Genomic DNA, 72,089 nt, shown 5'->3' with positions numbered 1-72,089 from the left:
AGGTCTTCATCTTCTTTGTGGGACGGATTTCTAACCTTACTCCTATCTTATTGCAAACATAGAGAGAACCACGAACATAATTATCAATCCATGGGATGAAGCTGACTCGAATAGTGCATAGAGGCTACAAGAGATTGTCAATCTCTTGGAAAATAATAGACAACTCGCATCTAACTCAATCTACACTCAAATGACCAAAATCACAAAAAGCTAGTCGCTAATCGGTAAACAAATCATAATTGTTACAGCATCAAACGACATCCAAACATTACAAAAATTTTAGGACATGTTTATAAGACCTAAGCACACATGCTTATGGTCTCAAATCTCACTTTAGGTCAAGTGCAAAAAACATGATTATTAACAGCAGTGGGTTTTTGACCTACTCGACTCAAAATGTATCTAAATGCTTAGCAATGATGCCCCAATACTTATTTTATGATTTTCTAGCTTACATTCCTACTAATGATGAAATTAGTCCGTGGGTCAGCGACAACAAAACCTATGGATTACCATGAAATGTTTATGTCAACGTGTAGAGCTCTTATCTACAGCTGCAACGCAACAAATGACACTGCAATGTGACAACAGGGAAGGGAGTAGGAAGCGTGAGAAGGAGAGAAGTGAGCGTCGTTAGCTCACGCTGTGTTCTATTATCCAGAAACTTAATAAAATCTTTATAAAGTTGGCTTTTATACCTTAGCCAATGTCTAAAATGTGTAATGTGGGACGGTTTCTAACCTCACTCCTATCTTATTGTAAACATAGAAAGAACCACGAACATAATTGTCAATCCATGGGACGAAGCTGACTCAACTAGTGCATAGAGGCTACAAGAGGTTGTCAATCTCTTAGCAAACAATAGACAATTCGCATCTAACTCAAGCTACACTCAAATGACCGAAATCACCAAAAGCTAGTCGCTAATCGACAAACAAATCATAACCGTTACAGCATCAAACAACATTCAACCGTTACGAAACTTCTAGGACATGTTTATAAGACCTAAGCACACATGGTTATGGTCTCAAATCTCACTTTAGGTCAGTGAAAAAATCACAATTATTAATAGCAGTGAGTGTTTGACCTAGTCGTTTTCGACTCAGAATGCATGTAAATGCTTAGCAATGATGTCCCAATATCCCGCCTATACTTATTTTATGATTTTCTAGCTTAAATTCATACTTATGATGGAATTAGGCCGCAAGTCAGCGATGCCAAAAGCTACGGATTACCATGAAATGTCTACATCAATGCGTAGAGCTCTTACCTACAGTTGCAACGCAAAAGACCGCACTGCAATGTGACAACCGGGGAGAAAGTAGGAAGCGCGAGAAGGAGAGAAGTGAGCGCCGTTAGCTCACGCTATGTTCTATTATCCAAAAACTTAATAAAATCTTTATAAAGTTGACTTATATACCTTAGCCAAGGTCTAAAATGTGTAATGTCCGCGACGCCCGAGACCTTTGAGGCTCCAAAACTTATTGTATATGCAACCTAAGTACACTAATTGACCTATTCTTTACATGTTGGAACTCTTATTGAGCGCGTAACACGTTACAATTATCACAATGGCTAAATAAATCGGGAATACAATACATAGCCATTTTGGAAAATTGTGAAAAGTGTGTAACTCCAATCTTTACTGCTTCTTCTTATTCATCTTCGATGTGCATGCATAAGGCTTCTATCTTTAGCAGCTCCTATTAACTGACGTCGGCTCAGTTAACATTCCCCCCTTTCAATTTTAGTGCCCGTCCTCGAACACTGTTGAAAAGTGTCCATGGAGGGTGTGGAAGATTTTTTATTGGTTGTTGATGGGTTGATCGTCTTCATTTGTCGTTGAATTTGTTGACGAGGTTCAATTTGTTGCAGCATTTTGATTGGTCTGAATATGTCTGATGTGAGAGATGACGTTGCATTTGTCCGTTGTAATAGCATAATGATGAGACTGCTATCTATTTATGAAAAGTATGTACATGGGAAGTAGAATGATGAGGTTCTAAATTAGGGTCTAATATTTGGATGACCAAAGGGAGAAAACCCAGTGGGAAAAAAGTGCCTTTGGGATATGCGCATTATTGGAGTACTTATTAGCATGAGAAATATTAATAAAGTACTCAAGAGATTATTTACTGATAGATATGGAATTAAAAAGGCAGCAAATATGAGAGGGTAGCATGATGGAACATTGGTTTGCCTGTTGTAGTCCACTCAAGGAGCATAGGTGGAAGAAAAAAAGAGTGTCTAATGCATATGTCCGATGATGGGACATCCTATATGCATTCATAGAAATGCATGGAAAACAATATGCTGTGCAATAAAGATTTTTGAGGGGTTCTTCAGAAAGATGATGTAGCTATAAAAGCATACGACATGGCTTTTCAAGTTGGCACCCCTTTAAGAATGATTTTCGTTGACAAGGATATGTGCTCTCATCTTATTGTGCACTATACGTGAGTGTTGGACTCTACGACACTCCACCAATTGTAAGTTAATAGACTTCGACTCTTATGCTCATCTCATTCAGCATGAGCGACACGACTTAGATATGCTCAACTCTTCCAGCTTGAGCGTAAGCCTAATAACTATGACTCTTAGCACATAGTTTATTATGACTTGAAGCTTTGGGACTAATGCTTTTCTCATTTTATGGCTCAGCAACCCGACTCTGACTATGCCAAAGAGTGTTTTTTGCACACTGGTGACTTGACTTTTTACATTCTTGTGCTTATTACAAACATTTCTTCAAGTAAAAATAAGCTTGAATCCTCAAAAAGAGGATTAGTGAAGGACCAAGTTGGCATTGAAGGTTTTTTTTGCCATACCTGTTTAATCATCTTTGAATCTGCATTTGCGTGTGTTGGGTTGTCCTTCTTTGACTGCGAAGAATCCATTATCGGTTTGATTCTCCAATTGGGCATGTTGATAGGAGTCTTTGATGTTATTGTAGATCTCTATTAGCTGTGGGCGTCTAGCTTTTGACTCAGAGCATTGAAAGACTTACGAATCCAAATCTCTTGAGGACCTTTGTAACTCCTTTGTTGACTTTTCTTAGCTCTAAGTCTTGTTGAGCTCTTGAGATCTTCATCTAGGTCTAGTGTAGTTGCAGTTGCCTTGTGGTTGACTGGTGGCCAAATCTTTGTATAGCCTGTGTAGAATCCTTTTCCAAGAGGAAGATTCTTTGAGATCCGTCTTTGTTCTGTATCCTCTGGAGAGTTGTGGTAGACTTTAGCATATTTCAATGTTGTTTTGTTGTGTATGTGCTTCTTAGGTATCCTAGGATATTGTCGAGGTTGATACCTTGTGGGCCTTCTTTCTTGGGAGACACTTGAAGTTACTTCATATGTCTTTACCTGAGGTTTTGGTATCCATATTTATCTGTTACCTCTAGAGTACTCATGTTCCTTTAAGCTCCATTGTGATGCTATCCATCCCATGTGTTTGTCTTTTTGTGTTGATTTCATGTCTTTAATCCAAACCAGATCATTGACTTTGACTAAACTACTCGAAACAAGAACTTGCTTCACTATCTTTTTCTTTCTTGAGTACTTTGGCTGAAATATCTATGTTTTTCTAGGTGTCTTCCTAGAGGGTTCAATTGGGTCAGGAATTGACTTGAAGTTTTGAAAGCCTGACTTGCTAGAAGTATCTAATCCACGAGGGTTCTTTGATGTAGAGGCATATGATGTCACACCTTTTTTGCTAATCGGTGGAAGGTCCACTTTAGCTTTACCTTTGTCTTCAAGATTTATCATTGATTCTTGTGACTTTTGCAACTTTGAATCTATCATTAATGGTATATGTAAATGTTGCTGGCTACCTCTTGGAAAAGAGAGTATTAGCATTGTATCTTCTTTGTAGGCCTTGTGTTGGTCTAACCATTGATGTCCAAGGATGACATCTGCATAAATGTCTTTTGAAGGCTTTACTTGAAACTTTATCTGCTCTTCATGCTTTTGGATTCTAAGAATAGCAACCAGGTCTTCTTGAGCTCTATGCATACCTAGCATTGTTTTACTATTCTGTTTTCCTGGAGTGATCTCGAGTATTCTTTGGATGTTCTCTGCAATCATATTGTAGTCTATTGCTTTATCCAATAGAGCATTGCATCCAACACTCACTCCATTTGTATTGTTGAGAACTATAGCTATTCCCATTGGAGGTTCTCTTGAAGATCTATGTCATGCTTTTGTCATGGTTTCATCTTGATCTAGTTGTGTCTTTATGGAAGGTGACTTGAGACTTTGTGTTCCACTCCGACTTACATCGGTTGATTCGACTGGCAATGTCTGGTTTTTGGACTTCCTATAGCTTCTTGGTTGTCTGAAACCTCGTTCTTCTTAACTTGTGGCTTTGGTGGCATTCTCTACTCAATAGCTTGTGTGGTTCCTCTTTGCTCTGTTTGATCTGCACTGCTTGATGCGTGATCTACTTTAAGGTCTTCTCAGGTTAATTCTGACGGAATAATCATCTTCAATAAGCTTTGCTTTGGCATCAATCTCCATTTTAACTGTGCTTGAGGACTTTGTGCTGATGATCTTCATAGAATAATTTTTTTGCAGATTTTGATGGGATCTGGAAATTTACAAAACTTACCAAAAAAAAATGAAATTCAAGTCAAAAAATATGAAAAGTCAAGCTCTAAGTTCCACAAGGTCTTTGAGTAAATAAACTCACCCAAGGTATTTCTAGAACCCTTGCAAGATGACGTATAGGCTGGTCTGGTCAAAAACTAATTCTTAGCCTGGTGGTAGTGACCGCGATAGCTGCCACTCGCAAGCTTTTTCAACCTAGTCACTTCCTGATTGGCCATTGTCTATTGAGTCTATACACGCCTTGTATGAAGTGTTTTGATCCATGTTGGTGTCTGTTTGGACCAATTATCAGAAGCTGGCTACTTCAGCTTTTGGTTGATCTTGGGATCTTTTACTTGTCTAAATGAGTCAAGGAGAGTATATCTGGGATCCTTGGACTTCTAGGAATCAACTGAGATCAATCTGGGCCCCAATTGATACATGTGGCAGCAACCGTAATCGGAGCCACTGGTGTGTTTTTTGAGTTTTGACACTTCTTGCACCTTCCCTATCTGGTCAATAGTCTGTAGCACCTATGGATGACGAGAAATTCCAAGGTTTGACATGTCAAAATACCCTTTTTCTCTCCAAGTCTGGTCACTTGGGTACTTTTGGCTAGATTTACCCAATTTCTAAACATTTTTGGCCTATAGAAAGTGGATGTGGCAAGTACAAGGCTTGAGGATCCTGATGGTATGATTGGAGATGAAAATGTGTCAAGTGGCAGCAACCACGATAGCTGCCACTGGTACCTGTTTTTTGTCCATTCAATTTATGTAGGTTGCTTACCTCTAGGACTTCCCACTGACACCTTGTATCCCTTAAAATGACCACTTTTTGATCTCTGATCCAATTTTTTAGTCCAAACTTAGCCATAGAATGTAAAATTTGTTCTAACTCACAGGTGATGACTCAAACAACAATCAAAATTTTCAAATATATCCTTTTAAGATATATGCAAGTGCACAAAATAATTTCTCAATTTGTACTTCCAATTCTCAAGTTAAATCTGTTGGGGTATAAAGCCCAATGTGGTCGCCTAGGTAAGTGGGCGGGCCGCCAGGTATGTACACATATTCTTTTGTTAAAACCTAATAAGAACTCACTATGCTCTACACATTACAGTAGAGCGAGTTCACCATATCGTCGTGCTCTTCTTCTCGCACTCTCTCTCGCGTCGCACTTTCGCTCGTACTCCTTCAACTGGTATCAGAGCTCAGATCGAGGCTCGGGGCAGCATTTGCAGGTAGCCAGAGTCACCTACTCAGATTCGAGTGAGATTCGACAGGCGAAGACACGGCCCCAATTCCTGTGGGAGAGTTCCTTAGGGCTCGGTGTACTCAGAATTTCATTATGAGGCCATCTCGGCCACCGTTCGGCTTCGACAAAGATCTACGCAAGCCATTTTCGACTACGTGGTCTCGGTCGGTGCAGATCCGACTCTGCAATTTTGGGGTTTCCGCCTACGACTGCAAGTGCTGAGGATATCTGCACTTCCAGAGTGTTGATTTGTGGCTATCTACACAACGAAGGACGGCTTACAGTTCTTGGAGGCATGTCACATACGCCACGGGCGCACCTACACACAGACTGTAGACGACATCCACTAGTTCATCAGGTAGCTTGTGTTTGTTGCTTGATATTCCAGATTTCATCCTGAAATTTCAGGTACTTCCACATGGGATGTATTGTCAGAGATGATGTATGTCTGTTGAGGGTTTGCTGGCTGTGAGTCACGCAGCAAACAACCGCCGCAGCAGTTACAGCATACAGTGGGAAATTTGTGGATGTATGACTTCGTGGGAAGTCTATGTACTGTCAGATCTACTGCAGCCTTTGTTAAGGGTCGAGTGAGGTTTTATTGAGATGGGGGATTCTCGAATGTTGAGATCCTTTCGGTGATACAGGTCTTGGAGCAATCCCTCGAGCACCCTTAGATAGGCAGCTAGGATGTATTGACTGTGAGTTAGACAGTTGGGATTGCATCTTTGCTTTACTGCCGTTGAGGCATTGTCGTAGTCTATGCTTACAGGACAGTGACAGGACAGTGAGAGACAGTACAGGTGTAGGACAGGTTTACCCACAGCTTACAGTGTTAGAGAGACAATGGTTTTTTGAGTTGTTTTTTGGTCTGTTTTTTAGTACACCAGAGCCATTTTACAAAGGAGACTCTGCCAAAATTTCTGCAGAATCTGAAGCTTTCTTGGTTCATTTGACAGGTTGATATTGGTTCAGAGGACAATTTACAAGGGAAACTTTGCCGAATTTTCCCCAGGCAAGTAAACTACTGTGAAGCGTAGCTATGGCTGGATCACAGGACACTACTCTTTACAATATCAAGAAGCTGGATGGAACCAATTTCCCATTGTGGAAGAAGCATATTTGGCATGTGTTGGTACAAAAGAAGCAGATAAAACCTATAAAGCTCAAGGGGATAAAACCACAAGATATGGATGAAGATGAATGGAGCAAAATGGATGAATTGGCACTTTCTACCATTACTTCAATGTAGCAGACGAGATGTCGGCTTATCAAGCATGGACAAAGCTGAGTGATCTTTATGAGAAGCAGAGTGCACCTTCACAAGTATACTGGCTTAAGAAGCTTGTTGACTTGAAGATGAAAGAAGGGACCCCTATGTCCAATCATCTGAATGAATTCAACACCATCTACAGTCAGTTGTCAGCTCAAGGTGTCAAGTTTGATGAACCTGTTAGAGCTATGTTCCTGTTGATCACATTGCCGGAAAGTTAGGACACTTTTCGCACAGCTTTGAGTAATTTTGCACCTCCAAATGGTTTGACCATAGCAGGTGTAGAAGGCAGTCTGCTTACTGAAGAAACCAACAGAAAGACAATGGACAAAGGCAAAGGAACAGCCTTCGTTGTCAGGGGAAGGACCAAAGAAAAGTACAAAGGTGGAAAGATGGATCAGTCTCGTAGCAAGTCCCGCAGTGCTAAAGGCAAGAGTGACATAGAATGCTACCATTGTGGCAAGAAGGGTCACATGAAAAGAGACTGCAGAGAATGGAAAGCAGAAAAAGGCAAAGAGAAAGCAGAAGACCATGGTGAGAAGAACAAGTCCTCAGTGAAGATTCAAGAAATAAATGTGACAAACACTGTTGTAGAGGATGACAGTCTAGTGTCAGGAGATATCTACTTCTTGAAAAATACAATGGAATGAGCTCTTCTTACAGCATCTTATGGAAATGCACTGAGTGACTGGATTATAGACTCAGGGGCATCACTTCATGTGTCTCCAAACAAGGAGTGGTTTACCTCTTATGTGACCACTAAAGATCATGTTCGGCTAGGCAATGGGCAGACATGTGAGATCTTAGGTGTTGGAGATGTTCAATTGAAGTTTCAGAATGGCTCTTCTTTCACGCTGAATAATGTGAGACATGTTCCCACAATTACAAAGAGTTTGATCAGCACAGGTTTACTTGATGATGCTGGCTACGTCACCACTTTTGGATAGAACATGTGGAAGATATCCAAGGGTTCTATGATAGTAGCACATGGAGTAAAGTCTGGAGGACTTTACATGATTTATGTATCAAATGTCTCTAAAAATGTAATTAATGTAACCAAGCAGCCGAACGTTTCTTTGTGGCATAGCCAGTTAGGACATATGTCCAAGAAGGGAATGGAAATCTTGTCTCGTTCTGGTTATTTTCCTGGCTTGTCATTTAATGATTTTGAATTCTGTGAACATTGTTTGTATGGTAAGCAAACACAGCAGCCACATAAGCATAGAAGCAGTAGAAGAGATACACAGTTGGCACTTGTTCATAGTGATTTGTGTGGACCTATGCCTAACCTATCTCTAGGGGGAGCTTCTTACTTTATGACATTTATAGATGATTACTCGAGGAAAGTATGGGTTTACTTTCTCAAGCACAAGGATGAAGCGTTTAGTGTTTTCAAAACGTTTGTGACACTTGTGGAGAATCAGAGTGGCAAGAAGCTTAAATGCTTACGCACTGACAATGGTGGAGAGTATGTTTCAAAGGCCTTTCAGGACTTTTGTGAGTCAAAAGGTATAAAACGTGAACTTACTGCTCCTTACAATCCTCCTCAAAATGGTGTTGCTGAGAGGATGAATAGGACCATACAAGAGAAGGTCAGAAGTATGTTGTCTAATGCACAACTGCCAAATGGGTTTTGGGTTGAAGCTGTATCAACAACTGTTCATCTTATAAATAGATCTCCTAGCAAGGTTTTGCAGAAGGATTCAGTGGGCAGAGATGGTATGGTCAGGCAAAATGACCTCATACAAGCATCTCAGAGTCTTTGGCTGTGAGGCATATACTCATGTTCCAAAGGAATTTAGGAACAAACTTGAGCCAAAGCGTAGAAAGTGCATCTTTCTAGGCTATGGTAATTCTGGTGAGATGGGGTACAGACTTTGGGATCCCGAATCCAGAAAGGTTATCCGCAGCAATGATGTTCACTTTAATGAAGCCAAATATCATTCATTCTAAACCAGAGAGGGTTGAGGAGATTAGAAGAGCTGTCTTCCAAGAAGATGGACCTGCACGTGCAAGACAAAATGTCAGGGCTCAAGAGGAGCAAGGACAGGATAGAGTGGAACCACAGGTTGTGGCTGAGCCTGAGCCACCTATTGTGCGTAGATCTGGACGTATCACGTGACCTCCTGATAGGTTTGTTCCATCTATGAACTATGTCATGTTGACTGATTGCAATCAACCTTCATGTTACAAGGAAGCAGTGCAAATGAAGGACTCCGGGAATTGGCAATTGGCCATGCAGTCAGAGATGACAGCTCTACATAAAAACCACACATGGAAGCTAGTTAAATTACCACAGGGCAAAAAGGCTCTACCTTGTAAATGGGTTTACAGGTATAAGATCACCGCTCATGATAGTTGGCCAAAGTACAAACCAAGGCTTGTTGCCAAGGGCTTTAAGCAAGAACAAGGCATTGACTTTTATGAAGTCTTCTCTTCAGTGGTCAAGATGACTACATTGAGATGCTTTCTTGCATTGGTTGCCATATTAGATTTGGTGTTGCACCAAATGGATGTCAAGACAGCGTTCTTGCATGGTGATTTAGATGTGGAAATTTACATGCAGCAGCCAGAAGGGTTTGTTGAGAAAGGCAAGGAAGATTTGGTATGCCAGTTGTTGAAGAGTCTTTATGGCTTAAAACAATCACCGAGGGCATGGTACCATAAGTTCCACAAGTTTATGCTTTCTCAAGGCTACAAACGTAGTGAGTTCGATCACTGTCTATATACAAAGAAGGCTAAGGATGGCAGTTGGCTGATCGTTATTTTGTATGTGGATGACATGTTGATTGCTGGCAAGCACTTGGAAGAAATTTCAGCTTTGAAGTCAAAGATGGCAAAATTGTTTGACATGAAAGACATGGGTGAGGCAAGTCATATACTTGGTATGTGCATTGAGAGAGACAGATCAAAGAAGTTTATTGGGCTATCTCAAAGAGAGTATATTGACAAGGTTTTGCAACGTTTCAATATGGAGAAGGGAAAGGCATTGAGTGTTCCATTGCCACCATATGTGAAACTTAGCAAACAAGATTGTCCTGTGTCTGAGAAAGAACGGGCTGAAATGGATAAGATTCCATATGCGTCTGCAGTGGGTAGTTTGATGTATGCAATGATTGCTACTCGCCCAGACATTGCATTTGCAGTGGGAGTAGTAAGTCGATACATGTCAAACCCAGGCAAGAAACGTTGGGAGGCAGTGAAAGGAATATTGAGATACCTGAAAGCTACAAAGAGTATGCGCATATGCTATGGGAGTCATGAGCTAAGTGTAAAGGGTTTTACAGACTCAGATTATGCAGGTGACTTAGACAACCGAAGGTCTACGTCAGGGTATGTCTTTACATTGGCTGGTGGAGCAGTATCATGGCATTCTAGATTACAAGATTGTGTTACTCAGTCTACTACAAAGGCTGAATATGTTGCAGCATCAGAGACATGCAAAAAATCAATTTGGCTTAATCGACTAGTAACAGATTTGGGAATCAAAGAAGAGATACCTATGTTATATTGTGATAGTCAAAGTGCTATACAATTGGCTCGCAATCCAGTTTATCACTCAAAGACAAAGCATGTGGATGTGAAGTATCATTTCATCAGGGAAATGCTCAAGGATAAGCAACTTCAACTTGTCAAAGTTCACACCACAGAAAATCCTACTGATCTACTTACAAAAGGACTTCCCTCAGAGAGCTTTGCGCATTTTCGCAAGGAGTTAGGCGTAGGGTAGTGCATCACTTCTCTACATCTCTTGTATATTAGCTTGTATAGTAGCTTCTCTCACACTTAAAGTAGCACATTGGACTTTAAGTGGGAGGTTGTTGCGGTATAAAGCCCAATGTGGTCGCCCAGGTAAGTGGGCGGGCCGCCAGGTATGTACACATATTCTTTTGCTAAAACCTAATAAGAACTCACTATGCTCTACACATTACAGTAGAGCGAGTTCACCATATCGTCATGCTCTTCTTCTCGCACTCTCTCTCGCGTCGCACTTCCGCTCGTACTCCTTCAAAATCAGCATGCCCCACTAACTCTCCTACCTAAAGATAAATATAATGAACTTTAACACTTGGGCACTGGGTAAAAAAGAACCTCATCGCGACCTCCTGCCCTAGTGTGTGTCCTACATCCTCGGCAACGACACCAATGTTGGCGGGTCGTCACGATCAAACGAAGTAGCCCAACGAGAACTCAAACCAACATAAATATGTCAATCCCAAGACGTAGCTAACCCAACTAGTGCATGGAAACGTTAAATTCAATGTCCTAACGACAATGCATTGAGGATAAAGGTGTCACTCTCAAGTTAAGAGGCAAGTAATGTAATAATGCCTAAATCTCTTGTGAGTCTATCTCTCACTCGAATGGTCATTCGATGTCAAATGAATTCCAAATGACATGAAACTTGAGATTGGGGATCTCTAGGCTATGGACAATAGGTTCCTAACATCCAAATCTGCAAAAGTCATCGTCGGGTAGGTGAGCAATCGTGACCCTTAATACCTATTACCTTCACCAAAAATGACAAATGAGGAATAATTTGGCTTTTCCTAGGGCTTACTTATCTCTGTCCATGCTTAGTTTCACTTAAAGCACCATTAACAACTCACAAAGAGCAAATAAACACACGAAGCAACCTAGAGCTAAAACCACTCATTACACCGCACATTTGTGCACGAAAGTACGTCGTTTTCTCTCTCTCTCTCTCTCTCTCTCTCTCTCTCTCTCTCTCTCTCTCTCTCTCTCTATTCAAGTTATTTGCAACTTCTCTCATGTGTTGTAATTGATCTTCGGCTCTCAGGGTGTCTAAGTCTATTTCAATGGTATCAGAGCTCAAACGATTCTTCTTCTACGAAGGATCCGACCCCTTTTCCGCAACACACATGGATTTCGGTAGTGAATCTAGCAAGGAGGAAATGGTTCTACCTACTCGTATGAGCGAGGAAACCAACGGAGGTTCTAGCAAGGGTCGAACTTCTTCCAAGGATTCGAGGGCCGAGTACAACCCCCTTCCGCTAAGTGACCTCGAAAAGATAAAAGCCCAATGAAAACTTCAAGTTGATATCTGTGCCAACCAAATGCTCAAATAAGCCAAGGATCTATAGTGTGCAAAATTTCTGAAGAGTCACCCACTTGACGAGATTCATTCGGAATGACAGGTGGACATTCCTTCACCTTTGAAGTGGACAATGAAATAGAAATCCAATCCGAGTGCAGATAAGCGAAAATTGTGTTCACAATATGAGTTTGACAATGTGGTAGAGCAGTAGATCAACATTCATAAAATCTTCGAATGGCTCTCCAAAGAAAAGTCGTGCAACAAATTACCCCAGCTACCTAGGTCAAAAATCTACATTTGAAGGAGTTAGTAGATCCAAGTGTACGCTTTGAGAAAGATCCTAGATCATCTTTGTCTTCAAACAACTCTGAGAGTACCTCTTCCTCCGACTCCAACAAAGGACCGGACGCACTAGAAGCAGAGAAAGACTTGAAAGAGCAAGAAGAATTGGTGAACTATAAAGAGCAGATTCCACAAAGGATCTTGAAAGCATAGAAAACATTTTGACAATTTTGATGAGAGTCATCCTTGAATAGTTCGGAATCAATGTTTGTGTTGTAGCAAAGGACAAGCTCATGCCAAATTAGACTGATCAACAAAAATTATTGACTTAATTATTCATCTTTTGCCTAACCCAACAATACACCCAGACAAAACATGATCTTTTCAGAAGAGCTTTTTGTACTTAATGAGAAGCTACATATCCTAGTCCACCACATTTTTGTAATAATTATCTCTTTCAAACCTATACCCAATTTTAACCTTGGTATATAAGCCAAAACTTTGTAATTATTAAGGATCTGATAACTATTGAGCGTATGTGGTGAAGAGCTCACCTACATTGACATGTTCACTACACTTTGCGCGGGTGAGCATCGCTAATGAAACTTCTTGTGTTGCCTCCTCCCCCTCTTATCATCTTGTACATGTCTTGTGTGCTGTGTTTAAGTGGCACTGCCCCAAAGACTTGGTGGCCCTTCTCAATAGTAATTTATTATTATGCTTCACAAAGTACAATGTCCGAGGCTCCTCCTCTCCGTGCTTCAGAGCTAATCTAAGTAGAGAGGAGGCCTTGGGCACACTTATAGGGCCCTTGGCCAAACTCAAAAGCAATACACAAAAAGTTGCACTTCCAAAAGTCCCTTGCTGCAAAAGCAAGCGCCCCATGGGCTATCCATACGCTTTGCCTCTCAGCAATTTTCTATATTTAATTCTAGTTAGAAAAAAAAATGAGAGTTACTTATTTATTACAAAACACCTAAATTTTGTCACATTTACTTTCTACGAGCTAGAACCTTTTCAAGAAAATACACATCTGCATAGAACGGATACAGAATCAAGCAGAATGTAGCCGCCTTCTCTCTCTTTTCATAGAGACGCTTTTCTCAATAGCAAATTGTGGACAAAAAACTTACACCCACCTTCCAATGGCAGCAGGCGAGACGCTATGATGTCAAAATCTTTCAAGAATGATTGATGCTCAATAAACTATACAATCATGCTGCCCTGATGTATGCTATACAATATGGTGATGATAGGCAGGCAATGGTGAGTACTTGGGACTCCAGTCCTCAGCATTGAGGCGGCGATTGTGTAACGTCGCCTAGAGTCAAAAAATAAATACCCTAGCCAAGAATAGCTTCTTTATAAAACCTTCCTGACATTGAGCAGACCAGGTCTTGATTTGTTTGCAGTGGCAATGTCATCTTCGGAGGCGACTGCTACAACCACACTTTTGGACTTGCTGGCCTCCAGAACATCCGCAAACTTTTTGAAATCACTCAACCTGTCAACAAGGGTCAACAAACTCCTGCTCAGCATAAGCTCATGATCAAAGAATTGATTATTACAAAACGAGGATAACATCTTTACTTTGTGGACAAGATTTCTTCCCTCCTCTGTTTTCGCTCTTCCTCAGTGATTCCAAGTTGATATCGAACCATGCTGCAAATGCCAAAAAAAACAATCTCATAATCTTGATTCATTAAAAAACTAAAGTCAGAAATCTTCGAGAAATATTGTTGTTTGAAGATTCCCAAGTTGATACAACCACCGGATATGATGCAAAACTAATTCACATCCAGCTTTGTCTCAAATCCATTTCAATAGCTCCTAATTTCATAGAATGAAACTATCATTCAAGATGAAATCTCATTGAATGAAATTTTCTATCTTCAGGCATTCTAATTAGCTCTCTCAAAAAAAAATATATATATATATATATATATATATCACACAGTGTGTGCTCCTCTTGATCATTGTTTTCAAAATTGCCTCCTCAACCACAGTTAACAAAGACATAGCGGCTAATTGCAATCAACATTGCTAGGAGCTTTCCTTCAAGATCATGAACAAGGTTGAAGGTGTTCACCTCGACAATCCTATAAACACGCTATCAAAGACTCCGCACACAAGTACACAAATACACATTCAAGCATACAATGCACCCAAGCACAGACGCGTGCACACACATTGGTGTACATTTCATTGGTCAGCTGGCAATATTAATATTGAACAGACTCTTCACAATACAATGGAGAACCAACCAACAGTGGTCACCCCGCAAATCTCTTCCATACAATAAGGTGTCATGCTGAACCAACCTCGTGTATCCTTTCGCATCAGGAAGCTGGTAAGAATCAACATCGCCAATTGTGCCAATTATTGCTTTTGTCAAGGAATCATCGTCGAGCTCCAATTCCCTCAAGAATTCGACTGTTTTATCGTATATGTCCAAAGTCTCCAAAAGATTTGGATCTCGATAAGACAGAAATGAAAAAACCCCTGCCAGTTAATACACGATTGTGTTTAGCCATCACTACCTTTAGCCTCAAGTATTCATTACCACAGTACCCGTTCAAAACTCATAGACCGTTTTTACAGTCAGCCATTCAGGACAAGGGCATGAACAAGAAGGATAGAAACCTGAATGTGAATCGAAATCACAAAAACCACCATAAGCACCTCCACTCACTCGGACACGATCCCACAGCCATGTATTGCCAATGTATTTTGATATAACATATGCACTGCCATTCAACTGATAGCCAGTATCATAGATGTTTGAAGCTTTGCCGACGTAATTGACCTGTACTTGGCACCAACAGCACTAAATCAGACTTCCAGAGAAGCCCTTCTCATAAAAATTTTGCCAACCACATACCTGGGTGGGTACAGCCAGACCCTCATTAGACCATTCCAAGCATGAATTCCAGCATTCCACTTTAGAAAGTTCGCCTGCTGGTAAAGCATCAAGAAGTGAAGTAACATGGGTCTCTGCCCTTGTTATTAGTTTGCTCTCTGCTGTTAAATTCACCAACGAGCGTTGTCTGGAAAGAAAACTGGTGCGTATTTGATTAAGTGACTCTGATACAGATGGCCAATCGCTATCAACTTGCTTCTCCAGGGTCTGCAAGTAATCAAAATAACTGCAAAAGAAACTGTTTTTCAGTTAACATCAGAAAATAAAAAATAAGTGACATGACTGTGCCCAAAGACGACTAATTATAGAAATAAAATCTCTCAAAAGTAGGGGATGTCTTTCCGCCCAAAAGCCAATGTGAATACTGGCAGGTGAAAAGCTGTGGCTATGACAAGAGAGGTACAATAGCAAAGCCACACTCTGAACATGTGTGATATCGAAATAGGTGATGATTGATCTGGCAACCTTACACAGTGTTGCCAAGAAACGTGTTTCTTCACTCATGGAACGTACGAAACTTTTCAGAAACGTTTCTGTATGAGTTTGGACGTTTCAAAGGTAAAGTCAAGGCTCGTAAGTTTTCGCACGTTTCGGTCATGAAATCCTCAATGTCATGAATGTGGCTTCTGTCTTGCTTCTAATGATGAAAGTTAGTCCTATTCTCCCTCTTTTTCATGTCTAATTGTAAGGTAATGCTTAAAACATAGATCTCAGCTTATACCACTTAAACTTACGTGCATTTCTTTAGTTTGCACAAAACTTCTGTTTTGGCGTTTCTTTCTCAGACAAAACCGTTTCGAAACTTCTGAAACTCATTTCAAACGAAACGTTTCGAAACTCCGTGGCAGCTATGCTTACACAGATCTTCAAATGTTGAAGTGTATAAGGTACATGCAAGCGTGCATCCACACTCAGCCATGAAAAGTTGTCGGTGACTTATTGCTCCCACTAAATTTAGCACCATGTGGCCCACTTAAATCCTCCATACCTTAAACCTCCCATTTGCTCAGACACCCAACCAGCTATATTCATTTTTGCATCCATTCTTGATGCTGCAATGCTGTGCCCACGACCTCTCATAGCACTCTGTTTAAAACAAAATCAGTATTAACCTCAAGCTCTGAAAGACAATTTTCAAATCTAATAAATTCTGGGCAAAAATATACCTCCATGCGCGCCTTGCTTTGGCAAACAAATTGCTTAAAACGTTGCTGGTCCGTAAACTGGACATCTTGAAGCAGTATCCTTATCTGCTCAGAAGAGAAATAAAATTGTTGCATGTTTCAATGCGCTACAGGCAAATATTAATTTGACAATAAACATAAAACAGCACTTTCAATAGCATGTAGAAAAGGCTATTTCCATGTTTAGCACTGGGTAGTTATTGAGTATTCCAAAAAAACACCTCGTATTTCTTGCTTCATGTTAAATGGAGCCTCTGCAGACAGACGTCTTATCTACACTCGCAGGGACTTCTTTATGATATGAATGACAGTCTTTCCTTTTTGACAGGAAAGGCATCTCCTTAAATGCAATCTCAAACACCAGGAAGAGGAACAGAATGGAGCATCAATTGTTGATGAAATACTCAGAAACAGAAAACTTATCAGCCAATCAAACAACAAGGAAGAAAAAGGAAAGAGAGAACTGATTTCCCTGCCATTCACAGAACTAATTGCTTGAACCTCTGATAAAATCCAGCCATAACCAGGATATCAATTGTTCTTTCAACAAGGTCAAATAATTTTTTTTAAAGGAAGCCATGCTTTCAATTCACAAAGGCAAAAATATGTACATTCATTTGTCTTTTGACAACTAGAGCAGTGCATACAAGTCAAACAGATGCACATACCAGATCAAACAGCTCTTGAATCTGGGAAGACATAGCCTTTCCTCTGACAACAATATGACTGCAAGGCTCTTTCTTACCCCTTCTTGCTGATGTGCTCGGGAAAATACTTATGCCACCTGTCTTTCTTCCTATAAGCTGATTCAACTGAACAAAATCCATGTCCTTCGTCCCCATCTCCATCACAGATTGACTGCACACATCAGATATTACATACTCCTTGCTCCAAGATCCATCATTAGTACCCATTTGGCTTACTTAGCAGAAATTACTTACCAGAACAATGGAACTAGTGGTAAAAGTTTTGAATCTACAGAACTCATATCAAATGCTAGGTCGGCATAAAGGACATCATTGGTGAATAGGTCATGACGCAGAACAGTTGTACCATTGATGTCACCAACCTGCAAAGAACAAGCACAAATCACTAGATCATTGTACAAGGGTGGCAACATGGACATTTAGCAGGTAGCAAAGCAGAGAATTTTGAAGCTCGCCAGAGGAAAGTTAAACACAATCGCAAAGAGACAAACTGCAAAACAGTACTTTTTAGTCCAAAGAGAGAAGAATTGAGGAACTTACATCCATTGGGATTTGTGTGGGTTCGCTGGGTATGTCTTTTAAGGAAAGGCTTGGTACAGTGGCAAGAGCTTCTGGTGGATCAGGAGTTTCTTGCTTCAAACGGAGCTCCTCAGTTGCTCGAACTAGCTCTGCCAGGTCCTCCTTGGTCATACTGGCCTTCAGCTTTTGTAATAGCTCCTTTTCCTCAGTTTCACTAGCACTGCCCTTTTCTGGATCAGGCTGCAAAGTTTGCAAGGTCCGATTTTAAGATAACCACAGAAATGCATAATACATGAAATAAGCTTTACAACCATAAAGTCACCACCTGCAACATGACAGTCACTTTGTGGGCATTGTCCAGTAAAAAATTTTGGATCAAAGGAGAGAAGACAGCCTTGGCCCCCTCGTTAGCAATCCTAGCTTTCAGATTTTCCAGAGGCTTTGCAAATCTAAGAGGTTCAAATGGATCCCTGCCATACAGCCAATTTCCCTAAACATAAAAAAAAGCCACAAAGCAAACCATACTTCAATTAGAACTTCCTAGATGAAGTAATGGCTAAGAGAGAACTGAAATAACCAGCAAAAGGCCCTACCATGGCACGCAGCATGAGTGATAAGCCACGGGGGAATGACCCAGTATTGTTTTCTCTCAAAGAAAACTCAATGGTATTCATGGAGGCCTCAACAGCTTCAGGCGTAAAACCTTCATCAGCAAGTTCTTTTAGCTTGCTTATAATGAGATCCTCAATTTTTCCAACATTCTCTTCAGAAACATTCTTCAAACCCAAGCTAAACTGAGCTTGAAGCAGATCATCATCAAGCCCACCACCTACGATAGCGTCACCAAGCCCACTCTCTAGCAATGCTTTGCGCAAAGGTGCTGCAGGTGTCCCCAGCATCAGGTGATCAAGAAAACCCAGAGCCAGTTCCGTTTCCATGTCAAGTGGTGAGTCAGCAAGCAGCCAATTCACACATACCATGTGCTTCTTTTTCAGATCACCCATTTCACCAGCAGCATACTTTTCAACTACTGTTTTGGGCTCTGAAAAAAGCTTTTGAACTGACACTTCTGATTCTCTAGCTGCTTCATTTGCTTCGAACTCGTCCAAATATGCTGTCAAAGTTGCAAACGTCAACTATTACTTCATACAAGCATAGATCTCACAAAGCATTCATCACTGAGGTCAAATCAGTATTTAATACAAAAGGAAGCTCAGTCAAATCAAGAAAGAAAGCCACTGGGTATTAAGGTTACAAAAAAAGGGCAAATAAAATTATTATTGCACATACTCATTGAGTTCCCACAGAACCAGAGAGCTGATGTAAACTCTCACAAAACCAAGACACCATGTTGACGACATAAGCACTATAAAAAGTTACTCATACCACCATCTATGTCAAACCAAACTCTAGAATTCTGTTCAGGTTAAAATGAACAGAAAAGAAAATCAGCAGCTAACCTAGCGGGTGACATACATACACACAAACGTCACCTAAAACAATGATGGATGTGATACAGCAGTAGAGACAAGACCATAATGGAGAGAATTAAGTGAAGAATTTACTCCTCAATTCCATTTTGAGCACTTTCTTCATGGGAATGCCTAAAACTGGAAGTTACTGTGCTGTTCTTATCAATTCTTACAAAGGCAAAGAAAAACTACCCACCACTTATTAACCGCAGCCGTTCATTTGGGTCATCATCTCCATAGAACCAGATGCGAGCATTGCTTGGATGATAAAACTTTCTATGAAACTCCTGAAAATTTTTGAGCAAAGCCCAGCATCAATGAGATGTGCTATAACAAGAGAAAAAACTTGAGAGAAAACAATGTAAGTCCTTCGATACCTGGAATTCCTCAAAAGAAAGCTTAGGAATGACAGCAGGATCTCCTCCACTATCCACACCATAAGTGTTGTCAGGAAAGAGAGCCTGCACAATGTAGTAGAAATGTTAAGTAGTGTGCATTCATCTGAACTGTGCCATCTGCATGATCATAACCTTCATTTCTCCACATAAACTTTATTAACTAAAATCTAATTCCCTCTAAAACCCTTTCAAGCATTTCAGGAAGGTTTTTGCAACTGCAAGCAAAAATGTAGAACATGCTTAGAGCTCTGACCATATTATCTTCAACAATCAGAAAAAGATGGCCACTATGCATGTTCTGGTAACGAGCTACACGACCAACACACTGCTTTTATGGGAATAGCTTTTACTGTGTATCGTTGAAAAGAAGACTAACTTATATGAGGCAAACTCCATCGTGGCAATGGTGTATTTCTCTACTGCTATGCATACTGTGTTTGTCTCAACACCGAAATGTTTTTACTTTATGAACAAGACGAGGATGGAAGAATCAAAACAGAAGCATCAAAATCTCCTTTATCTGGAAGAGATCATTCTCTCAAAAAGCCCAGAGACATAATTTCCATTCAATTTTTCAAAAAAGGCGTGTTCCAAACTTTAAACCATCCTCCAAATGTGCCACAACACTCCTACTTTTCCATTCCTTTCATTTTCTATCAATAACTTCAGACCTCAGATGCACGACCTCCAAGTATGTTCAACATGGGGGAAAAACAAGCACTTGACAAGTGTTCCAGTTGTAGTAGTAATAAGAAGCACCACTACAGGAAACTCTAAATCTCATTCCTCACAGAAGTTTTGCCTGCATATTCAGGGCACATAGAACATTGGATAGAGAGTACCACATCCAACAATTCATTATACTTAATACAGAAAGACAACAGCCCTAACCGAGTCACCTTTCCTGGGAACAATTTAAGCACAGTCTATGCAGTCTTCAAGCATCTATCTATATAGCAAGTTAGGCTAACAGACTACATTTAGGCGCCATTTTCAATAAGACACTTCATCTTTTCTACAGGTGAAAGGTGAAAACCACACCAATAACCTTAACTTTTGCATCATGATACGTTCAATCTACCATGCAACATCCAAAAACAAATAACCCTAAGTCAAGCTAACATACAAGAACAAAACAGAAGATTTCCAGTTGCTACATGCACCTGTTGTGACACGCGCCCAAGGACACTATCTGGTTGCGAGTAGACACCCTTCATCTCATTAAACACCACACCTGATGTTTTACAAAAAAAAGTTCAGAGAATACTGATTAGATCTCACAGTAGAATTTTGATTCCTGACAGGTTATAAGGACATTGCAATCTGAAAGTACCTTTGAAAGTGACTTCTTCAGAAGGGTCATTAAGTTCATGATGCCAACCCTCTTGTTGAAAGATCTGTTTGTCACTTACACACTTTGGGAAGAACACGGCATCCAGATAGACATCAACAAGATTGTAAAAGTCCTGTTCCAGAACACGCCAAACAGAATCCAGTTCAGCACATGGGTATCACAAAAGAAAACCAAGTGAACCGGCAAGAAAACCAAGGCATGCAAGGGCGTCGTGCATGTCGGGCAAAAGTGATCCGAATCCTCTGATGTAGCCTCCGTCGATGCTGTGTGGTCCTCCGCAATCGTGGGCATCTAGATCTCCCCAACTCGATCGCTCGGTCGATCAGCGTGCCTCTGGTATGAGGGGACGAGCTCTCCTATGGTAGTAGCTCCTCTGGGTGTCCAGTGTCTGCTCTAAAGAAGTCCGTGATCCGCCTTTGAGACTGGCTAGCCTCTCCCCTCATCGGGCTCTCTCTGTGTCTGCGCAGCTCGAGCAAAAACAGACCCAAGCATCTCTAATCCTCGTATCGCATGACTCTGGAGAGTGGTCCAAAGCCCTCTCTGAACAAGCAGTGGAAGCGGCCTCGCATCTCGTAGTAGACGGGGCAGTGGCATGTGTAGGCAACTCTGTCTCAGGCTCCATGTCCCACAGGAGGCATGTCCTGACCTCTGCTGGTACTCCGTTGTATTTCCCAGTCTCGATCCTCAGCTGGTGTAAAGATGTGTGTATCTGGTCAATAGCACATTGTATCCCATGAGACAAGTGGGTGTCCATGTATCTAGGCCTCGTCACAAAACCGTCCTCCATGAGCTGGAGAAGATGCTCTCTGTAGAAAGCCATCTTAGTGCCCAGCTCCTGTGTTGGCTGTATCCATGTCCTCTTGGTGTCTAGCTGAGTCAGGTCCTGACGGATGAGCCTGGTGGTCTTGGACTATGTAAGAGTCAGAGAGAGAGCACCCAATGAGTATTGGAAGGGGGGCACTCTGTCTATGCTGAATCCATGCGCCTGAAACCATGATGTCATCTCCCCATACCAGCATGCCGTATCTCCCTACATGGCTAATTGTCGAGAGGACTCAAGTGCAAGGCGAGCATATCTGTCTCTGGGAAGTTCCCACATGCGGTGTATGAAGGAGACAGATCTGGTGAGCGATTCAACCACTAGTGGGGGGGCAGCTAGCTCTGCTCGGATAATGGCACGTGGTACTGAAGCCTTGGCTCTAATGAGCCACGAGATCATAGAGACTAGTGGCTTCTCCATGTCCCCCCATCCATCAGTGTGACATGTCCTCCCGTGATGATCCAATGAAGGTCCCCAAATCTCAGCTCCATAGAGCAATGCAAAAGCCACCAGAGTATCAAAGAGCCAGAGCTTCGTTCGAGGCTCCTGAAACGAACCTGTGAACACATCCTCTCCAATCTACCCAATGTTGCACGGGCTCTGGTCAATCTAATCTCTGCTGCTCTCCTCAATGAAAATGCTGGTCCACTAAAAACCACTCCAAGGTAAGTGTAAGCATCTGTATACTCCACTGTCTCCTAGCCGTATGTGAATGCGGGCGCTGACCTCTTGATCCATTGTGGGGTGGTATTAAATACGATGACCTTGGTTTTACCAAGGTTGACAGACAAACCACTTTCATGGGAAAACCTATGGAAAGCATCCAAGTGATGTTGCATCCCCTCCGGAGAGTCGAAGATCAACACAATATCATCAGCATATAACAATAGTGGAATCCATGTCCCTGCCAGCTGTGCACCTCTATCACCATCTCTCTCAATGTAGTCAGAAACTTCATCCACATACATACCAAGTAGAGTAGGAGAGAGCGGGCAACCCTGCTTCATCCCAATAGTGGAGTGAACCGGTGTAGATAGACCCTCTGAGGTGTGTACATGCCCCCACTACTGACCTGTATAATGCCATGATCCCCCAAATGAGCTCTGTGGGTACTCCCATCTCGTGTAATCTGTGCATCAATCTAGCTCTGGGTACTGTGTCAAATGCTTTGCGGAAGTCCACAAAGCTACAATAGATCCGTCTCCCATGTGATCTGCCCTCCTCAATGATGCTCCAAGCGTCAAGATATGGTCAAGAGTAGAAAAACCTCTCTTGAACACTGCCTTCCCAGCTGCGCGTATCCGCTTCATCTCTGCCCATCTACTCAGTTGCTGCTCAAGAATGGATGCGTACAACCGTGCCAATGTGTGTCCAATCATGATGGTGCGATAATTCCCAGGCTCCATAGGGTCTCCCGACTTGAAGATAGGTACAATAGTAGATAGGCTCCAAGTATCAGGCAAGCCCTCACACATGGCACGGTTAAACATAACTGCTAGAAGCTTTGCTAGTAGATCTCTGGCATACATGAAGTGCTCAGCCACTAAGCCAGCATGATCATATGCTCTCCCAGTCCTCATTCTGTCAATGGCCTTTCTCACCATCTCAGCGGTGAAAAAAAGCACATGTGTGGGGACATGGATAGGGGGGGTCGGGAAGGGGCGGCTGTCCAGGAACTGTGTACAGAGATGACGTGTACTGGTCCCAGGCCTCTGTAGAGGTAATGGCGGGGGGGGGGGGGGGGGGGGGGGGTGGTGCCATGAAAGAGCCGCCATGCCTCACGTGAGTCTTGACTCAAGAATAGCTGGTATAGATCCTACTCTAGGCGAACCAAAAATGTCGTCTTCTTCCGCCGCACTAGGTGTCGGAAGTCAATCTGTGACTGTCTGTGACTGATGTCCCCCAAAAGCACCTCCCTCTGAAGTCTAGCTCTAGTCTCGCGGCATTCCTCATCATACCAGCTGTTCTGGGGCATGCTCCCAGAACGGTGTCTCTGCTCAGGTTGGGTGTGTGGGTATGCCTCTGCTGCTGCATCATGTAATGTCTGTGTCAATATAGTAGTAAGCTCCTCCAGAGGTCACCCTGGCTCCTCTGTTCACATGCGTCTGTAGATCCCATCTATATATACAGAGTCCGTCTCCCGCGTGAAGGTGTAACGAGTAGGGGCTGTTGCCCGTGGCCTGTGTGCTACACTAAACTGGAAAGAGATGGTCAACGACACAAGAGCATGATTCATTGCCACACCAACAGGTCTGGGTCCAACCGTGAGATCCTCGATACTAAAGATGAGACTCGGCCGTGCCATGACATAATCCACTATGTTAGCTCCATGTCTGTGTGGAAAGCATGTGAAACCCCCCGCAGCGGCCATACTCAGTATGTTCCCCATCCTGTGATAGTCTGGATAGGCCCGTCTTTGCAACATCCAGCTAGCTCTCTTAGCATCTCCTCTGAGCTATCATAAAAAATTGTCTGATGATGGGTCGTTCTAGCATTGAAGTCCCCTAGAATGATGATGTCCCCATCTCTAGATAACTTCCATATGTCATCATCCAAAATAGAAAAGGGGGACTATCCTTTGGGTGGTGCATACACTAACGTACTCGAGGGAAAGTAGCAAATAGCAATGTAAAGATATTTGTTTGTCTCTGCTCTCAATCTCACCCACATGTACCTAGCTTGCTCATCCCTACGAGCTATATGTATCAATGGCCGCAACTCCTCCCCGAATAACACTGCCACTCCTCCTGAGCCCCGCCCTCTATGCTCTGATCGTGTCTCCTGTCTACAGGCTGTTTCTCGTCTGTATCCACTAATGTAAGGCATAGACTGCCTAGGGGCCTGATGTGTCTCAGAGTAGAAGACGATGTCTCTTCCCATAAAACTATCCTCAAAAGCACCCTTATCAAGGCGCATAGATCCATTACAATTCCAGGTAGCAACTTTGAGTGTGGTCCCATAGGCCTCACACCGTCATTTGGAGCGTCGCTCTAATATTACCACTCTTCCATCTCGGTAAAAGGCAATCTTACCTTTTTCCCTTGCCACTCTAATCTCTGGCATTACCTCCTGCATGTGAGCAATCTATGAGAGGGTAAGGTCATCCCCAAGAAAGATGCCCGTTTCCTTTAGAGTTGGTCCCTTCTTCAAAAAGTCCTTCGCTCCCATTTTTCTTGCTGCCCACTCTCCAAGCTCTTGAGTGCATAGGCTCATAAACCCCCATCATAGCCATGAGTTCTTTTACCTCTTCGTCCACATTATCTTTGTCTTTAAGGCCGCAAATTCTCACATGAAGAGAGCGCACACACCTTCTTTGCTCCTCTTCTAGAGTCAGGTTAATAATGGTGGGTGTGGACGTTGTTTCCTTGCTTTTCCGTTTCTTGGCAACCTCAATCCATTTCTCGGTCTCATCTACCTTCTGTTGAGTCTTTATAATAACGTCCACCCAAGAGGTCGTCATTTCTTTGTGCTGTTCTTCCCCCTCTTTGATATCTCGTACTTGCTCTTTGATCATGTTGAGCTCTTCTATTACTGAAGGTTGCAATTCTCCTTCTTCAAGTGTATTTCGTGATCGTGCCTCAGCGAGCTCCCTCTTGAGTGATGCAATCTCTTCGTCATGGGCCGTCACACGATCTCCAAGTGTAGTTATCTTGCTTTCTTGGGCCAACATGCGTTCTTCAAGCATTTTTATTGTGCCCAATAGGTTGCGGTTGATCTTGTTAATGGTTTCGGTCATTTCTTCCTTGCACTTTTGAACTGCATCCTCTAAGGGGTCGGGCTTATCATTCTTTTGCCTCATGCTTGGTCGCTCCCAAAAATGAGAGGAAATTTGCGACGGTAGTAGGAGACCACACTACACGCACTACATTATGCATACATATTCTCCCACATTAAGCATACATGGCATACATTTGCATTTCCTACAATTTCTGCAAATCAGAACAAAGTCTCCCTTTCTGCAGCTGCAAATTCTACAATTTCCGAATTTTCTATAAATTTCTAAATTTTGCGCTCTCTATTTTCTGTAATTTCTGTTTTCCTGCAGGGCTGAAAAAACTGTTTTGAAACTCTGTTTTCTGAGAACGTCTTCAAAAGGCCAAAATGACATATAAGACCAAAAGGTTACATGTGGTGAATCTAATACCAGGTCTTGGTACAAAAAGTACAAAGAACTGAAAAGAAAATAGTGGGTAGGGGTGGGGTGAAATCTAATACAAAGGGTGAGCTGATACAATGGTGTCACGTGACACATCCAACCCTATGTGTCTGTGGACAAGCTACAGCATGATCAGAGTTCAGTCAGTTCAGTCAGTCTAGATTAGAAGTGATCAGGCACTTTTGTGAGTCTATTCGTAGACCGTGCATGCCCAGTCGCTTAGTGTAGATGCATATCCTCTGGTTGCACACAGCATGATCATCAGAATTCCCATCAAAATCCATTAGAATCAGTTAGGAGATTTTTTTCCAGTGCATTTAGCCTATTTTCCCTATTTTTGACATTTTTCACTTCTTATTTTTAAGTGACTTTCCAACAAAAGTAGGTAGGGCAATTTTGCTAAGAAAATATCAAGTTAGCACTTTCTGGCAGAAGAGGCAGCAGGAGCTCCCCGCTCAACAGGCATCTTCTCAGCAAGAACCCCGCAGTACCCCCAAGCTTGTCGTTTTCCATCCCCTACAGCTAGCGTTTTTGGTCTTCATCAGCACCTCCCCCTAGCCTTGGCGATTTCAGCCCTGATCATCGCCAACACCCCCACAACCCCAGCCTTTTGCTAACGCTACACAAGGACATCAGCGTTTTCTATTTTCAGCCAATTCTGCAGCAGATAGTTAGCGTTTTCAGCATGCATGAGCAGCAGCAGATTCAGCCATAGAGATTTGCAGAGTATCGCCATTTTCAGCCTCAGAAACGCAGCCAAAACAGTCATTTTCAGCCACCCAAAAACAGTCCCAGATTTTCAGCCATAACGTTTTTTTGGACAGCAGATAGAAGACCGCAGATTTCAGCCCTTAAGTCGTCGTAGTCATCCCCGTCGTCGTCACCGACATAGTCCCAAGTTGCATCAATTCCATGCATCATTATTGTACCACTTTGTGCAATCAATAGTAGACCACTCTCGACGACGAGAGTGGGGCCTTTGGAGGAGGGTTTTACAACGTCTCTGGTGTCGTATCTCTCTTCTCTCTATCTCTCAGTCTCATTCAATTGCACGCACAGTGTCGATTCACTTTCTTTGTGATCATAGCATTCTCTCATTAAGAACGAAAGGCTCTACCTTCCATAAGAACGAAAAGGAACCTTGAGCATAGTTCGGAGCACTCATCTTGAGCAAAGCGCAAACATTCATTCTCCTGCACCTAACAAATGGAGCTCTCTGACAGTCGAGGCATCATATACATATACATCAGTATCCCGCACAGCTCCTATGTCGCGCCAGTATGGTATAGATCCTCTGTCGGAGTCTGCATCGATATCGAGAGGGCCCTCTCATCCGTGGGCAACGGGACCGCCCCAACTCTATCGCCCGATCAAGCAGTATGCCTCTGGTACCTCTGGTGTTGTTATGCTGTGGGGGTTGCTCAAACTCCTCTGTCTGTGACTGAAAGAAATCTGTGATCTTCCACTGTCGCTGGATCTCTCTCATTGTGCCCCTCTTCGAGAGGTCCTCTCTGTGTTTGCGAATCTCCAGCAAGTATAATCCAAGGCATCTCTGATTCTGGTATCTCATGACTATAGAAAGTGGCTCAAAACCCTCTTTGAATAGACAATGAAAGCGGCCTCGCATCTCATAGTATACTGGGCAATGACATATGTTATGTAGCTCTGTCTCTTGCTCTATTTGGCACACCTGACAAATCCTGGACTCAGCAGGTACTCCTCTAAATTTGCACGTCTCGATCTCTAGCTTATGTGAGGATGTGCGTATCTGACCAATAGCATATCGTATCCTGTGGGATAGATGAGTATCCATGTATCTTGGTCTGATCACAAAACCATCCTCCGTGAGTTGGAGAAGATGCTCTCTATAGAAAGTCATTTTCGTACTTGGTTCATGTGTAGGTTGTATCCATGTCCTCTTCGTATCCAACTGAATCAAGTCCTATCTGATGAGCCTGGTAATCTCTGCCCTTGTGAGGGGGATGGAGGATGCATCGAGAGAGTACTGAAATGGGGGTAGCCGGTCCATACTAAAGCCATGTAACTGAAACCAAGATGCCATCTTTACATACCAACATGCTCTATCTCCCTACAATGCCAGCTGTCGCGAAGACTCTAGTGCTAATCGAGCATATTTGTCTCTAGGGAGAGCCCAAGTGCTATGCATAAATGAAATTGATCAAGTGAGTACCTCCACTACCAATGGAGGAGCAGCGAGCTCCACCCTAACAATGTCATGTGGTATTGAGGCCTTGGCCCTAATCATCCGAGAAATCATAGACACCAATGGCTTCTCCATACATCTCCATCCATTAGTATTGCCAGCTCTGCTATGATGATCAACTGAGGGGCCCCATATCTCCACTCCGTACAGCATGGCCGAAGTGACCAAAGTGTCAAAGAGCCAAAGCTTTGTCCGAGGTTCCTGGAACTGAACCTGCGAACATATCCTCTCAAGTCTCCCCAATGCTGCATAGGCTCTCGTCAATCGCGTATTTGCTGCACGCCTCGAGAAAAATACCGGACCACTGAAAACCGCCCTTAGATAAGTGTATGTATCTACATACTCCACAGTCTCTCGATCATATGTAGAAGTGGGGGCGGACCTCCTTACCCACTACGCCGTGGTGTTAAACACCATTACCTTAGTCTTACCAAGGTTCACAGACAATCCATTGTCGCGTGCAAATACATGCAGTGCATCCAAATGACGTTGCATCCATTCTGGAGAATCGGAGATCAGCACAATATCATCAGCATATAATAGCAACGGAATCCATGTCCTTGCAAGCTGAGCACCTCTATCACCCTCTGTATGTACATAATCTGAAAACTCATCTACATATATCCCAAAGAGAGTCGGAGATAGGGGACAACCCTGCTTTATCCCAATGGTGGAGTGAACCATATCGGACATGCCCTGAGTAGTGCGTACCTATCCTACCACTGTCCTGTATAAAGCCAAGATCCCCCAGATCAGCTCTATGGGCACCCCCATGTCTTGCAATCTACGTATGAGTCTGGCTCGTGGCACTGTATCAAAGGCTTTGCAGAAATCCACAAAGCTACAATATATCCTCCTGCCATGGTGTCTACCCTCCTCAATAATGGCTCTGAGTGTCAAAATCTGGTCAAGAGTGGAGAAACCTCTTCTGAACCATGCATGTCCTGCTTCCCGTATGCCCTCTCTCTCTCTGCCCATCCACTTAACTCATGCGAGAGAGAGAGAGAGAGAGAGAGAGAGAGAGAGAGAGAGAGAGAGAGAGAGACGACACGGCATGTCACGCCCCAACCACCCTCAAGGGCCCCCTTGCTCTGTTGCCAGAGCAAGTACTTGCTTTATTACTTGCACAATGCTTATACAATGATCCTAGATGCTGAGATGCCGATGGGTACTTGCTAGAGATGCTTGGTATTGCTGAGATACTAAAGGGTACTGTTGTAGATGCTGAGAGGTACTGTGGTGGATGATTGGTACTTGAGAGGCTAAGTGTTGGGTATTGCACGTACTTTGGTACTTGGTGATGCGGGTATTGAAGGCGCTTAGTACGGATGGTGCTGCAAGGCTATGGGCTGAATACTGCGGGGACTTTGGTGGTTCTACGGGTACTTGGGTACTGCTGAAATGCTGAGGCTGAATGCTGAAATTACTAACACTAATGGGTGAAGTTTGAAACTTGCTGATAATATGGTGTGGGAACCTTCATGCCGAAAACGCTGATCTGCTGCTGAATTGGGCTGAAAACGCTGAGGGGCTGTAGATGGCGAGTCTATGATGGTGCTGAAATACGCTAAGGTGCTGGGGCTGGATCTGCGATGGAGCGGCCAGGCTATGGCTGAAAACTGAAAACGCTGATGCTGATGGGTTGATCTGGTGCAAAAACGCCAGAGAGGCTAAGCAACTGGTGCTGTTGTACTGACTTTTGGTTCTGCTGCTTCTTCTTCCTTCTTGCCCTGAGAGAAACGCTCCCAGGCCACCTATAAAGCGATCTCCATGTTGGGTCAGGCAACAATTCAGAGCCTCCACGATTTTATACATATACCTAGATGACTCCAGGATAAGCCAAGATTCACCCTCCACGATTTTAGACAAATAAAGCTAAAATGTCACTTATGAATAAAATGACCTAAGGGGCGGTTCACATGAGACTTAAGAGATGGTTCACATGCCTATATGCCAATTGATTGTACTGTGCAAGAAAGGGTATGCAAATATGACCTGCCTCGGCATGCACATCCTGCTAGAGGCTCACAAAGTGCCATTCTAGGTCCTAAGCTAAACTAAGACTGACGCTAGACTGTAGCAGTAGCTTGTCCATGTGGCGCAAGTGCAATGTGCACGTGACATTAAAAGGGCGCAAACACAAAAACTCATAGCTGGTCAAGAGTGTTCCAATTCATAGAAGCTACGGTGTGATATTTCCCGCGCACTAGATGTATTTTTCGTGGATAAAAATAATATACAATGGTTTACATTTTCTTACAAATAGTAAGTGTAGGTAACCCACTTGAAGATCTAGTTTTACACATAATTTGATTGAAAATTAAAAGGTGTAAAGATTAAAGTACTCTCAAAACTCAATGCTCAAGACTTGACAGAGAGATTTACACAAAAAGTCTCTTTGCCATTCACAATAAATAACAGAACTTAATAAAAGGCCGGGCCTCGGACTTGTCAAAGGGTCCACGTTTTTTCTCAAGAATGTTTCAAAGCAAGGAGTCGTGTACGTACGCGTACGCAACTGGTCCAATTTGCTAGTCTTGAATAACACAGGACAACTTCTCATACCTTCTTATTCAGCTACACAATCGATTTCACTTTACAAAATCTCCTAGTTACAAACTTACAAGCTAATAAGTTTGGATAGAGGAGGTAAAGAGGAGCAAGGGGATGCCTTCTTTAGACAAAATTGTGGGAAAGTGAGGGAGGAAAGGGGTGAAATGGGGCACAAAGACGATTTTTCATTGAATAGCGGATACATGGCTACTTGCCTTTATAGCCATTCAATTTTCTCTTTCAATTGAGGCTCTAGCACCATAGTAACAGGGAATGGCCGTTTTCAGGTCTCCGTTCCTCGTTCCCATTCCAAGTTCCCGTTCCGAATCCCCGTTCCGTGTTTCAAACGTGAGTACTCGTAACAGGGAATGGCATTTTGTTCCACGTTCCCGTTCCGCGTTCCCGTTCATCAGCACTTGTCACATCACCAAATCACACACACTGCAGTCTGCAGCTGACATCCCAACAATCACTTAATAATGAGGAGACTCTAATAATCACACCTCATGTGCTTGTGAGAAAAAAGAAATACCGCAATGGCAATCAGTTCTAGTCCATTACTCTCCAAGTGGCACTCTAGCCTCTATTGTTCCATTTGTATTAAAAGTGTTTTGTTGTCTTCTAGTTTTCTCTTCATAAAGGCGTGAGTTTGTTGTAGAGACTTCGGGTTTCACCGCTAGCAATTTTTGTGCTAAGGGTTCTAGCAAGCCCCTCTATATCCTATTTGGGAATTGAGATGTGCACCTCCCAATTTTGTTGGACCCATAGAAAGCAAGTGCAGATAAAACTAAATAAAATGCATCAATACTCGTTCATGCACAATAAGTCATGTACACATTTTTGCAATTCAACATTGAGTGCCTCTTTCTCGTTTCTCTAATAGTTACTAGTCATTGCTCTAACAAGGCCTCAATGACTAGTGACTAATGTGAAGGAGCGAAATGACTTTTGTGTGCAAGCGATGGAGATTCGAAAAACACAGGCGAGAGAGAGCTTGAGAGAGAGGTCGATGCAGGTAATTTTTGGTTGTGTGTTGTGTGCACACGTTTAAATGTTATCTTTTATTATTTAAGGGTACATGTTATAAGGGTCACTTAAGTGACCCAAGGGGTCGTTCACACCCAAAGTATTAGTGAGTAAAATATAATACATGAGAGAGGTGGCCAGAGGTCCTTTAGACCCAACAACCTCCCACTTAAAGGCCCAATGTGGAACCTTTAAGTAACTCCCACTAAGTGTAAGCAATGTTGATGTTGTGTATTAGCAAGACACTTAGTGAGAACATCTGCAAGGTTATCCTCTGTTCTGACCTTTGTCAGTGTGACAAAACCATCATCAAATACCTATCGTATAAAATGGTACCGAACATCTATGTGTTTGATACGAGCATGAAACATGGCATTCTTAGCCAGGCAAACAGCACTCTGACTATCACAACCAAGCATTGGAGCATGTGCATGAAGACCAAAAGTCCTCACAAGACGACCAAGCCAAATGGCTTCTTTCGAAGCTTCTGTGACTGAAATATATTCAGCCTCTGTAGTGCTCAGTGCAACAATCTTCTGCAGTCTTGAACACCAAGAAATAGCTTCACCAGCCAAGGTAAAGACATAACCACTGGTAGATTTCCAAGTGTCAAGATCTCCTGCCATGTCCAAATCACAGACTCCCGCACTGACAATGTACCCTTTCCATTACATATGCATGTGTCAAGTACCTGAAAATGCTCTTCACTGCCTCCCAATGTGGTTTGCAACGATTAGACATAAACTTGCTAACAACTCCCACTGCATAAGCAATGTCGGTCGTGTAGCAACCAAGGCATACATCAAAGAACCACACGCTGATGCATAAGGAATGCTTTTCATAGCGTGGGCAGCTGCATCATCTTTTGGTCAATCATGCTTGCTAAGTTTTGTGTGTGGTGGTAAAGGCACACCAAGAGGCTCAGCATCAACCATATTAAATCTCTTAAGCACTTTCTTAATGTACTTGTCTTGAGAAAGGAATAAAGGATGCTTCTTTCTATCCCTTCCAATGCACATACCCGAAATATGTTTAGCTGTACCCAAATCTTTCATAAAGAAAACTGAATTCAGCTCCTTTTTCAAAGCATTCGAAGTTTCCTTATGCTTGCTTGCACTCAGCATATCGACCACATATAGGACTAGCACAATTAAGACTACCATCAGGAGCCTTTTTAGTGTGAACGCAGTGATCTGCATGACTGCGTTTGAACCCATGGTTAAGCATAAAAGTATCAAACTTCTTGTACCACTGTCTAGGGGCTTGTTTCAGCCCATACAAGCTGAGTTTTAGTTTGCATACCAAATGCTCCTTCCATGGAATGACAAAGCCCTCGGGCTGCTGCATGTACAACTCCTCATCCAAGTCACCATGTAAGAAAGCCGTGATCGCATCCATTTGATCCAACTCCAAATCCAAGATAGCACATAAAGCAAACAAAAAACACAGTGTAGTCATCTTCACCACAAGTGAAAAGATTTCTTGGAAGCCTATGCCTTTCTTCTGTGCATAACCCTTGGCAACCAAACGTGCTTTGTACTTGGTTTGTCATCTACACATATGACCTTAAAAACCCACTCGTAAGGAATAGCTTTTCTACCTTTGGCCAAAGGCACAAGCTCCCACGTATTATTTGCACAATGCATACATTGATTGCATCTCAAATTGCATAGCAAGCCCCCACTTACTTTTGTCTTCACAAGACTCTGCCTCTTTGAATGTAAGAGGCTCACCCTCATCAGTCAACAAAATGCAATCCATAGATGGCTGAAACCTCTTTGGTTGCCTTCTAACACGTGTAGACCTTCTCCCCAATGAGAAGCTTCAAACTGCACCATTTGATAAGTACTTTGTCCTTTGAATCGCTTGCAACACACCATCAATTGGCGGCTGATTTAAAGCATTACCTCGCTGCTGTAACTCATTTTCAGCAAGCTGGTCATGTCTTATAATCCCATTTTGTGCACCTATTTGCTGTCCATTCTCTTCTGGCTATTGCATAATGGGTTGCAACTTGCTGCTCATTTTCAACATTAGAAGAAATCGGATTTTCAGCCAAAGGTGGCTTTATGGCTGGCTGATCAAGCCGAAACTTGACCTTCTTCTTGTCAATGTCTACATGTGTAGCATTTTTCAGCAACTTAATCTCATTGAAAACTACATCTCGGCTACGTATTATCTTCTTGTATTGAGGTATCCAAACTCAGTAACCAATCTTAGCAAGGTTGACTATAAACTGGCTCTTCCTCCGGATGTTAGTGTACATCCAGTGTTTCATGACAGCCGCCGTTGTTGTGCCTATTGAGAAAAATGTATGGCAAGATATGGAAACTAAGTATATTCCTCGAGAACCAAAGCTGTTTTAGATCATCGTGCCTGTCATTCGCGCCAAAAAGCTTATGACGAGTACCTAATTAAATGAAAGGGTCAATCTGAAACTACTTGGGAATCGGTTAATGCTTTCCAAGCTCAATATCCCCACTTCATTGATGAGAACATCAATGGTTCTTAAGGGGGGAAGTATGTTATGCGCCACTTACAGGAGAGGGGATCTAGCCTACACGCCGTCGGGATGAACGTCCAGTGTCCGAGCGGACGTAGTGTGAACCCAACCAATGTGGTTGGCCATTATTATAAAAGGGAGGCCAAGGCCTCATTTGTAGTTATCGAACCCCATTGGCAGAGTGCCAGTGGTTAGCCCGTGAGGCTAGGAGTGGACGAGGTCACCTCGCGGAGGTGAGGCCTTGGACACTGGCCCCAGCACGGGGGTGCTACTGGATGGTGGCTATGGTCGGGTGGTTCATCCGACGCGTGTTTGTAGGCAGTCCGTGTAGCCGAGAGATCCTCTCCGCATGTTCGTTTCACTTCTGCTTATGGCTTTTCTCACATGCACCAAGGCCCTTGGTTGTGGGTTGACCACCTTTTCGCCCTCTTGGTAGGGATTCTAGAGTTAGAGAAGCACAATCGAGCAAAACAAAGAAGAGATGATTGTATATCCTCATGTAGAACTTCCAGAACAAAACAAAACCAAAAGATTCTTTTGAGTGGAAGCTTGCAGTCCTAAACCAGACAAAGGCAAAAAAAAAAAGGCACCTTTGTATTTGTTGATGCGACCGGATAGCATGTGCGATCTGGGTAAGTGAAGGCATTTAAGAAGGTATGGAGACTACCCTTCAAGAGTTCTACAAAAGGTTCCTTAAGAGGGTATTTTCTGGACCCACATAAAACACTGTGCTCCAAAATGTGAGGTATTCCGGTGGAATCTTTTCTGCAACAAAACAGACACTCATTATAAAGCAGCAGCGAGAAACCATCAACAAAGTACACAAGGGCCCTTGACAACACTTTAATCATTGAGCAATCATGACTCTATCCATTCACATGTCCATTTCTGAAAAATGAACAGATATTACATATACTACAAGTCTAGTAGTAAAGGAAATTAGGTCATGTAAAAACACACTTAGGCCAGTAAAGACACTACTCAATCAAAACCAGATCTAAAGAAATGAGAACTTACGGTGGTGTCCGGAAAACAATACCAAAGACCTTATTCTCATCCTCATTGGTCACTGACATCAGCTCTGCTCCCGTTTTTTTGTGTCTGTACAGTACTGCTGTGGACTTGTATTCATCCAGAAACTGCTCCTTAACTTTTTCAAAACCAAGCTGTGTGACCAGCTCCGGGCTTGCTTCTGCAAATAATACAGTCACATGAGTACAGAAGCAAGAATTCTACTACCTTACAAAATCCAAAACATCATAAGGAATGCTACAGTGTTCCTATGCAAAAGCTTTTCTCAGATTCTCTGGGTTCATTTGAATCACTGTTGTAATCGACTCTGATATAAAACTTTTCTGATTGATAAAATTCAAATAATCAAAATAGGATGTGTGTGATTGCTGGTGTGTGTGTGTGTGTGTGTGTGTGTGTGTGTTTCTTTTTCTTTTTTTAGGGGGTGGGGGAGGGGGGGGTTTACCATCCATTTTGGCTTGCTCTCACCCTTATTGCATGAAAACTCATTTCTGGCATGCATCAAACGTACACAGCAATTTGAACTATTTCATTCTTACAAATCAAGTTTTATCCCCAAACCATACATTGTCTATTTTAGTTGATATGGCTAATATGGTACATAATGAATTTCATTCCCCATAATGAGCACACACGTGTGTGTGTGTGTGTGTGTGTGTGTGTGTGTGTGTGTGAGAGAGAGAAAGAGAGACCAGCCTCAAAACGTGAGCTTGCAGATGCCATGGTTTCCCATTTTAGGAATGTTTTTACCGATCCCCCTGCAGCATCTGCTGAGGTTCTTCATGCATGCCAACTTTTGTTGTCTAGAGTGCATTGCCTCAAGATGCTTTAGCCATGGAGGCGGATTTTACAGAAAATGAATTGCACACAGCATTGCTTGCTCTTGGACGATTGCGTTTGCCTGGTTGGGATGGTCTCACTGTGGAATTTTTTCTCTCCTTTTGGGAGCCTCTCAAAGAACCTTTACTCTACATGATGAACGTTGCGTGGGCAAAACAGAATTTGCCGATATCTCACAAAGAGGGTTTGTTGAAGTTGTTGCCTAAAAAAGCGCTTTGTGAGTTGTTCTCGCATTGGCGACCAATTACACTTATGCCGGTTATATATAAACTCTTGGCTAAAATGATTGTGAACCGTATCAAGGAACCTCTGATGACAGGTATCCATTCTGCGCAATATGGCTTCATTCCTCGTCGCCAAATTTTGGATAATCTGGCTAATGTACTGATTGGAATGGAATATGCCAAGTGTACACAACAGGATGTTCTCGTAATGCAGGTAGACATTGAAAAGGCAATTGATATGATACAGTGAGATTTCATTGCCGATACAATGCGGGCCCTTGGATTTGGTCCAAAGTTGGCTTATGTGGTATACTTCTTATATACTCACAGTACGTCTTTAGGCCTTCTTGATGGTGAGCTGACTGAACCTTGGCCTCTTGGATGCTCTGTCAGACAGGGTTGACCACTTAGCGCTTCGTTGTATGCCATTGTCACTCACCCCTTGTTACTGTATCTGGATCACTTGACTTCGCTTGGTCGTCTTCACGGGCTGAAATTACCCAATGGCAATGACCTTATAGGGCAGGCCTATGCTGATGATTTGATGTTCATGCCTTGCAATAATCAGGATGATGTGAGAGAGATTATGCAGGCATTGGATATTTTTGGTATGGTAGTAGGGCTTAGGGTTAACTTTGGGAAATCCAAACTCTTGCCTCTTGGTGTTGTGACTGCATCATCTTTTGTGGCTTGGCGAAATTCTTGATCCGCATGTGGTGGTCAGACACTTGAGATATCCTCTTGGCAGGCAGGTAACTAATACCCAATAAGTCGATTGGGTCATGCAACGGTCATATTCCTGGTTGTTCGATCACCTCTAGTTTGCTTTCTGCTTGGAAAGTTGTTACGGATCATCTCTCGTGGCATGGCAGGCAACAAACAGATGGAAATTCATTGCGTTTGGAAAGCATTCACTGGAGTAGGGTGTTCTCTCTTACTCTGGTTGATCGATCGCCTCGCCAAGCTTATTTCCTCTCTGGCCAAGGCATATGTACGGTGGATGATGTGGTGGATTCAACTGGGAATTTTCTCACTTTCTCTCAGGCAGCAAAACGCTTTGGGTTAGGCCTACATTATCGTCAGATTTGGAGTGTGCTGGAGCATATGCTGGCCCTTTTCCTCCCCATTCCGCCGTTGGCTAGTGGATGCCGTATGCAGGATAGGAATTTATGGGACGTTCCTTTTGATGCGATTTTCGCCTGCATTATCTATACTTCCCTTATGCAAGACTCTTGGCTGGCTGATCACTGTAATGTGCTTTGGTCTTTACACAAATCTGATCAATGGTGGAGAAAGGCTCTTATTGCAATTTGGAAGTCGAAGTGTCTCTTTCTTTGGCGTTGTTTTGCTGGGAGTTCTTCCAGTTGGCACCCTCCTTGCAACGCGTCACATCAACTCTTCTCGTTGTGTCAGTTGCTCAACTGTTGATGAGACTGTCAAGCATTTGCTTTGGGATTATCGCTTTCACCAGGGCTTTCCTGGACCGCGTTTGTGCTTGTATGCACCTTCGTTTTGTCTCAGCAGTTTTCCACAAACGATTCTGGTTTTTGGAATTCTTTCACCTTCCCTTCAACGATTTGCAATCTTCTTCACATGGTTCAGATTCTGGTCGCTAAGCTCTTTGTGGCGCCAACGCGATTTGCACATGTTTCATCGGTCTGAGGCGGATCCTTTTCCCTTCAAGATTTCGTTGAGGCAATCGTTACATTTTTGCCTTTGACACTGGGGACATATGTCACAAACTGTTGACGTGGCTTGCTCCTGGACACAACCTTGCAACTGGTGACGTGGCAGCAACCCAGATAAGGTACTGACAGCCTGACACATGGCAGATTGTACGGGCCCTCGCAAATTGCGTTGACTGTTGACGTGGCAGTTTTCCGTAAAACGTGCTGACATTGTGTAACCGGCCCGTGGGGCGGTAGGCTTTCGCTTTCACCCGAAAATTCTTTACTTCACTTTAGACACACACACACACAGAGTACTTTGCAAAGGTAACCTACGACGGGGATTAACACTTAAGCACACACACGGCTCGAAAGCTAGAATGCTCCGAGCAGACGTCGGCAACCTGTAGGCCCTGCCCCTTTCGGTATTTCTTTATTCTTTAGGAGGGTAAATTACAAAGAAGAGTCCTGGGAATCCTTTAACCGTATGCAGCTAGATGCCACCTGTTCTGGCAAAATTTCGGCAACATAACAACCCCAAAACTTGCCTAAAATCAATTCCCCTGCTGGAACTCGCTTCCACTGACATAAACCCTCTGATTCTTGCCAAAAAACAGTAAATTCAGCATGCTGTATTTACTGGTTTTTGCCATGTTCTCAACACTAAACAGTCCCTGAACTTCCCTCTAGCACTGGGGCACTGTTCCAATGGTTCTCGCACCTGTATGGCTGAAACACAGTCAAAATACAGCACATAACCAGCGCTGAAAGCGCCTGTACGGTGAGGTTAACACCCTCACCGGTGCCTGCTTTTGGAGCAGCCGTTAGCTACTCATGTTCCTGCTCAAAGAGGCTCTTGCCTCAACAAAAACGCATGTAACCACACAGCTGTACATGAGTCAAATGAAGAGCCCTCCTGTGGGGCATCACATTACTGCACGTAGAAGAGAGAGAGAGCAGTGTGAGGTGTGCAGGACATGACTGCTTGCACCACATTGTACATGAAAAAGAAAGCTAACAGTCAATAGCTCTTAACCTGTGGTGGCAGGCTGCAAATAAAGCCCTCTCTAGTAGAAATTGAGCGCTAGCTTCTCTTGCATGAGGAAAGTCCACCAGAGAGTGCCACTTGGCACATTTACAATCCATTTCCTGTTTTGTGCTTGCTACTTAAAAATCTCCCGACTGGTTGCCCACTTGACTTTGCAGTAGAGTTCTAAAACGTTCCCCTTGTCATTCCGGAGGTAATGAAGCGAACAGATTTCATGGCCCAAAATAGGAGTTCCCTAATTTATAGGAGATGTTTCCGTTGGGCTCCCACTGGTCTTCTAACCATCTATCCCCATTGGGACCGAATCCAAAAATGCAGTGTGGCCCAACTGTCGGGTACTTTTCTTTGGTGACCCCACCTTGACTTTGTGCCTCAATAAGAGTTCACTTCCTAGTATCCACCAACTTGCTAAGTGCGATGGGGGGACCTACGTGATCTTGAACTGAGCCTAGACATCCTTTTACTATAAGAGTTCCAATGCCGACCAACTTCCCGTCTGCGGGTGAAACTACCGTTCACATTGGCCATACAATGTCCGACCATTTGCAACTTCAAAAAGAGGGTCTCAAAAATCAAACAAAAATCGTTGGAAAGAAACCAACAACTAAAGTTGCCACGTCCTTGTGACATACCCCCCTCTTGAAATTGCAAACGTCCTCGATTGCATACCATAAATACACGCCACTGATGATCTTGTGTTGTTAGCACTCTTTTATCATCATATGTATCCGCAAGAAAGGTCGTAACACATAGATACAAATGACTTGATGAGACCTTCACATTTTGTCATTTCAATCTATTACACTGAGTTCATATGTACATTTGATGTGCCAGCTCTATCATTGTCCCTCCTTTGCACCTCCTTTGCACACGTTGGGTTGGGGCATAAGTAGGCTGTAACCCAAAGGCTTCATGGTAAAGCTGCAATACATTTGGTGACTCTGACAATTCATGCTCTTCCATCCACTTTGCATCCATAGGCGGATAGTTCCTGAACTTCACCAAGTAGCGTCTTGCAACCTGTCCTTTAACTTTTCTGTCCTTATGTGCCAAAACTTGTTCAAGTACTAGGATCTTATCAAATTCCTCAACTTCTGGCTGATCCTCATCTGGCATATCTTCTAGCACATCACCCACGAAGGGTCTTAGAAGACTCACATGAAACGCATTATGAATCTTCCACGCATCAAGCAATTTCAGCCTGTAAGCCAATCGTTGATCTTGTCAAGGACTTGAAAAGGCACATAGTAACGCATGCTTGGCTTAGGAAACAAGTGTTCCTTGCCCTTCATCTTCTTTAACCTTGCCTTCTCCAACCTTAACAGAACCCAATCACCAGGTGATAACAACAATTCACGACGGTGACGATCAGTAGCCTTTTTCTGTTTTACCTGAGTCTTCTCCAAGGCAACTTTAATTTTCTTATATATTTCATCCATGTTCTTGCCATAAAAACTAATACCTAATACCTCACAAATGATTTTCTCATGTTAAACTGATCATTTAATATGGGGAAGTACCACGGGAGTAAAAGCTAGAATATTGGTAAGGTTGCCAAAATGGTCTCTGCAGGGATCCAAAGGAGAAAAAATAGGGATCCAAAGGGGGACAGTCTGCAAAAGAGCAATGTGCTTCAATGGGGCTTAAAAGACCTAAGGTTCAGCTCCATTAAGACTTCCATAGGCTAAAGTTCCTAAAATTAACTCAATTATCCAATGGCCGAAGTAGGGGAAAAATTGAATGGTCATGGGAAGACTAAAAAGTCTTCTCACATCCCTGCAAGCCCTAATAGTAGGGGATGAGAGAGAAACACACACACTCCAAAGCTACACAAAGGGAATACTGGACACATGTCAGGCTCCTAGGGCCAATTGCCCCCAATCTCCCCTCAAATCCTATTGGATGGCCATAGAGGTGGACCAATGAGAATTAGGCTACAGTAAAGTTAGCCTAATCAATTTAAAAATGCTTGATAAAAGAACCAATAGAAATTAAGCTCCCTAGAAGACTATTGGACAGTCTACCAAGGGGTCCAATGAGCATCTAGCAGCCCAATGGCTTGCCTGATTCCTATTGGCCAGAAGACTAAAAGGTCCAATGAGTTTAAATGAATTATTTAATTACCTAAAGCTCTCACAAAAGGCAAAAGGGGGACACATGTCACAAGCCTATCAATTATGCTTCTAATTTCTGATTGGCTAAGCTTTGCAGGAGCCAATAGGATGCCAACATGAGCAAAAAGCAAGAGGGGTCGACCAAGAGAGAGGGAGTTTGGCATTTTAGTCTATCTTTTATGCTACACACACACACACACACACACACACACACACACACACACACACACACACAAGTCGTGTGTGCAAGAAGAACTCCATCTCCTTCTAAGCATTGAGAAGTAGAGGCCTACACCGACAACTCTTGGCTATGGAATGCAAATCCAACCAAGAGCCAAGCTTCAATGGCATGCTCGCCTCCTCTACCATGCTAATTACTAAGCTAAGCTATACTATTAGAGTGATTATGTGAGGAGAATACTTCTTTCTCGTTAGATACATCTTCTTCCTCTCAATCTATCCTCATTCCTTGCTAGCTCTCACCATTTTTGAAGGTGTGAGGTCTTGGGACTGAGGCTAGGGACACTAGGTGTGTTTTTCAAGCATAATTTGATGCATGAAGCTTCCATCTTCATTGCACCAACTAGTTTTGTTAAGGAACACAGATATTGTATTGTACAAAAGTCTCCTTTGATGGGAGAGGCTATAATACAAAGCCTTTATGGAGGGGGGACCGGCTCCATGTAAAGCCGATCCTCAACTGTTGTCAATTGTTCTATTTCTCTCTCTTTTCAAGTATTGTCAATGCCAAATTAGCTAGGTGTAAATTGCTATGTTGCTTTCTCAAATTAAGTACTCTCTCTATGCTCATTAGAAACATGTTCTTCATGAAATGCTCACTATTTATCAATTTCCGCTACACACAAGTTACTAGTGCATTAAATGTTACAGTTCTCAACATATCGATCTGCCTCAAAGGTCTTGTCCTTTGTATGCAAAATGGGAGGAACTTTTTTGCTACCTTCAACAATCTCAAAATGTGAATTGCCAATCGACGAATGCACCGTATTATTGTACGCATACTTAAGCATAGGCAAATACTATTCCCACTTGCCCTTATTATCTGACACATAGCATTTCAGCAGATCTAAGACAGTAGAATTAGCTTCTTCTGACTATCCATCAGTTTATGGATGAAACAAAGACGAGAACTTGAGCGTAGTGCCCATGTTCTCAAATAATCCTCTCAAGAACAAACTTGTCATGCGAGGATCACGATCACTGACAATCGATTGTGGCATACCATGGTACCTAAACACATTGTACATGAACAAGCGTGCCATCTGATCAGGTTTTATCTTCTTCCTAACAAGGATAAAATGGGCCTGCTTGTTGAACCTGCAGATAATGGTCCATATACCATCATTCGAACGTGCATGTCCAAACCTAGAACCAGCGTTTTCAGTTTTCAGCAGTCAGACATCGCAGAAGAAGTCCCGAACCTCGCAGATCTCACCTTCCCGCAGCAGTTTCTCGCCGCACGGTCAGTTTCCACAAGGTTTACAGTTTCAGCCTTGAAACGCAGATTTCAGCATCTGCGTTTTCAGCGCGTCGTCGTCACATCGTCGCCATTAACATCGTCCCCGACAAAGTCAGAATTCAGCAGATAAAGATTTGCAGATTTCAGCCCTTAGAGTTCTCAGATTTCAGTTTGTCTCATCGTCGTCCTCATCGTCGACAAGTCCAAGCATTGTAGAGATTTGTGCAATCATAAGTAGACCGCTCTCGCCATAGAGAGTGGGGCCTTCGGAGGAGGGTTTTACAACGTCTCTGGTGTCGTATTTCTCTTCTCTCTCTATCTCTCAGTCTCATACATTGCACGCACAGTGTCCATTCACTTTGTTTGTGATCATAGCATTCTCTCATTAAGAACGGAAGGCTCTATCTTCCATAAGAACAAAAGGAACCTTGAGCACAGTTCGGAGCACTCATCTTGAGCAAAGCGCAAACATTCATTCCGCTGCACCTTACACACATACTCCCATTGTCCTCACTCTGTGCGAAAAGCAGTCTTGAAGATGTCGCCTTTGAATACCCTTACCTGATGGTATCGACTCTTGAGATCGACCTTACTGAAAACCTTTGCCCCATTGAGCCTATCAAGGATAAACTCAATGCGAGACATCGGAAACTTGTTCTTGACAGTCATCTTGTTCAATGCGTTGTAATCAACACACAAACGAGACAAACCATCCTTTTTGCAGACAAACAAAATAGGAGCAACAAAAGGACTTACACTTAAACGTATGACTCCTTTGGCCACCAACTCCGTGAGTTGCCGCTCTAACTCTTTTTGAGTCTTGTTCAAGCGGTAGGGAGCCTTACTGACAGGTTGTGCCCCCTCCGTGAGCTCGATGCGATGATCCTTCGGCCGCTCGGGTGGGAGACGGGGTGGGAGATGATACTGCAAAAAGAGATGCTTAAACTTGGTAAACAAAGCTAATACTTGTCTGGAGGCTCTAGGTAACTGGAGCGGCATAGATGAATGCCGCTTGTGCTCCTCGTCGTAATTCACGCTTTGCCTGTACATGAGAAATGAGAGGCAAAGAATGCAAACCCTCATCAGCACGAATGATCATGGGAGAGTCACTTTTGGCGTTTTAAGATAAGAGTGTTGTCCTCCCAATCAATGAGAGGGTTACGCTCACAAAACTATCTAATACCCAAAAGCATATCACATCTTGAAAGAGAAGACACAACAAATTTCCTATAGAAGGCACCTTGTTGAACTGTAAACAACACATCACAGCACTCTTGCGTAATGAGAGAGTCCATACCGGGAGCGTAGCCAAACACCTTAAGAGGAGATGTCGGACTAACCTCTGGGCGGGCTCTCTCTACAAGAGAGGCACTAATCACATCATGCATACTACTTGGATCAAACAATATAACAAAACGTTGACCCTTTACATGGCCATAACACTTCATGAGAGACTCATCAATGTTTGTGTCAGAAACATGTGAAGACTCAGATTGATTTATTAAAGTGCTTGTGGTAGCTCTGGGTTCTTTGGGTTCTTTAGGTAGGGATGTCTTAGGACAAGCCGCTTTAATGTGACCCTTGACATGACATTGATAACAACGACCTTCCTTAGTGTCATGTGACACATCCAACCCTATGTGTCCGTGGACAAGCTACAGCATGATCAGGGTTCAGTCAATCAAGTCACTCTAGATTAGAAGTGATCTGGCACTTTTGTGAGTCTATTCGTAGACCGTGCATGCCCAGTCACTTAGTGTAGATGCATATCCTCTGGTTGCACACAGCATGATCATAAGCATTCCCATCAGAATCAGTCAGGGAAATTTTCCGGTGCATTTAGCCTATTTTACCTATTTTTGGTATTTTTCACTTATTAATTTAAGTGACTTTCCAACAAAAGTAGGTGGGGCAATTTTGCTAAGAAAAAATATAAGTAAACCAAAGTTAGCACTAAATGGAAGAAGAGGCAATAGGAGCCAAGCTCAGCAGGCAACTTCTCAACAGGACCTTGGTGGTTTTCCCTCCAAGCAAAGACCCCATTGCATAGCGTTTCCTCCAACAAGAGTCCATCGCCATCCACAAGCATTGCCTGGCGTTTTTGGCATCAGCAGGTCCTCGCCGCAATCAAACCATTAGATAGCGTTTTTGCAAAGCACCCTCAGCCTGGCGTTTTGCATCAGATCTGCATTGCCAACAAAACCCAGCACCTAGCGTTTTTGGAAATACCAGCAAGCTGGCATATTTGGAGACCCCTTCAGCCCTCGAAGAGTAGCAGATTCAGCACGATAATACCATCAATTTTCAGCCTTGAAGATCCTCAATTTTCAGCCCTAAACCTGTAGATTTTTAGCGACAAAGACCCACCAAAAAAAGCCCCCAAATCAGCATTCCCATCAAAATCAGTCAGGGGAATTTTCCAATGCATTTAGCCTATTTTACCTATTTTTGGCATTTTTCACTTATTAATTTAAGAGACTTTCCAACAAAAGTAGGTAGGACAATTTTGCTAAGAAAATATATAAGCAAACCAAAGTTAGCACTAAATGGAAGAAGAGGCAACAGGAGCCAAGCTCAACAGGCAACTTCTCAATAGGACCTTGGTGGTTTTCCCTCCAAGCAAAGACCCCACTGCATAGCGTTTACTCCAACAAGAGTCCATCGCCATCCACAAGCATTGCCTGGCGTTTTTGGCATCAGCAGGTCCTCGCCGCAGTCAAACCATCAGATAGCGTTTTTGCAGAGCACCCTCAGCCAGGCGTTTTGCATCAGATCTCCATTGCCAACAGAACCTAACACCTAGCGTTTTTTGGAAATACCAGCAAGCTGGCGTTTTTGGAGAACCCATCAGCCCTCGAAGAGTAGCAAAGTCAGCCCGGTAAGACCATCAGTTTTCAGCCTTGAAGATCCTCAGTTTTCAGCCCTAAACCTGCAGATTTTCAGCGACAAAGACCCACCGAAAACAGCCCCCAAAATCAGCGTTTTTGGACTAATCGCAGGTTTCAGGCCATAGCGTTTTTGGACAGCAGTAGAAAGATTGCAGATTTCAGCCCTAGTGTCGGCCTCGTCATCCCCGTCGTCGTCGTCAACATAGCCTAGACTTGCATCAGTCCCATGCATACCATTTGTACCAGATTGTGCAATCATAAGTAGACCACTCTTGCCGACGAGAGTGGGGCCTTCGGAGGAGGGTTTACAACGTTTTTGGTGTCGTATCTCTCTTCTCTCTCTATCTCTCAGTCTCATACACTTGCACGCACAGTGTCCATTCACTTTGTTTGTGATCATTGCACTCTCTCATTAAGAACGGAAGGCTCTCCCTTCCATAAGAACAAAAGGAACCTTGAGCACAATTCAAAGCACTCATCTTGAGCAAAGCGCAAACATTCATTCCGCTGCACCTAACACTTAGCATAAATGACTTGTTCTTCTGCCGTTATGTATCCACCTATAATTCCTTTTGCGGCTTTTTCATCCGAGGTTAGCTTAGGTCTAGCAAGTGTTTTAGCTTTACCCTTCGATTCATTTTGTGAGTTCGTTTCCGAAGGATTAGAGGAAGATTGGCTAGAAGAGTTACCGTTCTGAGGGTTCTGAGGATTCGAAGAGGTACTTTGAGAAGTCTTGTTCTCCTTAGGCTTTCCCTTGTTGTGCTTCATCTCCTATGCGAGAGCAATCGCTACCGCCTTGTTGAGATCTACGGGGTCGAGGACTACAACATCAAACCTGATATAATCGTCCAATCCGAACATAAAAGCCTCTTTGCGCTTCACATCCGATTTGCGTAATTGGGTGCCAAGCTGCAAAACACGGTTAGAAAAAGACATGACTGGAGTACCATTCTACTTAAGATTGTGCCAATCTTTTTTTAATCGTGCTAGGTACTCAGATGGTAAGAACCGCGCCTTGAGCTTGTCTTGGAAGTCGGCCCAACTGAAAGAAAGGGGCATGCCTACCTCGGGTTCCTCTAGGTGCGCAGCCAATTGGTCCACTTGCCACGCTTGATACCAATTAATGACATCACCGGCAAGAGACATGGCTGCCGTCAAAACTTTGCTATTCCCTGTCTTCTTAGTTGTAGCAAAATAAGCATCAAATTGATGCAACCAAGAATGAATAGCATTAGCATCCATCTTACCTACTGAATGTCAACTCCTCGGTGACGGGGTTGTTGGAGTCCGAATCTCGGCTTGCGCCACTTGATGAACCCCCAACATCTTTGACCGGCTCGGTTTTCGAGGTGAGCTGCTGTAGGACAAACTCTTGCATGCGTTAATCTCTCTACGTCTCAAGCTCTAGCTCCAAGGCTGCTCGTCTATATTCGGCAGCCAAACACGCTTGCTCACGCTCACACTCCAAGACTGACCGCCTTTCTTCGTGCTCGCATTCCAATTCTACCTTTCTTTCTTTGCGCTCGCGATCCAATTCTGTCTTTCTTTCTTCGCGCTCGCGCTCCAAGGTGGCGCGTTGCGCTTCTTGTTGTAACATCATGTCCATCATCGTCTTGACCAAAGCCTCCATAAGATTTGGTGCAATCCTTGGCGTTGATGGGAAAGGGTGAGGGTCGGAAAAACCTCCTAGTGGGGAAAATTCTTCTTTGCCACTTCCATGAGAAGTATCCATTCCGCTTCGGGTGATGACCATACACTGAGATCTTGGGTGCGTAAGTTCACGAGGAACTTGGGGTCTAGTGGTTCTTGAGTCCTTGAGTTCTTGAGGTTCTTGAGGTTCTTCCTTAGCTTGCAATCTGTGTTGGAGAAGGCTCTTCTCTTACCCGAGCTCTACTCTTCCCTGCGGGCGCACCCCTTGGCGGCCTTGCGCTCACACCAAGGTTGCTTTTTCCCACCTCACGTCAATTGGCCGGCCGCTAAGTGCACGGTCTACTCTCAATGAGTGAAAAGAGAAACAGGGGGAGGCCGGACAAGCCCTTCTTTCTTGGGTTACCTATCACTCTTCCACAACACGATTAGGAATCGACATGTCCAAGTGGACTTGGGTTACGTGCGACCTCAACAAGCAAAAAAAAAAATTATGTGGTTCTTTCTTTGAGTGGTACAGAAACACTGCCAAAGCTCTGATACCGATGTAAGGTGCAGCGGAAGTGAATGTTGAACTTTGCTCAAGATGAGTGCTCCGAACTATGCTCAAGGATTCCTTTTACTTACGGAAGGGAGAGCCTTCCGTTCCTTTAGTGAGAGAGTGCAAATGATCACAAACAAAGTAGGTAAATACTGTGCATGAAGGTACTGAGACTGAGAGATAGAGAGAGAAGAATACGACACCAGAAAAGTTGTCAAACCCTCCTCCAAGGGCCCCCTCTCTCGATGGCGAGATAAGTCTATGCTATTGATTGCACAAATCTGGTACAAAGGTGCTGATGCAAGTTCATGATGCTATGATGCAATGGTGATCTAGGTCGGCGACGACGATGACGACAGCTGGCTGAAAATCGCTGCTCCTTCTGGGCTGAAACAGCTACTGTAGCAGGGCTGAAAACGCTGGATAGCAAGCTAAAAAAACGCTAGGAGTTCTTCGCGAAGGCACCATTGCAGTAGGGATCTGCAACAAGCGCGATCGCTAGCTAATCTTGGGGCTGAATCTGTAGCGATCTATAATGAAGCAAAACGCTGGCTGAAACCTGTTATCTTGCTGGCGTTAGTGGAAGGGTCCAAAAACGCTGTAGCAGGTACTTGGCTGAATTTGCTGGCTGATGTGGGTAAGTCCCAAAAATGCCAGGCTGAGGGTTGTTTGCAGAAAACGCCAAGTCTTGTTGAGAGTTCTTGCTTGAGAAGAAGTGCTAGAGGGCCTACTGCAAGAGGTTGCCTGTGCTCTCAAGAGCATGGATCACTGCCAAAAGCTCTTTTTCATAAATCTGTGCTATCAATTCTGGTCTTGAGAACAATCAGCTTTCATAGGCAATCACATGGCCTTCTTGCATTAAGACCGCTCCCAGACTACAACCACAAGCATCACAATATACTTCAAATGACTTTTGCAAGTCTGACAAAGTCAACACTGATCCAGTAGTCAATTTTTCTTTAAGTGTCTTTAAGGCAGTCACCTCCGTCGGTCCCCACGAGAAAGGGACTCCTATCTATGTCAGAATGTGCAAAGGGGATGCTACCTCTGCAAACTTTTGAATGAACCGCCAGTAGTAAGAACTGAAGCCCAAGAAGCTTCTAACTTCATGAACGTTCTTCAACTCGGGCCAATCACGTATAGCCTCAATCTTGGTCGGGTCCACCTGCACTCCTGCTGCTGAGACGATGTGTCTCAAGAAGTGTATCTCCAACAAGAAAAATTTACTCTTTTTGACATTGATACTAACTTGTGGTCTCGCAATGGCTGAAAGACCTGTAGCAGATGGTGTCTATGTTCTGCTTCATCCTTAGAGAAAACTATAATGTCATCAAAGAAAGTGTCGACAAATGATCTATACTCTCTGAAAATCCTTTGCATCATTCAGTTGAAAGTCGTTGTAGCATTAGTAAGGCCAAAAGGCATCACCAAAAATTCATATTGTTGAAAGTCGCTAGAGCATTGGCAAGGCCAAAAGGAGTCACGAAAAATTCATATAAACCGAAGCTTGTCCGAAAGGCTGTCTTGTAGACATCTCCCCGAAGCGATTCGGATCTGATGATCCGCTTTTCAAATCAATCCTGCTGAAACAAGAGGATCCCTGAAGTCGGTCAAGAATATCATCAATCCTTAGAATCGGAAATATGTTCTTGATGGTAATTTTATTGAGAGCTCTGTAATCAATGCACATTCTCCAAGCTCCGTCTTTACCAACAACACCGGCGAGCAGTAGGGTGAAGTACTCGATTGGATAAGACCCTTTTCCAAAAGGTCTTTCACTTGGTTCATGATCTCTTCATTCTGGGCTCGGCTAACACGGTCAGGTGGCCTGTTCCGTGGTGTGCTTCTAGGAATCAGAGCAATAATGTGATCCTCAGGACAAGATGGGGGCAACTCGCATGGTAAGCCATCAACATGTGTGTGGAGAAAATCTTGGCGTTCTTTATCAAGTTCAGACATGTTCATTTTGTGTTCATCATTTAACTCTTTCAAGTAGATCGAGTAAACAAAGAGACTATATTTCATTAATTTGGAAATGGCCGAAGCCGATAGGACAGACTCGCCCTTCAGTTTTACATCAAGTTCAATTTTTCAGCCCTTTTCGTTAGTCAAAGTTGCTTTCTTTGCTCGATAATCGATCAGTCACCATGGCGTTGTTCTTATGGTACCAAGGGACTCCTAGGAGGACGTCACAATCTTCCAAGGGCATTATGTAAAAGTCCTCGTGCACCAAATACCCCTGACAATGCAATTGAAGTTTGCCAATGACAGGTGTAATGGCTATGTCCTGTCCGGGTACCGCTAGAACTGCCTCTGTTGGTGGTCCCATCCTATCAAGTGTAATCTCGAGCCGTACCGCCAATTCGGGTGAAAGGAAGTTGGCCTTGGCTCCTCCATCAAAAAAATCAAGTTTCTTGATCTTTCACTTTGCCCCAAGCTCGACAAAGTTATGTACTTTCATCAATCTAGCTTGGGTTAGTACCCATGCAATCTGGTACCAATCCTGCTTTCATCTTGCCTTTTCTGCCACATTCCTCTGCTGCTCTTGAATTCTCTAGCCTGTCTTCAGTTTGTTCTTGTTCAGCCTTTTTGGGGCACTTTGCAGAGATGTGTCCATGTTCCCCGCAACCAAAACGCTTCCCTTCTCCACTCTCCTTTCTCAGAAGGAGAGTGGACCACCATAATCGAGCATTTCCTTTGAAGAAAGATGTAGCCCTCCTAATCTTGGAGTGCTCTGAGTAGTGCCCTCCAGAGAAGGCTATGTCAAAATGCTGAATGAAGGCCAAAGCCCTCGGAGCATCTCGAAACCCAGAAAAGGATTCAAATTTAATCGATTGTCCATCTTCTTTGACTTCTTTTACTTTCTTGCTTTTATATTGGTTGGCTCTGTAAAAATGCTTCTTCTTTGCATAAAACATGTGATCGTCGGAGTCCGAATTGTCTAAGGATGACTCCTTTGTAGAGCTATCAGAAACTGGGCAAAATCTGGGCTTCTTTGCCTTTTTCTTGCCCTTTCCGAAGCTTTACTTTTTGCTTCGCTTTTTACCTTTTTCCTCGCTCGAGTCAGAATAGCTAGAAGAACTGTCAGAAGAAGAAGAAGAACTGGATAGTCCTTCAAATCGTACACGCTTCTTCTGCTTTCTTGCACATGCAAAAGAAAATTGACGACCCAAATAACCAGGGTAGTCACTCCCTTCTTGTGCTTTTTCACTTGCTTTTTGAATTGATTGTTCACATCCAAAAGCCAACTGATCTGTGTTTGAACCACCTCTTGTAATTCTTGCTCAATAAACATCCTCGGAGAAGGAGGTTTCTTGATTGCCGGTTTGATGGGTGGTTCTGTGGCTTTCTGCCACTGGGCATGCACTTCTGCGGTGGATTGCTAAGACAAAAAATTTGCAAACTGAGAATCCTTCGCAAATTTTAACATCTGCTTTGTGCACTCGTCAACCTACTGTCGACCTTCCATTTCTTGAAGTTCGTATTGAGTAGGCCGAGGTGGCCCATACTCTTCCTCTGTTAATTCAGTTGAATCTTCTTCGTGGTCTCCTCCCGCATCAGCAGATGCAGAAGAAGTCGACCGATTCTTATCGAAATCCATAAGTGTCGCGAAAATAGGGATCGGATTTCCCGGTAGAAGAGAAATCGGCCGTGCTCTGATACCATTGTGACAAACTTGGACACCCCAAGTCAAGATTCTACCGCACAGCAGAGATTTACTTCAAAACAATTCACAAAAGACGATACGGCCCGGCATTGTTCCCTGATAAGAGATATTGGCCTCAAAGACTGGCGCCCCTTTTGATATTTATTTTTATATTAATCTGTGTGCAAAGTACAAGAGAGTCTACGAGTACTCACTCTTAGACTCTGCGTCCAGATGCTCTGAGTAGTGAGTCCCTAAGGACTTATTTATTCTTACAAGGGATGCCCAAAAGCAGAGCCCCAAAATCAATTAACTCAAACTCAAAAGCAACTACACAAAAGCAGCCAAAAGCAACCAAAATCAGCCAGCACAATTTTCGTACACTGTCAACGAAAATCACGGAATTCCGTACACTGCCACGTCAACATGTCAGTGTGTTCTGTGGTCGTCCGTACAGTGCCATGTCAGCCTATCAGCACATTTCCCGAGGGCCTGCCACGTCACCAGTTTGTGACATGGGCTGTCCACTTATTAAGTGGGCCGCTGGTCACTTTTTTATTTAAATGTGAATTGGACAAATCTCAATAAAACTGAGTGAGCTGCAAATCGATGCTATGCAATCACATTTTAGGACTCTTTGGATGTAGTTCTCAGGCACAGATGCAATGCAAACACAGAGTACTCGTGGGAAAGCATTCGCTCTCTCCGAAAAATACTTAAAAATAATCTGCTTTTTAGAAAAAGCTTCCAAGAACCCATCTTTATTCTTGTGCTTGTGTCTTTACGTGTATTCTTTTTTCCAGTTCGGGTTTCGTGCCATACCAATGAAATATTCCCTTTCCGATGCTCCCGTCACCCATCACGTAACGTATCAAGAATATCCGTCTCCCGGTCTCTCCTACCGAACTAACGGTACGACCCCTTTGCGATGCTTAATGTCACACATCATATGACACATCAGGGTTGTCCGTTCCCGATAGCTTTTAATCATTCCAGTAGATCTAGCGTTCCTAACCTTACGGTTCAAGTGCACAATTTACATATCCTAATTTCAATAAAAAGAAATTACTCTAAAAAATAAGAAAATAATCCATTTAGCAACAGTATCCAAATCACTAGATACTTTCACCATTTTGAGATTATCCTCATCTCCCAATTTCATGTCTTCCACTTCATCCCCTTTGACTCTGAAACTCTTAGACGTTTTCTCTTCAAACATTTTTTCTGCCTTGGTAATTGTCTCAAAAGCTCCTTTCTCTTCTTTTGACCTTTGCTCTTTGATTGTCTTCCCTAATTTCTTCCTGGCTTCTTTCAAATTCAGTTTATGTACCTGTTTCTTCTGACCTTTGCTCTTTGATTGTCTTCCCTGATTTCTTCGTGACTTCTTTCATATTCAGTTTTAGGCATCAGCAATTTTCCATACATTTACTTCAAAGATTGAGACTACTGTTGCATTTCTTCCAAGAAACTCCTCCTCTTCAGCTTCTTTAATGGCTTCCCCCATGTTGATGCACTCAATATATAAAGGCCTGAAACCTAGAGGTCCGAGGAATATAAGGACCCTTTGGGCCACTCTCTGGAGAGCATCTGGACGCAGAGGCTCCGAGAAGAGGTGTAACAAACTTGGACACCCCAAGTCGAGATTCTATTGCGACACAGCAGAGATTCACTTTAAAACATTTCACAAAAGACGACACGGCCCGACGTAGTTCCGTGCCAAGAGGTATTGGCCCCAAAGACTGGCGCCCCTTTCGGTATTTCTTTTTATATTAATCTGTGTGCAAAGTACAAGAGCCCGCAGGTGCTCACTCCTAGTCTCTGCGTCCAGATGCCCAAAGAAGTGAGCCCCTAAGGCTTATTTATTCTTACAAGGAATGCCCAAAAGCAATGCCCCAAAAGTTTATAACTCAAAAGCAAAAGTTCTAAAAGCTACTGGTCTTCAAAAGCTACTAAAAACAGCCAGCACAATTTACCGAAAAATTCATTCGCTACCATATCAGTATGTAAGCACGTTCTGCGGAGAACCGCACACTGCAACGTCAACATGTCAGCACGTTTTGCGGGATTGCGTACGCTGCTGTCCGTACATTGCCATGTCAGCAATCTGCACATTTTTCGGGATTCTTTGTGTGTGTGTATGTCCGGGTGACACAGCCACATCACTAGTTTGTGACATACCCCCCTCTTGAAAAAAATGTATTCGCCCTCGATTACGCCTGCAAAACAGACATAGGCCATAAACTGTCTTAGTAGACACTGATTCTTAGTACCGACACGCTAGACATGACACATCTAGCACTTGTACAAATGACAGTCACACCACGGGACATCACAGGACATCACTTGACATCACAGGACATCACATGACAAATCACAAACAAATTCATTCCAAGTCTCAGACCATGACCATCGGCAAAATATTTAGTAATTGCATCCAGATCCCTTCCGGACCTCACGGATGCCCGATTAACTAATCCTTATTGCAATCATGTCTATAGAGATTTATGAGACCGAAATGTTGCAGTCATTTCGTCTTTCAGTTCCTGCACTCAAACAAGTCAAGTACAAATCTATCTGAAACCACTGTAGCAAACTTGGACACCCCAAGTCAAGATTCTACCGCGACAACATAGATTCGCTTTAAAACAATTCACAAAAGTCGACACGGCCCGGCGTAGTTCCGTGCCAAGAGGTATTAGCCCCAAAGATTGGCGCCCCTTTCAGTATTCCTTTTTATATTAATCTGTGTGCAAAGTACAAGAGCGCGGGTGCTCACTCTCAGTCTCTTCGTCTAGATGCCTAGAGAAGTGAGCCCCTAAGGCTTATTTATTCTTACAAGGGATACCTAAAAGCAAAGCCCCAAAAGTTTTTAACTCAAAAGCAAAAGTTCCAATAGCTACTGGTCTTCAAAAGCTACTAAAAACAGCCAGCGCAATTTACAAAAATATCTGTACGCTGCCACGTCAACATGTCAACACGTTTTGCAGGATTGCGTACGCTACTGTCCGTACACTGCCACACCAGCAGTCAGCACATTTTCCAGGAATCTGTGTGTATGTATGTCCGGGTGGCGCAGCACGTCACCAATTTGTGACAAGAGGACCCTTGGGAGTTGTACTTTTGCGAAGCAATATTAAAGTAATACCGGAAGGAGCACCAGTCTTTGGGGCCAGTGCATCTGGGGATGGAACTCTCTCGTTCTCTCTCTCTCTCTCTCTCTCTCTCTCTCTCTCTCTCTCTCTTCAAGTTCAATTATATCAGGTGAAACGGAAGACTGAAGTGTGTAAGGACTTAGCTCTGATCTAGTACTCCGCATAAACACAAGGTTACTTTACTTCTTCACTTGAAAGGAGAAATTGAATTGAAGACAATGAATGAGAGAGAGAGAGAGAGAGAGAGAGAGAGAAAAGAGAGGACATTGCATGTCGGGTCCCAACCACCCTCAAGGGCCCCCTTGCTCTGTTGCCAGAGCAAGTACTTTCTTTATTATTTACAAAATGTTGATACAATGATACTAAGTGCTGAGATGTTGAGAAGCTAATGGGTACTTGATGCTACTGATACTGTATACTGACGAGGTATTGATGCGTACTTGCTGGAGGTGCTTGATACTATGAGACTAAGGATTGGACACTGCAGGTTCTTGGTGCTTGGTACTACGGGTTACTTTGGTGCTCGGTATTGTGGGTGTTGAGGGTGCTGAGGTACTCCTGGTGCTAGTGGTGTTGACGATGCGGATGTTAAAGGTACCGATAGCTGAATACTGATGGTACCGATGTTCCAATGTTGGCTTCGCTAATCTGCGGCTAGACCAAACGTTGCTCATTCTCTCCCTAGCTCTACACTTCTGTATCGTCCACTTTGACATGTCCGACTCCCCCAAATGTCCCCCATGACCCGACTAATAGGGACCAGAACGAGTCCCAACTCCCAACTGGACCAAATCCGAGGCATGCCCTAACATCCCCCTGGTGATCTGGACTCACAGAGATGGACACATCCATAAAGAAGCCCTCACTCCCTAGATAAACCTTGGAGATAATCCACCAAAACATATATGTGTGTGTATAGGTGTCACATGCCCATTGCACTTGAGCCACGTGGACAAGCTACTGCTATAGGTTAGCGTCAGTCATAGTCGGGGATCTAGTATGGCAACTATGTGAGCCTTTGAGAGGACCTACGACCCCAAACAGGTCAATAGTTGCATACCCTCACTTGCACAGTGCAGTCACTTAAGCATATAAGCATATAAGCGGTCCCTAAAATCACTTAGCACTTTCATTTAAAATATAATCCTCTTTTATGTAGTCATGGGGCTAACATAGCTACTCGACTTACCTTCCTTTTCTCTTATAAGTAAGCCTAGGGGTGGGGCTCTCCCCTGGGCACCAGAAGATCACCAAGACCTAGTACCTGCTGGGGACAGCCAGCGCCTTCAGCAACCAGCACCATCTCGAGCGTTTTCATCACCAAGCACTAGCAGGCAGCCATAGCGTTTTTCATCAACATCCTCAAATCAGCAATTTCAGCATTAGCATTTTGCATTAGCATTTTGCATTAGCACTAGTGTTTTGCGGATCCATACCTGAGCACCAATATTTGCAATTCCTCGGCATCAGATCAGCCTTATCGAATCAGCATCAGCATGAGGGACTCAGCATTCAGCATTCAGTATTTAGCCATTGTATCAGCATTTGCGCAAATAATCAAAGTAACTACTTGCTCTAGCAACAGAGCAAGGGGGCCCTTGAGGGTGGTTGGGACCCGACATCCGGTGTGAGCTCTCCTCTCTCTCTTTGCTTCTCTTTTATTGTGTTCAGTACAATTCTTTCAAATGAAGTAAAGTAACCTTATGTTTAAACGTACACAGTACTAGATTTGAGCTAAAATCCTTAAACCCTTCCGTTGCACCTGGCAATAGGTGTGTGAGATTACTCGTGCCCCTAGTTGGCACCCAGTCAGTCCCCCCATGGGCCATGACCTGATGAATACCCCACGACAACAAAAAAAAGTGGACTAACTTGGCGACCAGCCATACAAGAATTGCCAGGAAAACGGAGCAAAGAGTCCCTCCCCAGCCACGCGCGCACACTCAAGAGATGTCCTACAAACGTGTGACTATACATGCATACAACCATATAGATAAAACGATAGCTGTGTCTGGTACATATTCACATGCGCACCCATAGGCCACACACAAGCATGGTACAAAAAAGTCGCATGTACTTATTTCGCATTTAATCTTTGCTTTCCCAATCTTGATTATTTTTGTTTAATGGTTGTGCTAAGTTCTAACCCATCCTATACAGCATATTCCTCTGTACTTGCAAATTGAATTAGTGTCACATTCACCTTGGTGATATCAGAACCATATTTGAAAGACCACTACCAAATGCGTGAAATTTTGTTTTTCCCTTCATATGGCCAGAGTGAATCAAAAGTATTACGTGGACCAGGCCATCAGAAGCCAAAGCAGGCGGATGAAGCTTACAGCTGAGTAATAAACTACTACGAGGACAGACCATAATTGCTTTGTTACGCTGAACATGAAAATCAATCAAGCAGGCATTGCAAAAAAGAGACCATTGTACCTGTTTGTGTTCGAGGGGAAGGGGGGCTCATAACAGCTTGAGGAGCAGCAACAGAAAGTGTTCTGTGGTGCAGGACCTGGCAACCGGAAGAAAGTCTTCCTTTCTGCAAGGGAGCAACACCAACCCATTGGAGACCAGGCCTCCGCAAAACTCCAGAACGAAACGAAGGCTGCAGCGCTCGAGAGTAGCGAGTTCTCTGAACGAAAGAGGGCAAGCTAAAGCACCTCAAAGCAGGATTTCTGCTTAGGCATGCCATTTTTTCTGCAGCATGAGCAGACATGGAGACCTTCTTTCGGTTTGTGTTATTCCCCTCGACTCTCGACACACTCCCACAATACCTTCTGCTGAAGCAAGGTGGTCTAGCTAGCTTGCGGGCTACCCTAAGCCATCCACGTGAGCACGAAACATATTGTCAATCGAGTCCATATATTTCTCTTGAGATTCATTTGGCCACGTAACATTTGTAGATTGGTTGATTCGATGTGTGTGTGTGTTCAAGACAAACCCGGCACACCACCCTCGTTACTAATTGACACCTTCATTAAGGAGGTGGGATCAATGGCTCACGATCACCGATTGATCGTGATCGTTGGATTGCCTACGGAATGCAAAAGTTTCTCACTTTCTCGGATCCGGGATTTGAATCCACTACCCTCTCCCCCACAAGATTGACTCTAACCACTAAGCTAATGCACGCTCGTTGGAAGGTGTGTGTGGGATAAGTTTATAGATCGCGAACAAGTTTACACCTAGTTCACACCGAGTTCGCACTGAGTTCATACCAAATTCGGTGTGGTGTGCAGGCCCTCCCCAGTTCACACTGTGTTCACATCGAGTTCACACCAAATTTGGTATGGTGCACATATCTCCAAGTTCACGCTTAGTTCACACCTAGTTCAAATGTCGATCAGACGGCCCGGATTGCACCCACCTCGCGACGCCTATTGTGGGCCATTGATCCCACCTCCCTCCCTGGGAGGTGTCATTTAGTGACGAGGGCACACCACCCTTAGCTATATCTAACACGGGCATGGGAGATGGGATCAAAGGCTCCCATCACTTTTGGGCCCCGACATTAGGCGCGCGCCATAGATATTGTCGCATAAGTAAACTCGGGTATTTTCGTAAACTCGGATACCCGAGTTTATAAAAATATCCGAGTTTACTTTTTCTCGCCCCGATACTTTTGCACATCAAAACTCCATGGAAACGTGTACATTCCACGGGTGATGTGCGCGGGCGAGATGGATAGGCCACATGGCCCTCAAACCCCAGGTTGTGGGTTCAATCCCGGGGGGCGGGGGGAAGGGGCAAAGTAAACTCGGGTACCCAAGTTTACATTTTTCTCGAGTTTACATTGCCCAAGATCTACGGTCCTCAATCATCCCATCGTAGATCCCATCTCCTCCCATGCCCGTGTGAGATATAGGTAAGGGCACACCACCACCCCTTCTTTGCGGACAAATAGAGGATGCATACTTGTAGCGCTATCCTACAACATCTAAATTAAATGCTTCTGTATGGATCATGTGGTCACCATTGAGTATACAAGTGTCATTGGCACATTGTAGATCCAATTGTGTGCATAACTGGAACATTTAATGGCCTAAAAACTTGTGTGTAGCGGAAATTAGCATGAACATAGTGGGCATTTCATTAGAATAGATTCCTAATGAGAATTACAAGAGTGCTTGGGTGGAGAGAGCAACAAAAAGCATAACACCTAGTTAGATAGCATGAACAATACTTTCAAAAGAGAGAGAAATTAAGCTATTGACAACAGTTGAGGACTGGATTTTCATGGAGCCGGTCCCCCCTCCAAAAGGCTTTGTATTATGGTTTCTCCCATCAAGAGAGACATTGTACAATACAATTCTTTGTGTTCCTTCAAGACTAGCTAGTGCAATGAAGATGAAAGCTTCATGCACTAAGCAAAACACTTATCAAACAATCAATTATCCTCGGTCTCAGACCCAAGACCTCACACACCTTCGAAGATGGTGAGAGCTAGCAGGGTATGAGAGTAGATTGAGAGGAAGAAGGAGTATTCTTACGAGAATACATAATCACTCATATTAGCATAGCTTAGCTTAGTAATTAGCATGTTAGAGGAGATGAGCATGCATTGAAGCTTGGCTCTTGGTCGGATTTGCATCACAAAGCCAAGAGTTGTTGGTGTAGGCCTCCCTTCTCACAAGCTTGGAGTAGGTGGTAAGCTTTCCATTAAAGCTTGAGAAGGAGAGAGAGTCTTTTTTACTTCACACATGAGATTGTGTGAGTGTGTGTGTGATAATGCCTTGCAAAAATCAGCCCCCTCTCTCTCTTGGTCGACCCCTCTTGCTATTTGCTCATGCTATCCTCTCATTGGACCTCTCTAGGGCTAGCCAATGACAATTAAGCAGCAGAAGTGATAGCCTTCTTACATGTGTCCCCCTTTCCCCTTTTGTGAGAGCTTTAGGTAATCTAATAATTCAACTAAACTCTCATTGGACCCCTGGCCAATAGGAATCAGGCAAGCCATTGGGCTGTTGAATGCTCATTGGACCCCTTGGGAGACTGTCCAATAGTCTTCTAGAGGACTTAATTCTCATTGGTTCTTTTATTAAGTGTTTTTAAATTAATTAAACTAGATTTACTCTAGTCTAATTCTCATTGGTCCACCTCCAAGGCCATCCAATAGGAATTGGGTACACCTTGTGGGCATCTGGGCTAGGGAGCTGACATGTGTCCCTCATTCCCTTTGTGTAAAGGGAGCTTGTGTGTGTCTGTGACTTTATCTCTCATCCCCTACAAGCTAGGCTCGCCCCCTCCTATGTGGGGATTTGAAAAGACTTTTGGGACACACACAAAGTATCCAATTCCCCCCATGGTTGACCTTTGGACACAACCTTTGAATTTTGGAACCTTAGCATTTTGGAAGTCTTAATGGGTTGAACCTTAGGGTCTTTTTAGCCCATTGTTGCACATGGCTCTTTTGCAGATGGCCCCCCCTTTTTATCCCTATTTTCCCTCCTTTGGATCCATACTGTGGCCGGTCTACTAGCTTAACCAATATTCTAGCTTTTCCTCCCCTGGCACTTCCCCATATTAAATGATCAGTTTAACATGAGAAAATCATTAAGGAGAATTAGATATTGATTATTATGACATTACCTCTCTCTTGAAATCATAGTCGTCCTCGACTATGGTGTAGAGAAGATAAAGCATATTCATGAGTCCTTTCCTTAGTGGGTAGAGGATTCCTATGTTACCCTACGACATCATTCCACAATGGATGACTAGTCCATTTGGAGTTTGAGAGCCTGAGGCTGCCACAAGCATGTATGCACATTAGTCCTATCAATCTTCCGTAGTAGAGTGACAAGCTCTACTTGGTGTTTGGGAGACGTCGTCTCCGCAAACTTGATCTAAGCATGCATACTACTTCATTTTTGTGCACAATAAAGAAAAAGAGAGTCTTATAAGACAAAAACTTTGTTCATTTTTAACATGTTGTACATTTGCTTACTCTTGGGAAGCATTGTAAGCATTGACAAGGTTTAGGTTATCCTTTAATTGTATGCCTTGCATCCATCTAGCATCTTCAAAAGGATAATTCTTAAACTTAATAAGATATCGTCGGATAGTCTTACCGCCTCTTAGTACCTTGTCTTCATGTCGGAGAATGGACTCGGGCTGCAGCACCTCCTCTTGGTCCTCGATCTCCGGTGGGTCTTCAGTAGTTGGTTCTTGAGGTGGCTCTCCTTTGTAAGGCTTTGATAGGCTCACATGGAAAGCATTGTGTATGAGCCAATGATTGGGCAACTTGAGTTGATAGGCCATCTCATTGATTGGTCCAAGAACCTGGAAGGGACCATAGTACCTTTTTGCTAGTTTAGCATAGTACTTTTGGTGTCCCGTAGGATTCTTTCCCGTCGTGTGCATTAATTGAGCCTTGGGAAATTTTAATAAGACCCAATCATTTTCTTTAAAGGCTTGGTCTCTTCTGTGCTTGTCAGCAGCAGCCTTTTGCCTTTGTTGTCAGATAGAGATAGCATCCTTAATCTTTTGAAAAGATTCTTGTAGGTCTCTGCTATACTCATCTGCACCGAAGATCTTCCCACGTACCTTAAGTAGCAAGGGACTTTTTGATCTTCCCTCAATTACCTCAAAAGGTGCTTTTCCCGTGGAAGTATGTACAGTGTTATTGTAAGCATACTCCACTAAGGGTAAGTACTTCTCCCATTGGGATCTTTGATCTACTTCCGTTACATAGGCTTTTAGTAGATCAAGAATTGTTAGGTTAGCTATTTCACTTTGGCCATCCGTTTGTGGATGATAGGCCGAAGAGAAGTTTAGCCTTGTCCCTAAATTCTCAAAGAGACCCTTCCAGAAATTACTGGTCATTCTAGAATCTCTATCCGACACTATGGACATTGGCAAGCCATGGTACTTGAAAATTTGTGAAATGAAGAGGGTTTCCATTTGATGGGCTTTGATAGTCTTTTGACAGGTATAAAATGAGCTTGTTTACTGAACCTGTCTACTATATCGTCCATATTCCTGTATTCCCATGGATAGACTTAGGCAATCCAAAGATAAAATCCATGGATATGCTCTCCCATGGTGAATTAAGGATTGGCAAGGGTTGAAGCAATCCAAGATGCTTCCCTCTATCAAATTTTGTCTTTTGGCATACTACACATTTAGAAACATACTCTTGTATGTTCACTTTCATGGTAGGCCAATAGAAAATATGTTTCAATTCCCTTTAAGGTAGATTGAATCCCTCTATGCCCCGCATAAGGTGGAGCATGAGATTCATACATTACTTTCTCACGTAGTGAGTTAGTAACACATAGTCTATTGCCATAGAGAAGATAACCATCTTGTAAAGTAAATGGTTCTTCTTTCTTCCCTAATGCAAGGGCTGAAATCACATCTCTAAAATCGGGATCAATAGCATACTCATCTATCATTGAAGAAAGATCATTGTGAGTTGCTATGGAAACCGCATTCACTCTTGGCCGTCTTGAGAGTGCATCAACTACTTGATTATGCTTGCCAGAAATGTGAGCAATATGAAAATGAAATTGCGAAAGGAAATTTGCCCACCTCATTTTGTCTGTCGAAGAGCTTGGTCTGCTTCATGAAGTACTTTGGTGATTCGTTCGCAGAATGAAAGGAGTCCCCAATAAATAGTGCTTCCATGAGTCTAAGGCATGTAGAATTGCAAGGAGCTTGCTCAACAGGGTCGAGCCTTTCATAGCCTATGGCATGCCCTTCTTGGAAACAGCTCCAAGGCAATCACCACAAGCATCACATTGGACCTCAAATGGTTTTGAGAGATCCGATAGTGTAAGCACAGGTTGAGAGATAAGCTTTTCTTTAAGCCTTTTGAAAGCATTGTTCTCCTTAGCAGACTAGGTATACCTAACTCTTTTCTTTGTTAGGTCATGTAATGGTCCCGCAATTTGTGAGAACTTTTCTATGAAGTGTCTATAGTATGCACACATACCTATAAAGCTTCTTAGTTCATGAAGATTCCTTGGTTTAGGCCATCCTTTTATTACCTCTAACTTTGATGGATCCATTTGGATGCCATCTTGAGAGATAATGTGACCTAAATACTGAATCTCTGGCAAGAAAAATTCACTTTTCTTTCGATTAACATAAAGTTTATTCTCTCTTAAAACTTGAAATATTATCTGGAGGTGTTGCTTGTGTTCGTCTAATGAATTAGAGTAGATGATAATGTCATCAAAGAACACTCCAGTGAAGGTTCGATGAGGCATGAACAGCTTCTCCATCAAGCGGTTGAATGTGGCTGGTGCATTGGTCAAGCCAAAAGGCATGACAATGTATTCGTAAAGACCAAATGTGGTACGAAATGCGGTCTTTACAATGTCTTGATCAACTATCCTTATTTGATGATAGCCACTTTTTAGGTCAATCCTACTGAAGTAGGTCGATCCTTGTAGCTTATCAAATAGGTCTTCTACCCATGGAATGGGAAACCTATTCTTGATAGTGATCCTATTTAGTGCTCTATAGTCGACACACATACGATATGTGCCGTCTTTCTTTTGCACTAATAGCACAAGTGAGAAAAATGGAGATGAGCTAGGCCTAACCATACCCTTCTCAACTAACTCATGCACTTGCCGCATAATCTCCTCTTGTTGAGCTTGAGAAACTCTATAAGGAGGTTTGTTAGGCGGTGAACTTCCAGGAAGAATTTCAATTGCATGGTCATCATTACCTCGTTTAGGAGGTAGCTCACAAGGGATGTCGTCAATAAAAACATCTTGAAACCCCTTGAGAAAATTGGATAACTCTAATTCCTTTTGGTTGCTTTTATTTTCTTTTGCTAAAGCATTAGGTTCATTTGAGAATCTTTAGCAAAAATCATGTACACGCGAAATAGAGCTCTTTATTGACTTGTTGAAAGCTGGTGTATGTAAAATGGGGATAGTGTTACCCATTTCCTTAGCATCTATATACATGTCTTTTTCCCTGAACTTAAAGGAGATTCTCCTTTCGAGGAATTTAACATTGGCAGCCAGGCGATCAAACCATGGTGCCCCTAGGATTACATCCTCATGCTTGAGAGGAGAGATAAAGAAGTCCTCTTTGTCCACATAGCTTTGGATATGAAGCCTCAATTTCCCGATTAAGGGAGTGACTGAAGCTTCTTGCCCCTTGAAAGCACTATCTGCGGGTAGGACATCTCCCATCTCGTAGGCTTGTATGCCTAGCTTGGTGGCCAACTATATAGATATAAAATTGTGAGTAGAACCACGGTCAAAGAGAATAAAAGCATCATGTTCTCTTACCTTTCCCCAAGCATGGCATAGAGGAGATCCTTTGTGGTGAGTTTGGTGAGTCTCCTCCTCTTGGATTTCAACCAAGGTAGCTCTAGGAGGATCTTGACGGTTGTTCTTTTGGGGACAAGCGCGGTATGCATGCCCTTGTTCGCCGCACTTGAAACACCGGTTATCCTTCCGATAACGCTCAAGCTCTTCAGGAGAGAATTTGTTTTGACCTTTGTAAACTCCCTTCTCTTTAGCTTTGTTGGAGTTTCCCTTAGGAGACTTCCCTTAGGAGACTTTTGGACATTGTCCTTCCCTTTAGGCTTGTTGGAACCCTTGTTTTCCGTGGGCTTATTATTTCTTTTAGCCCCCATTTGGAAATTGATTCGAGAGGCCACCATAGTATGGTGTATTACCGCCAATATGCTACGTGGCCTTTGGGAGTTGACATACTCCTCCATTTCTTCCGTTAAGCCCGCACAAAATTGTTGCTTTTGCTCTCCAAAATCCAACTTTTTGAAGACAGAGGCTTTGAGTTGTAGGTCCCAAAACTTGTCTACATATTTGTGGATGGATTCATAGGGAGAAAGCTTTAAGCTTCGCCATTCGGTGAGTACTTTGTCTTTGGCATCGGTGGCCAAAAACTGCTTCATAATGGAAGCTCTTAAAGCTTTCCATGTGAAGGAGTACGAGCGGAAGTGTGACGCGAGAGAGAGTGCGAGAAGAAGAGCACAACGATATGGTGAACTCGCTCTACTGTAATGTGTAGAGCATAGTGAGTTCTTATTAGGTTTTTACAAAAGAATATGTGTACATACCTAGCGGCCCGCCCACTTACCAGGGCGACCACATTGGACTTTATACCCCAACAACCTCCCACTTAAAGTCCAATGTGGTACTTTAAGTGTGAGAGAAGCTACTATACAAGCTAATATACAAGAGATGTAGAGAAGTGATGTACTACCCTACACCTAACTGCTTGCGAAAATGCTCAAAGCTCTCTGAGGGAAGTCCTTTTGTAAGTAGATCAACAGGATTTTCTGTGGTGTGAACTTTGACAAGCTGAAGGTGCTTATCCTCGAGCATTTCCCTGATGAAATGATACTTCACATCCACACTCTTTGTCTTTGAGTGATAAACTGGATTGCGAGCCAATTGTATAGCACTTTGACTATCACAATATAACACATGCATCTCTTCTTTGATTCCCAAATTTGTTACTAGTCGATTAAACCAAATTGATTCTTTGCATGCCTTTGATGCTGCAACATATTCAGCCTGTGTAGTAGACTGAGTAACACAATCTTGTAATCTAGAACGCCATGATACTGCTCCACCAGCCAATGTAAAGACATACCCTGACGTAGACCTTCGGTTGTCTAAGTCACCTGCATAAACTGAGTTTGTAAAACACTTTATACTTAGCTCCTGACTCCCATAGCATATGCGCATACTCTTTGTAGCTTTCAGGTATCTCAATATTCCTTTCACTGCCTCCCAATGTTTCTTGCTTGGGTTTGACATGTATTGACTTACTACTCCCACTGCAAATGCAATGTCTGGGCGAGTAGCAATCATTGCATACATCAAACTACCCACTGCAGACGCATATGGAATCTTATCCATTTCAGCCTGTTCTTCCTCAGACACATGACAATCTTGTTTGCTAAGTTTCACATATGGTGGCAATGGAACACTCAATGCCTTTCCATTCTCCATATTGAAACGTTGCAAAACCTTGTCAATATACTATGTTTGAGATAACCAAATCAACTTCTTTGATCTGTCTCTCTCAATGCGCATACCAAGTATATGACTTGCCTCACCCATGTCTTTCATGTCAAACGATTTTGCCATCTTTGACTTCAAAGCTGAAATTTCTTCCAAGTGCTTGCCAGCAATCAACATGTCTGTCATCCACATACAAAATAAGGATCAACCAACTACCATTCTTAGCCTTCTTTGTATATAGACAGTGATCGAACTCACTACATTTGTAGCCTTGAGAAAGCATAAACTTGTGGAACTTATGGTACCATGCCCTCGGTGATTGTTTTAAGCCATAAAGACTCTTTAACAACTGGCATACCAAATCTTCCTTGCCTTTCTCAACAAACCCTTCTGGCTCCTGCATGTAAATTTCCACATCTAAATCACCATGCAAGAACGCTGTCTTGACATCCATTTGGTGCAACACCAAATCTAATATGGCAACCAATGCAAGAAAGCATCTCAATGTAGTCATCTTGACCACCGGAGAGAAGACTTCATCAAAGTCAATGCCTTGTTCTTGCTTAAAGCCCTTGGCAACAAGCCTTGCTTTGTACTTTGGCTGACTATCATGAGCTGTGATCTTATACCTGTAAACCCATTTACAAGGTAGAGCCTTTTTGGCCTGTGGTAATTTAACTAGCTTCCATGTTTGGTTTTTATGCAGAGTTGTCATCTCTGACTGCATGGCCAATTGCCAATTCCCGGAGTCCTTCATTTGTAATGCTTCCTTGTAACATGAAGGCTCATTGCAATCAGTCAACATGACATAGTTCATAGATGGAACAAACCTATCAAGAGGTCGCGTGATACGTCCAGATCTACGCACAATAGGTGGCTCAGGCTCAGCCACAACCTTTGGTTCCAATCTATCATGTCCTTGCTCCTCTTGAGCCCTGACATTTTGTCTTGCACGTGCAGGTCCATCTTCTTGAAAGACAACTCTTCTAATCTCCTCAACCCTCTCTGGTTTAGAATGATATTTGGATTCATTAAAGTGAACATCATTGCTGCGGATAACCTTTCTGGATTCGGGATCCCAAAGTCTGTACCCCATCTCACCAAAATTACCATAGCCTAGAAAGATGCACTTTCTACTCTTTGGCTCAAGTTTGTTCCTAAATTCCTTTGGAACGTGAGTATATGCCTCACAGCCAAAGACTTTGAGATGCTTGTATGAGAGCATTTTGCATGACCATACCATCTCTGGCACTGAATCCTTCTGCAAAACCTTGCTAGGTGATCTATTTAATTATAAGATGAACACTTCATCCTTGTGCTTGAGAAAGTAAACCCATACTTTCCTCGAGTAATCATCTATAAATGTCATAAAGTAAGAAGCTCCCCCTAGAGATAGGTTAGGCATAGGTCCACACAAATCACTATGAACAAGTGCCAACTGTGTATCTATTCTACTGCTTCTATGCTTATGTGGCTGCTGTGTTTGCTTACCATACAGACAATGTTCACAGAATTCAAAATCATTAAATGAAAAGCCATGCAAATAACCAGAACGAGACAAGATTTCCATTCCCTTCTTGGACATATGTCCTAACCGGCTATGCCACAAAGAAACGTTCGGTTGCTCGGTTACATTGATTACATTTTTAGAGACATTTGATACATAAATCATGTAAAGTCCTCCAGACTTTACTCCATGTGCTACTGTCATCGAACCCTTGGATATCTTCCACATGTTTTGTCCAAAAGTGGTGACGTAGCTAGCATCATCAAGTAAACCTGTGCTGATCAAGCTCTTTGTAATTGCGGGAACATGTCTCACATTCTTCAGCGTGAAAGAAGAGCCATTCTGAAACTTCAATTGAACATCTCCAACACCTAAGATCTCACATGTCTGCCCATTGCCTAGCCGAACATGATCTTTAGTGGTCACATAAGAGGTAAACCACTCCTTGTTTGGAGACACATGAAGTGATGCCCCTGAGTCTATAATCCAGTCACTCAGTGCATTTCCATCAGATGATGTAAGAAGAGCTGAGTCCATTGTATTCTTCAAGAAGTAGATGCCTCCTGACACTAGACTGTCATCCTCTGCAACAGTGTTTGTCACATTTATTTCTTGAATCTTCACTGAGGACTTGTTCTTCTCACCATGGTCTTCAGCTTTCTCTTTGACTTTTTCTGCTTTCCATTCTCTACAGTCTCTTTTCATGTGACCCTTCTTGCCACAATGGTAGCATTCTATGTCACTCTCGCCTTTAGCACTGCGGGACTTGCTACGAGACTGATTCCTCTTTCCACCTTTGTACTTTTCTTTGGTCCTTCCCCTGACAACTAAGGCTGTTCCTTTGCCTTTGTCCATTGTCTTTCTATTGGTTTCTTCAGTAAGCAGACTTCCTTCTACACCTGCTATGTTCAAACCATCTGGAGGTGCAGAATTACTCAAAGCTGTGCGAAAAGTGTCCCAACTTTTCGGCAATGTGATCAACAAAAGAAATAGCTCTAGCAATTTCATCAAACTTGACGCCTTGAGCTGACAACTGACTGTAGATTGTGTTGAATTCATTCATATGATTGAACATAGATGTCCCTTCTTTCATCTTCAAGTCAACAAGCTTCTTAAGCCAGTATACCTGTGAAGCTGCACTCTGCTTCTCATAAAGATCACTCAGCTTTAACCATGCTTGATAAGCCGACATCTCGTCTGCTACATTGAAGTAAACGCTTTCTGCCAAAGTCAGCATAATGGTAGAAAGTGCCAATTCATCCATTTTGCTCCATTCATCTTCGTCCATATCTTCTGGTTTTATCCCCTTGAGCTTTATAGGTTTTATCTGCTTCTTTTGTACCAACACATGCCAAATCTGCTTCTTCCACAATGGGAAATTGGTTCCATCCAGCTTCTTGATATTGTAAAGAGCAGTGTCCTGTGATCCAGCCATAGCTACGCTTCACAGTAGTTTACTTTCCTGGGAAAAATTCGGCAGAGTTTCTCCTATAAACTGACCTCTGAACCAATATCAACCTGTCAAATGAACCAAGAAAGCTTTAGATTCTGCAAAAAATTCGGTAGAGTCTCCTTTATAAAATGGCTATGGTGTACTCAAAAACAGACCAAAAATAGCTCAAAAAACCACTGTCTCTCTAACACTGTAAGCTGTGGGTAAACCTGTCCTGCACCTGTACTATCTCTCACTGTCCTGTCACTGTCCTGTAAGCATAGACTGCAACAATGCCTCAACGGCAGTAAAGCAAAGATGCAATCCCAACTGTCTAACTCACAGTCAATACATCCTAGCTGCCTATCTAAGGGTGCTCGAGGGATCGCTCCAAGACCTGTATCACCGAAAGAATCTCAACTTTCGAGAATCCCCCAGCTCAATAAAACCTCACTCGACCCTCAACAAAGGCTGCAGTAGATCTGATAGTACATAGACTTCCCACAAAGTCATACATCCACAAATTTCCCAATATATGCTGTAACCGTTGCAGCAGTTGTTTGCTGCGTGACTCACAGCCAGCAAACCCTCAACAGATATACATCATCTCTGACAATACATTCCATGTGGAAGTACCTGCAATGTCAGGATGAAATCTGGAATATCAAGCAGCAAACACAAGCTACCTGATGAACTAGTGGATGTCGCCTACAATCTGTGTGTAGATGTGTCCGTGTCGTATGTGACACGCCTCCAAGAACTATGACCCGTCCTTTGTTGTGTAGACAGCCACAAATCAGCACTCTGGAAGTGCAGATATCCTCAGCACCTGTAGTCGTAGGCCGAAACCCCAAATTTGCAGAGTTGGATCTGCACCCGTCGAGATGACCTTAGAATGACCTCAGAACGGTGGCCGAGATGACCTCAGAATGAAATTCTGAGAATACCAAGCACTTCGAGCTTTCCCACAGGATTTGGGACCGTGTCTTCGCCTGTCGAATTTCACTCCAATCTGAGCAGGTGACTCTGGCTACCTGCAAATGCTGCCCCGAGCCTCGATCTGAGCTCTGATACCAATTGAAGGAGTACGAGCGGAAGTGTGACGCGAGAGAGAGTGCGAGAAGAAGAGCACGATGATATGGTGAACTTGCTCTACTGTAATGTGTAGAGCATAGTGAGTTCTTATTAAGTTTTTACAAAAGAATATGTGTAAATACCTGGCGGCCCACCCACTTACCTAGGTGACCACATTGGGCTTTATACCCCAACACCATGTTCGCGGAGCTTCACCGTTGGCTCGTAGGCTAGACCACCATTGCTTGGCAGACTTTTGAAAGTGCATAGCTACATGGCGTAGCTTAGAAAACTTCGTGAAGCCCTCATCTCCAAACGCCGCATCAAACTGTTGGATAAAGGCCAAGACTTTGTCCATAGCACCAAAGGTGCCATCATAGGTAACGAAAGGGATGATCTTCCCTCCCTCTTTGAACTTCTTCAGCTTGGACGACCTCTTCCATGCAGCATAGGATTTCCTATGGCCTCTTCTTTTTGATGGTTTAAAGGTTGCACCATCACTTTCTTTAGAAGGTGAAGAATTTGAAGAAGGTGGAGAAGAGGGTGACCTCTTTCTCGCCTTTTTCTTGTCTTGATCTTCGTCGTCTTCACCATCACTTTCATAAGAGGAAGAGCATGAAGAAGATGGAGAAGAGGGTGTCCTCTTTCTCGCCTTTTTCTTCTCTTGCTTTTTATCATCCCTCTTTGAGTTATGGTATGGAGAAGGATGCGATGATCTCCCAGGGGATTCACTCTATATACAAAACGGGATGCCACATGCGAGCGGACAACTTTGATAAAACCCCTATATACGACTCATTTTAGGGAATATGACCCCCCTTTCTACGCTTATACAAAAGTCAATGCAAAAAACTATCATACCCCTATCTTACATATAAAATTTAGATCTCACATGATCTAACTGAGTAAAACTAGTCAAAGAGCATGTAGCATAGTGACTAACAATGTACTAAGGAACCACTTTTGTTCATAACTAGATGTATGTGCGCTCCTTGCCGCACTGTCGAAGCAAGGGACTTGCCTAACACTGTGTGCGAGCCACAGACGGCTCCAAGCACACAACTAGCTTAACTAGTAAGCTCAAAAGAGGGCAATGGTGTGTCACTCACCGCTCTATGCTCCTGCCGTGGAGGATTCCTCGCCGCGAAGAAGAAGGAGACGCCGCTACGTCGCGCTCAACCGCTTCACCGCCGTCGTGCCGCCGCAATGCTCGATCGCACTCTCTCTCTCTCTCTCTCTCTCTCTCTCACACACACATACACACACACACAAGGAGGTGAAGAAGAAGAAGAAGATGGAGATGGAGATGGAGATGGAGCAAGAGCACTCTTCTATTGCACAAATGAGAGAATGACTGAATTTTAGGTTTGGTTGTCTTTTATATGAGCTCACCCCATTCACACTTGGGCGCCCATGCTTAGCCAACTAATCCCTTGAATGTCCCAGTTAGAGTGCGCCTCTCATCGGCGATCACTCTTACCCTTTTCCTATTGGACGAACAAGCCCGGTACCTGACTCTACCAAATAAATAATACAATGTCCACACCGTAGGTTACAACGTCCGTCTCGTAGGTGATAGGGTGTCCATGAGCCGTGAGGGTTAACATGCCCCCCTTCCTGATGTAGATTCCGTCCTCGGAAGCTATTGAGTTGAAGCTCGTTGGTCGAGGTGGAAGAGCATTTGAGATGAATGTCCTTAGCCTTCATTAGTCACTGCAAAATCAAACAACATTGCACAGTAATTGCATTTTCATAAGCGATTAAAAAGCATATGCAATTTTAGGCAGACAATTGATTGGTAACAGAATTTTAAACAATTTGTCAGCAATAAGCATTAAATTGCAATGTAATCAAATGCATAAACAGATGTAAAGGTAAAAAATTAAACAAGTCTGGGGTCGCTAATTTAACGGTCGAAAGGCACTAGAGATCGACTATTAATACCATGGGTAAGCTTCTTAATTTTCTCTGGTCAATTAAGTTGTTTAATCGCGAGAGCCAAGTATTTCATGTTCAAGGGCTGACTAGAGGCTATACCTAGAGGACCTTGTAGTTAAGCTACGATAAAAGGAATTTCTCATGAAATCATCGCCTGACTGATTACCTTTTCTTTGACCCCCCAAAGTGTTTTCACAGTGATTCAATTTGATGTGTGTGCTTATTTTGTATGCCTTGGGTTTTTTGCTTTTCAAGGAAAAGCGCCCACACTGGGAACCTCTAGGGCTCTAGTACCATAGGCAATACATGTGAGTGAAGTACCAAATCAAGCTGAGATTTCTCTTCCAGCTTAAGATTTTATAGTGTGGCACTTTGATTTTTTGTTTGTTCATTTTCAGCATTTTAATTTTGTAACTTTGGGGGGTCATATAACATTGATACACCTCCCCAGGCTCATCACACTAGTAAACTCCCTTTATAATACTTAAGCGAAAGGTCAATAGGGTCAAGCCCACTAGAAAGCCCTAGTACATTTCACACAATGCTGCCTAAATCGGATTAAGAACCTAAGTAACCATTGATTATTAGGAAGGCATTCCCCATGGTAT

The 72,089-nt window shown here is 43.2% G+C and overlaps 1 protein-coding gene across 1 annotated transcript; it reads right to left on the bottom strand.

Moving 5' to 3' along the window:
- Positions 1-13,507: 13,507 nt before the first annotated feature.
- LOC147425483 (presequence protease 1, chloroplastic/mitochondrial-like) lies at positions 13,508-57,406 on the bottom strand. The gene is made up of 19 exons (XM_086500368.1): positions 57,009-57,406; positions 35,305-35,479; positions 34,878-35,052; positions 20,985-21,117; positions 20,815-20,885; positions 19,631-19,714; positions 19,450-19,540; positions 18,375-18,895; positions 18,107-18,271; positions 17,803-18,021; positions 17,497-17,624; positions 17,224-17,413; positions 16,538-16,621; positions 16,360-16,457; positions 15,333-15,597; positions 15,095-15,257; positions 14,773-14,953; positions 14,042-14,113; positions 13,508-13,955 (listed from the first exon to the last, which is right to left on the bottom strand). The coding sequence occupies exons 1-19, from the start codon at positions 57,286-57,288 to the stop codon at positions 13,814-13,816; spliced, it is 3,237 nt and encodes a 1,078-aa protein (XP_086356494.1). The 5' UTR covers positions 57,289-57,406; the 3' UTR covers positions 13,508-13,813.
- Between the last annotated feature and the right edge of the window lie 14,683 nt (positions 57,407-72,089).

Source organism: Adiantum capillus-veneris, chromosome 25 (genome assembly GCF_014529385.1).
Source record: "Adiantum capillus-veneris isolate H3 chromosome 25, ASM1452938v2, whole genome shotgun sequence".
Classification (NCBI taxonomy): Eukaryota; Viridiplantae; Streptophyta; class Polypodiopsida; order Polypodiales; family Pteridaceae; genus Adiantum; species Adiantum capillus-veneris.
Note: the sequence above shows the minus strand (reverse complement) of the source record. Positions and strands in the feature narration are given on the sequence as shown.

Bases quoted from the DNA above. Each gene is read 5' to 3' on its own strand.
- LOC147425483 (XM_086500368.1), bottom strand. From the start codon at position 57,288: ATGTCTGCTCATGCTGCAGAAAAAATGGCATGCCTAAGCAGAAATCCT. The intron at 19,541-19,630 runs GTATCGAAGGAC...AAAAATTTTCAG, and splicing joins TTTCTTTTGAGGAATTCCAG to GAGTTTCATAGAAAGTTTTA. The intron at 16,458-16,537 runs GTATATTTTTGC...TGTTTTAAACAG, and splicing joins AAAGCAAGGCGCGCATGGAG to AGTGCTATGAGAGGTCGTGG.